This window comes from Oreochromis aureus, linkage group 14 (genome assembly GCF_013358895.1).
Source record: "Oreochromis aureus strain Israel breed Guangdong linkage group 14, ZZ_aureus, whole genome shotgun sequence".
Taxonomy (NCBI): Eukaryota; Metazoa; Chordata; class Actinopteri; order Cichliformes; family Cichlidae; genus Oreochromis; species Oreochromis aureus.
In genome coordinates, this window is record NC_052955.1 from 32,446,631 (window position 1) to 32,518,719 (window position 72,089).

General features: G+C 42.1%; 3 protein-coding genes and 1 pseudogene across 3 annotated transcripts; 3 read left to right on the forward strand and 1 right to left on the reverse strand.

The window, feature by feature from the left end:
• Positions 1 to 12,753: 12,753 nt before the first annotated feature.
• Positions 12,754 to 17,473, forward strand: LOC120443539. Its single transcript, XM_039622400.1, has 4 exons — positions 12,754 to 12,937; positions 13,092 to 13,269; positions 13,783 to 13,932; positions 17,118 to 17,473. The coding sequence occupies exons 1-4, from the start codon at positions 12,755 to 12,757 to the stop codon at positions 17,471 to 17,473; spliced, it is 867 nt and encodes a 288-aa protein (XP_039478334.1). The 5' UTR covers position 12,754.
• Positions 17,474 to 22,441: 4,968 nt separating this feature from the next.
• Positions 22,442 to 36,356, forward strand: LOC116321667 (annotated as a pseudogene).
• A 10,440-nt stretch (positions 36,357 to 46,796) lies between these two features.
• LOC116321666 (TRPM8 channel-associated factor homolog) lies at positions 46,797 to 55,665 on the forward strand. Its single transcript, XM_039622319.1, has 12 exons — positions 46,797 to 46,924; positions 47,197 to 47,872; positions 49,142 to 49,358; positions 49,725 to 50,016; positions 50,344 to 50,645; positions 50,750 to 50,924; positions 51,189 to 51,283; positions 52,028 to 52,241; positions 53,104 to 53,340; positions 53,969 to 54,186; positions 54,324 to 54,437; positions 54,861 to 55,665. The coding sequence occupies exons 2-12, from the start codon at positions 47,223 to 47,225 to the stop codon at positions 55,101 to 55,103; spliced, it is 2,757 nt and encodes a 918-aa protein (XP_039478253.1). The 5' UTR covers positions 46,797 to 46,924; positions 47,197 to 47,222; the 3' UTR covers positions 55,104 to 55,665.
• A 3,271-nt stretch (positions 55,666 to 58,936) lies between these two features.
• On the reverse strand, positions 58,937 to 60,977 carry si:dkey-243k1.3 (endonuclease domain-containing 1 protein-like). Its single transcript, XM_031741543.2, has 6 exons — positions 60,848 to 60,977; positions 60,576 to 60,687; positions 60,366 to 60,466; positions 60,052 to 60,166; positions 59,744 to 59,900; positions 58,937 to 59,448 (listed from the first exon to the last, which is right to left on the reverse strand). The coding sequence occupies exons 2-6, from the start codon at positions 60,651 to 60,653 to the stop codon at positions 59,057 to 59,059; spliced, it is 843 nt and encodes a 280-aa protein (XP_031597403.2). The 5' UTR covers positions 60,654 to 60,687; positions 60,848 to 60,977; the 3' UTR covers positions 58,937 to 59,056.
• Positions 60,978 to 72,089: the final 11,112 nt, after the last annotated feature.

The window sequence follows — 72,089 nt, forward strand, 5'->3', positions numbered from 1 at the left end:
TGTTCTTTAAGAGGGCTGTTGACTGACTTTTGACCACATTTGAATAGTTTCAGTCAGGTTTCAGAGCTCATCACAGCACAGAAACAGCTTTAGTGAAAGATACAGATGAACTTCTTGTTGCCTCTGACAGCAGACTCATCTCTGTGCTTGTCCTGCTAGACCTCAGTGCAGTGTTTGATACTGTTAACCATAATAATATTTTATTACAGCGAATAGAGCATGCTGTAGGTATTAAAGGTACTGCACTGCAGTGATTTGGATCAGAAGAAACACCAGCTAATTTGAACATTAACCTAATTCAGGGGATAGTGTCCTCTGTGAGGAGAGATCTTTATTACATTCACACAGACTCACACACAGCAATAACTCAATCTGTTTTTAATGTTGTAATGTTAGGATGCCTGGGTCGTTGACCCAGAGGTTTTGAGTTTATTATATTATTTATCATTTCTAGTCTTTGGTATCTTTGTTAGAGTTCTGTCTTATGGTTTATGTCTCTGTGTAATCCTTAGTTGCTATATCCCCGTGTCCAGTCAGTGTCTGTGTCTGCCCTGGTCCCACGTCTCTGTTCCCTCTGTTGCAGTGCCTGCGTGTGAGTCTGTGGTCGTGTCCAAATTCATGGGCTGCATCCTCCTGAGGCCACATTTGTAGACCGATTACGTCACAGCGACGCGCCGAAGGCTGTCCAAATTCGTAGACTCGAATGCAGCCGACAAATCGTCCTCCTTTTCCCAATTTGAAGGATGGGTCGGTGTGTGTTCGTGGCCCACCATATCCCAGAATTCATAGCTGCCCAGCCAAACTCAGTTTCCAGCAATGGCGGCTGCTACTAAGTTTTAAAATTACTTTTATTAATCTTTCTGGGTCACAAAATAAACTTTTAACATATTTTCAGGCGAGAATGTAGCTGTGTAAACTTCAAATATCTGCTTGGTTTATCAAGGTATTGCATATTTGCAAAAGTGCTTCGACGTTTTCGGAGACGTCTGTTACCCACCAGCTTGATAGCTAACCGAGAGCTCGAGGGTCACTGAAGCCGCCGAGAACGGTACAACTCCCGGCACATCATTTTCAGATCACCGCGGACTTTCGCTACTCAGGTTACAGTTTTTCTCAGTTGCTTTGGTGCATTTCTCACAACAGAATTGATCTCTGCACCACTACTAAGGCTCTTCTCAAAACAATTAGTGCAAACTGCAAAACATGGTGGATGACTTGCAAAAGTGAGTCACTTCATCAAAAAGAAAAGTCAGTTGTTCAAAAGCAAGTCAGTTGCTCAAAATAAGTAGTCAATGCTTCAAAAGCAAGTCCCTTAATCAAAACAGATAATATATTCATCAAAAGCAAGTACTTATATCAATCAAAGTGTCTGGGCTGTCACAATTACAAGTCAGTACACCAGCACCTTTGGTCACAAAATCAAATGGTTTGAACATGTTCTCATTGTGACGGATTTCTTTGTAGGTGCTTCCCAATGACATGTCAAGTCTGAAAACCATAAATTGTAAAGGAAACTCAAGACACTTCATATGCACTCTTGATAATATTCAATTGAAACTGTGCACAGCATTGTGCAACTGGGGAAATACAGTAAATCAAACATTTTACAGCAAACATAAACTCACTTAGACAGTAAACCTTACTGCAGTAGTTATGAAACAAAAACCCCCCCTGAAAAACAGACACTGCTGTATATCAATCATTGATTTCTAGACGCTCCCGTCTGTCTGCCCACATATTTGCATCAACATCACAGCGAATGTCAGCTCTATCGTTGCATCCGGGAAAGTATCTTCTGGAGTGTCGAATCCACCCTCTGCAGGACTCTGCTGTGATGTCATCACAAGCTTTTGTAGATTCAGTATGCACCTCATGCCAATCCTGTCTGTTGGTTTACATTATATATATACTTGTAGAGTAGGGGATACTGTAACGATTCACCTATGACTGGGTAGAAAGAGGCTTTTCATTGGTTGCAAGTAAGAGTAACACACACCAATTTCCATTAGTGTGACATAAGGTTCACCTGAGAAAAGTAATTTATGGAGATTTTCATGGGAACTCCTTACAGTTTTTCTCAGTTGCTTTGGTGCATTTCTCACAACAGAATTAAACTTTGCACAATAGTTAGTTCAACCTCCACAACATGTAGTCGTTTTGGCACAACCTTGTGGCGGTTTCATGTTCATTTCGTACAAAGGCAAATGCCTTTGGACATGAAGCAGTTGAGTAAGTACAATTATCTATAGAATGGTCACTTTTGACTTGCTATTCATCACTATCTCCTTGCTTCTATCATGAATGTCACAATTATTTATACTTGTACCGGCTGAATAGTCATTGTCCATACAACTAATAGTCTTCATTTCATTGCTTGTGTCAGTGCACTCACAATTGTTGAACATCTTGTCAAACAATTTGTACACCCATTTTGAAAACCCTATTTTTACAGTTTTTCTCAGTCGCTTTGGTGCGTTTCTCAGAACACCATCAACATTTGCACAGCAGTTAGTGCATTTCCCAAAACAATTAGTGCAAACTGCAAAACCTAGTGGATAACCTGCAAAAGCACGTCACATGCACAGAATTGATTATCCATACCGCAAAAGCAAGTATCCATGTCAATGAAACTGCCAGTGCCATCAAAATGAAAAGTCTTGACACCATCTGTATGAACAAGATAGTCAAATGGCATAGTCATGTTTCCACTATGACAGTTTATAATTTCAGTGTTTCCCATTGCAAAAACAATTGGTGACACCTGAAAATGCTGACGACAGCACTATGGCCTACCTGTACAGCCATCTGAAATGTGCAGTGAAGTCACTGTAGATGTTATGGGAGTCTTGGGAGTAACTGAGACACTGAATACGTACGTTTCACATTTCCATTGTGTAGAAGTGTTTGTAATCCTACAGAATTGTGCAAAAGAAAAATATGCTACAGTCACTTGTTCACTGTAGAATACATGTAAACATAAAATCACCCATTTGGTAGAGCTGTGCACTAATGTGAACAATAAACAGCACATGTAACAGTACAGTAAATCATTCTGGCACATCCAGACGTTCCTGTCTGTCTGGCCACATATTTTCATCTACATCACAACAGATGTTATCCCTCGCAATGCAGCGAGGAAAGTATCTCCTGGAGTGGCGAATCCACCCTCTGCAGGACTCTGCTGTGATGTCATCACAAGCTTTTGTAGATTCAGTATGCACCTCATGCCAATCCTGTCTGTTGGTTTACATTATATATATACTTGTAGAGTAGGGGATACTGTAACGCGATTCACCTATGACTGGGTAGAAGAGGCTTTTCATTGGTTGCAAGTAAGAGTAACACACACCAATTTTCATTAGTATGAGATAAGGTTCACCTGAGAAAAGTAATTTATGGAGATTTTCATGGAAACTCCTTAAAAATAGGGTTTTCAAAATGGGTGTACAAATTGTTTGACAAGATGTTCAACAATTGTGAGTGCACTGACACAAGCAATGAAATGAAGACTATTAGTTGTATGGACAATGACTATTCAGCCGGTACAAGTATAAATAATTGTGACATTCATGATAGAAGCAAGGAGATAGTGATGAATAGCAAGTCAAAAGTGACCATTCTATAGATAATTGTACTTACTCAACTGCTTCATGTCCAAAGGCATTTGCCTTTGTACGAAATGAACATGAAACCGCCACAAGGTTGTGCCAAAACGACTACATGTTGTGGAGGTTGAACTAACTATTGTGCAAAGTTTAATTCTGTTGTGAGAAATGCACCAAAGCAACTGAGAAAAACTGTAAACTCCACCGAGACAGCGGTGATGTTAATCAGAAGGCTAGACCGTCCAATTTCACAGCCGTTTACTTCCGGCCTACCCGACCTTCTGAGGACCCGGCCCACGTAGACCGCGAAGGCTGGGTCCTCAGGAGGATGCAGCCCATGAATTTGGACACGACCTGTGTCTTTAGTTCAGTCTGTGTTATGTTTCCTGTTTTATTTTGAAGGTCCATGTCTGATGTTAATGTATCTGGTTTTGCTTCCCCTTGTCTTGTTAGGCCTGATTTGCCCCAGCTGTGTTTCCCTCCTGTTACCCATTCCCTGATTGCTCCCTCTGTGTATTTAAGCCCTGTGTTTCTCTGTGTCTGTGTTGCGATCTACCGTTTATTACGCTGTGTGTTTTGTCTGCTTGCCTGAGTTTATGTTTGAAGTCTCAGTTCTGGTACCTTTTTTTTAGTTCAGCATTAAAGCTGTTTTTGAGTTTACTTTGTGCCTCTGAGTGTCTGCACTTTTGGGTAGTGATGGGCAGATGAAGCTTCATGAAGCACTTAAGCTTTTCATCCAATTGGTTCACCCCAGCGCAAAGCTTCTTGAAGCTTCATTTGCTAGTAGGACAGCTACTGGATGTAAAAATATTAGTTGGCATGAATTTGAAGAGTGTGGCATTTTGCACACAGCCTGTAAATGTCAACAACAAAAGGAGTGTGTAAAACATGTATATTGTAGTTATGGCAGTATACTGTGTATATTTATGCTGGCAGTATGGAAAATGATTATTTGGAAATGCTTAAAATTAGAGATGGACCGATACTGACATAAATTACTGGATCGGATATCGGCGAGAAATAAAAAATGTAATCCGATCCATTAAATATCAAAAAAGCACCTCACAAAACTTGCGACACAGCGTAACTCGGCTCATAACCGCAGCACTTTGGAGCAGTGTGATCACGTGACAGAGCAGCTGTGTGTATTTGTAGCCTCGCTACCAAACCAGCATTTCATCTCCGAGGAAGTTATCCCAGAGAGAAGTAAAGCAAGTGTGTAAGTTCATCTCTGAATGTTTGTAAAGCATTCCCACGTTAAGCTTAACAACCCATATATGGAGCGACTGCCTCTCTCTCTCCCTCACCTTCCTGCCACTACTTCAATCGTGAAACTGCTTAATGATCAGCTGATCGGCTTTTCTGTCACGAGTCCGTCTCTCTTCTTTGTTTTTGGCCCACTTTGCACCAGAAAGAGGAAACCAGCGGCTGAACAACAGCAGCACGTTTAAGCTTGATAAGCTGTTGTTAGAATTTATTTAATATTACTTTCTACACCAGGATCTTTTTCTATGCAGCTGACGGCTGGTAGCTGTGCAGGGGCGGATCTAGCAAAATTTAGCCAGGGGGGCCGATAGGGCATTAACAGGGAAAAGGGGGGCACAAAGACATACTTTCCTTTCTTATTCTCATTTAAAATATCTAGCTTTTAATAAATAATTATCTGAACCTTACACCCAAAGTTTTAATCTTATGTAAAATATATAGAAGTCCATTACTGTATATAGTAGCTGTTAAGTCTAACATACCCTAGTAAGCTATAGTACTTTTTCCTTTGGGAAGATACCATCTGTGAATTCTGTAATTCTGTTGAAGAAAGATGTTGAATCTATTTAATTATTCTTGAAAAATAATTTATTTCTGTGTGTATCTACTCTGGTCAAAAGAATCCATGCTTCGTACTGATGTCCACAATTCTTTTATTCCTCTCACAATCATGGAGCACCGTGAAAACTAGAAACAAGTAAAATAATATCAATAGCAGATATGATATTCATCTCAGCCACTTATTTCTTTTCACAAAGTGCACAAGTGTTAAACAAATAACAGCATAATGTTTTTTTACCGTGTACGCCTTGTAAAACCAGCAGTAGAAAAGTTGTACATTCCGAAAAGTCCGCCGTGTTACCGTTCTGTCTTGTCTCTCCCGCGCACAACTTCCGGTTCCCGCGACTCACAGGAAGTGACTACTTCACAATAATTTTTTAACAAAAACATTTCTTATAAGAAAGATGTATCACAGGATTCATAGATTATCTTTTTCCTACTACAAATGTACAGAAACATGAGTACCAAATAAAGAAAACAAATAGAAAACAATATAACAATCTCAGACGCGCTTCTGGTGTTGTCATGGCAACCCACAAAAACATTTCAGCGTCAGCTACACTGTGCATTTTTTTTCACCCTGCATCAAATTAAAGTTGATTACATCGATTAAGCATCATCAGGTGGAGGGTGGGGGTGGTTCCCTATTTTTATTATTTGTTTTTTACTGGGAGTTTTAGAACCCTATTAGTTAGGTTGCTTAATATTTCTGCTAAGTACTCTTTAAAATACCAGAATAGGGAGGATGGTGTAGGTTTAAGTTTATTAGATTGATCAGTATTGCTGAACTATGAAATATTTTGGGTGCAGTATATTTTTTTACATACAGGTATAGCAGAATAGCTTTAGTGTTGTTGTTTGAATAATCTTGAGTATGACCTTATACAAAATGCAGCAAGATATTAAAAAAACAGTTTTATTGATTAAAAAACACACTATATCGGATTCATATCGGTATCGGCAGATATCCAAATTTATGATATCGGTATCGGTATCGGACATAAAAACGTGGTATCGTGCCATCTCTACTTAAAATAGAAATGATCATTTACTGTGAGGTGAGGTGTGGTTGGGGTATGGACAGTGGTTATGCTTTTGTAACGCTGAGGTATGGACAGCTACACACTGAGGTTTTGAGCCTCAGTCCTGCCTGTTCACATTTTATTCTGTAAAAACTAAATTTTCACTGCTTTTATGACCTTTTTAGTGGGGAGAACATAGCTAGGATTTAATGATTTAACAAATCTTTTAAATCCTTTGTCCTCCACAATGGTAAATGGCTGGGAGTCCTCAATCACCATGCTAACCAGGTCTTCATCTATTTGAGATTGTTCTCCTGAGGAAAGACAATAAAAACAAAGCACAAATATAAATATCACACATGTAATTTATTACAGTTGTATAATATTGTTATATCATTTAGTAACATTACTGCATGCTATATTATCATGGCATTTGATGGCTCACCTGGTCTTGCTCCACAATCGGTGTTCCCCTTATTCTCATGCAAAGCTCTGTAGTGCCTAAGCATGGATGAGGTGTTGTTGTTATATCCCAGCTCCCTGGCACATAGCAAACACTTCACCTTGTACAAAAGTAAAGACAGCTTAACATAAATTGTATTGCACCATCAGTATTATGAAAATACATCTTCTGTAGAAATTTACATACCTTGTTGGGAGGAATAAGATCAAAATGTTCCCACACAGGGGAGGACATCCTCCTCTTTTTAGCTGGCTCCATTCTCTCCTGACTTTCTCTCCTCACTCTCCTAAACCTCCAAACTCTCTCCAAACTGTCTCCAAACTCTCACTAACCGCAACTCTCCATCAAACACCCACATTTTGAATGAAGTCTGAGGGGTTTATATTGCTATCATAGCTTGCGGCAAAGTTCGAACCACTTCCTGAACCAGTCACGTGGTACAGCCGGGCAGCGAGGCTTCGGACGTCATCATTTTCAGCTCCTCCCATAAATGAAGCAAGCCTCGATACGCGCATCGCGGAAACGCCCCCTCCATTACTCGACACAAGCTTCGAAGCCTCGATACAGAACGTCCCATCACTACTTTTGGGTCCACGATTCCTGTCTGCACACAGCCTACATCTAACAGAAGATCGCGACCAGAACATGGACCCCGCAGACATTTTCACCTCGGAATACAACGCTGAGATGGAGCGGATGGTGAGCCTGCTCGACCGCATCGCCCAATCACCAGATTTAAGGACCATGGCAGTTGGGCTGAGTGCGGTAGATGCCATCATTCGATATAACCCTCAGCTTAGCCAGTTTGCTAAGGACACTAAGTTGGATGGCACCATTACTGCCTGGAGAGAGCAAGTCAGGGCTAGTGAGCTTGTTCTCTCACTCACTAAATCTTCCCCACCGCTGCCCCAGGTCAACACACACTCTCCACCTGCCTCAACACTGCCACGGACTTCCTCTCCCTCCCCACACCAGCCGGGACCTCGTTCGCCTGCCTTTTTCCTGGCGGCTATGTGGTCGGAGGATGAGGAGGAGGTCTCCGTTTCTCCACCGGTTCCTGTTTCCTCATCCCGAAGGAAACAGCATTCATGCCGCCGCCACTCCAGAACTGTTGAGCAAACTCCTCTCAGGGGAAACGGTGACTGTTTATTGCATGCTCCATTTGAGCATTCTGACTCTGGACATTCTGACATCACACCCACTGTGAGTAACATTGTGTTTCACTCTGAGGATTCTGTTTCACCTGAGCCAGCTAATACAGAGACTGTTAGCCAAGTCGCTTCTTTGGATTGTTTAGTTTTCCAGTCATCTGTTCTGCAACCTGGTCCTGCTGGAGGGTCCGAGGTGCCCGTCTGGCCTTCATCTGTTGTTTCCGCTAGGGGTTCTGGAGAACCGCACCAGCCTTTGTTTGCCTCCGCTGGAGGGTCCGAGGGGCCCGTCCAGCAACAGCAACCTGCCTCCGCTGGAGGGTCCGAGTGGCCCGTCCAGCCTTCTGCCTCTGCTAGAGGGTCCGAGGGGCCCGTCCAGCCTTCTGTTCCCGCTGGGGGTTCCGGAGAACCGCACCAGCCTTTGTTCGTCTCCGCTGGAGGATCCGAGGGGCCCGTCCAGCCTTCTGTTCCCGCTGGGGGTTCTGGAGAACCGCACCAGCCTTTGTTCGTCTCTGCTGGAGGGTCCGAGGGGCCCGTCCTGCCTTCTGTTCCCGCTGGGGGGTTCTGGAGAACCGCACCAGCCACCTGCCTCCGCTGGAGGGTCCGAGGGGCCCGTCCAGCCACAGCCATCTGCGGCTCCCACGCCGTCGCCTGCAGCGCCACCATCTGCGGCTCCCACGTTGTCGCCTGCAGCGCCACCATCTGTTTCGTCGCCTGCAGTGCCATCCTCGTCTGGTCCAGCCTCCGAGTCTTCAGCTTCGCCTGTCCGGCCTGCTCGGCCTGTCCGGCCTGCTCGTCCTGCTCAGCCTGTCCGGCCTGCTCGTCCTGTTCGTCCTGCTCGGCCTGCTCGTCCTGCTCGGCCTGCTCGTCCTGTCCGGCCTGCCCGGCCTGCTCGGCCTGTCCGGCCACCTTCCGGGCCTCTGATTGGACGTCATCGCCGTCGTGGACGGCCCCCTGAACTACGTCGCCGCCGGTGCCTCCCGCCCGGCCGGCCTCCTGACCTGCTCCGTCGCCGCCGGTGCCTCCCGCCCGCCCGGCCCCCTGAACTTTTTTCTGGGCTCTTGGGCCATCAGCCTCCGGGCCGCCCCCCTGAACTGCCCGGGTTTGGACTATTGTGCCGTCAGCCTCCGGGCCAGCCCCCTGAACTTTGTGGGACCTTTTTTCCTGGCCGCCTGCACCTGTTGTGAGCCTTTTTGTTCTGTTGCTTTCCAGGCTCCAGTGTTTGCACTTTTTTTTGTTTCTGGCTCCTTGTGTTTAGTTTGTTTTGGTCCCTCCATCTTGAACCCCCGCCGCCCACCCTGGTTGGGTTGATTTTGTTTTGGTGTTTCGGGTTGGGCTGTCTGGGTGCCAGCCCTTTAGGGGGGGGTACTGTTAGGATGCCTGGGTCGTTGACCCAGAGGTTTTGAGTTTATTATATTATTTATCATTTCTAGTCTTTGGTATCTTTGTTAGAGTTCTGTCTTATGGTTTATGTCTCTGTGTAATCCTTAGTTGCTATATCCCCGTGTCCAGTCAGTGTCTGTGTCTGCCCTGGTCCCACGTCTCTGTTCCCTCTGTTGCAGTGCCTGCGTGTGAGTCTGTGTCTTTAGTTCAGTCTGTGTTATGTTTCCTGTTTTATTTTGAAGGTCCATGTCTGATGTTAATGTATCTGGTTTTGCTTCCCCTTGTCTCGTTAGGCCTGATTTGCCCCAGCTGTGTTTCCCTCCTGTTACCCATTCCCTGATTGCTCCCTCTGTGTATTTAAGCCCTGTGTTTCTCTGTGTCCGTGTCGCGATCTACTGTTTATTATGCTGTGTGTTTTGTCTGCTTGCCTGAGTTTATGTTTGAAGTCTCAGTTCTGGTACCTTTTTTAGTTCAGCATTAAAGCTGTTTTTGAGTTTACTTTGTGCCTCCGAGTGTCTGCACTTTTGGGTCCACGATTCCTGTCTGCACACAGCCTACATCTAACATGTAACTGTGGTGCTTACAAGGAAATAGTTTAGGAACTCCCCAGATAGCAAGACGACATTGAATCTATGTTGATTTTTCATCCGAACCGTCGTATATGGTCGGGGTTGAAATGCCAATGTTGTAACAACATTGAAATACTGTGGTAAACCGACGGTCTTACTATAGGGACGTTGTAACAATGTTGATTTACCGTTGTTTTTTTGTCATTGATATTTGATCTATTTGTAGTCGACCAGGTGACAACAACAACGTCGAGAAAACGTCTATTTATAGTTGACGATCATTCGGCTCCGGTCACCATCAAAAACCATCGATTTCTAGTTGAGCAATAAATTGCATTGCAACTGATCGGGTATAAAGTACCAGAGAAAGTAGATTTATTGTTCATTTGTTATCAATGACTTGGTCTAGTTCACCAGCTTTAAAAAATCGTGTCTATGTGCAATTTATGTATAGTTGACCGGGAAATTAAAGCAGCGATCACTTGGACTATTCCGCAGCACCCCTCTCACATTGGTACATCCCCCCAGGTATTCATTGTCTTCTACAGTAGAGCGGGACATTTGATTTACTCTCAGCAGAATTGACCGGAGAAGGCATCAGTTCATGCACTGCACTGGCCTGCACCACGATTAGTATAAGGTAAGAATGAATGATTTTTTTCCTACTCGTTATTTCCATGTTTGCATTTGAATAACAGTAAAAAACTCGTTAATGTTGTACATTAACAAGTTTTTTACTGTTATTTACGTTGCTCCTACAAAATGTGGGAGCCCGAAATTGTGTCTACTTCTTACAATCCGGCAACAAATAAATTGCACTGCGAACAAAGTATATCAACAAAGAAAACATTTTCGTTTCATAATTTCTTCGTTATATTCCCTTACAAAGTTAGCTTTAACGCTTCGAGGTTTCCTTTGTTCTTGCCGTCGCCTCGGCGCTTGACCCAGACTTTCGCTCTGTAGTTGCTTAGTACTACAAAAAATTCTAAATCTGTGATATATGATTGATAAACGTAATGGTAACTGTATAAATGTGTTCAAGGACTTTGTTACTTTTAATGATTGGAGAGCACCCGCTTCAATTCGCACTCAATTCAAACTTTACGTTGCACGCTCACCTAACTTTACGTTGCACGCTCACCTAACTTTACGTTGCACGCTCACCTACCAATTGCGTTTGCACCTTTCGTCCACACGTAAACAGCGTTTTTGGTCACTGAAAATGGAGATTTCTAAAAACGCCTGCCAGGGTGGATATTTTCGAAAACTCCGTTTTTGCATTTATGTGTGGACGAGAAAAACGGAGAAAATGCAGCGTCAAAGGTCTGCGCCAATTTTGACGTCACACTGTGCGCCACGTTTTTGTCTCAGTGCCATGAATTCCTACAATGGCAGACTTAGACAAAATACTGTTAATTTTAGTATATTCAGTGTTTAAATGCTTACATATACACACACAGTAACTGTCCTTCACACATAGGACTAAGTGAACACTGTGATACGTCTGACCTTCAGTCGAAGCTGAAACTCAGACCAGTCATAAAAGAAAGCACAAGTAAAACTTTTTTTATTCACAAACATATCTTTGATTGTTAAGAATTTATAATCTTGTCTTTTGTACATATCTGTGATGCTTGAATACTGCAATATAACCACATAATATAGTCCAAAAAGTGTAAGTTTGTAAACTTTTTAAAAATGCAAAGCCGTGTACACTTGTGCACTTCAAAAATTCCTTGTATACTGTACCTTCTTGCACATCTCCATTTCCTGTGTGTGTTGTTATAAATCAAACTGTAACTTTAGGAAAAAATATGCCAAAAGAACATTTGTAATTACTTATGAACTTTTTCTACTTATTTCTTTAGACCAAATCCCCTGTACACATATAGTGACTCAGAGGATGAGCAGCCCACAAAAAAACGGTTTCCCCAGGCACCTCGAGTGAAAATACCAGGTAATAAAATAATGTCTAGTGTCTGTGTACATATCTGTGTGTGACACATGGAAACTTTTGGACAAGTTGTCTGTATTCTTAAATACTTTAAAAATTTATCTTTTCTAAACAGCCCTCACCACTCCCCAGTCTTCCCCCCAGCCCACTGACAGCAGGCATCATAATGCCCCGCCCAGCTTCCGGCACCTTTCGCCACTCCGGCAGAACACTCCAAACGACACAGCTTTGCAATCTCCCCAGCATGCAGAGTCTGATGTCGAGGCCTTCCCTATAGATGGTATGCTTTTAAAACTGTTTTAAAGCTGAATCACAATGTCATTGTGCACTTATCTTCAAAACACCAGTTTATACTCCTGAATGTCATCTTGTTGTGATTTGTTTTTCTGTAGATTCCAGAGACTCTGTGAGGCCACTATTACAAGGCAAGTTCGAACATCTTGGAATTTCAGATTTTACATGGTATAAATGGTAAATGGCCTATATTTGTATAGCGCTTTAACTAGTCCTTAAGGACCCCAAAGCGCTTTACACATTCAGTCATCCACCCATTCACACACACATTCACGCACTGGTGATGGCAGCTACATATACAAATATCATATATATGTGACAGGCAAAAACTAGCAAACACTTTTAGCAGTTAAAACAACTAATACTTGAATGCAGAATGTTACACCATCACTTATGGATATATTAGTTTTTCGCCTCTCACTGCTTAAGCCATTAATCTTTCTGGAATTGTTCTTTGAAACAGATGCGACTTCACAAAAGATATTAACTATGCTGTCAGACCTGACGAGATCTCTTAACGAACTCCGTGAGGAGGTCAGAGCCATCCGTAACACCGGCTCCAATGAATCGGTAGATGCTGGGGTACTCCCTTTGGATTTGCCCTTGCACAACATTGAGGAGCTAAACAATGCAGAGGCAGCTCTTCAATCGCAAGAGGCAAATAAGGCAATGGTAAGTATATAAAGCTTATGTACACTTTGTAACTATAAAGTGTAATAGCTGTCAGATGTGATTTAAATGCATAACAACGGCATACACATAAGCACTTGCATACACATTTAAGACATGAGACACGCTAATTCCATCTCTTAAAATGTGTCTATAGGTGAGACACTTTGCCTTGATTGGAGGGACGACACTGGAGGTGCAAGTCCGCCGTGTAATGGCTTATGCCATCACAAACGAGCTGGCCTCAGTACTAAACTGGGCAGGGAAAAAAACAAAGGACCAGACGAAGCAAAAAAGGGCATTTAAAGATACTGCGCTGTGCAGATGCATATTTGGTAAGTTTTACCGTTTATTGTAGTTTTATGAGCCTAAAGTGAACAATAAAGAGATCGATTGATCTGCTGGGTGTGTTTCACATGTCCTATGTCCGGTTTTTGCTATATTACTTTGTCTTTTTTAATAACAAGACTTTCATGTCTGGTTAATCTGGAGATGGAGTCTTTGGTCTTTGGCTTGTTTAGTCCCCGGGTTGTAGTTTGTACAGCCCGAGGACCCCATGTTTATTTTGTTTTAAAGGATGCACGGCACACCATGCTAAGACTTATCAGTTTTTCCACTCATAGCTCTTTGGGAATCAAATGCGGCAGTTTGCAGATTTACGCCTGGTGACTTTCGTTTATCAGCCTAGGAGTTTACATACTTTCTCCCTGCTGAAGACAGATAACAAGAGCTTATTCATGTGCTCTAATTCACTTTTTTTTTTTTTTTTTTTTGTGTGTGTGTGTGTGTGTGTGTGTGTGTGTGTGTGTGTGTGTGTGTGTGTGTGTGTGTGTGTATTTTTGTCCTAGATGGCCTGACGCAGCAGTTAGGGGCAAACTCTGTCAGAGTTTGTCTTTGCACAGGCAGTGCAGAAATGGCTCCGATACGCCCCAGACCGTTTGGGTGGCGCAGGATGCACATCATCCATCCCCATCCCGGAGTAAAAACTACAAAGCCATGTTAAAATATAAATGTAAATAGAAAACTGTGTTTTAATAAAGTATTTAGAAAACGAAACATGTCTATTGACCTTTTTTTGTTTAGTTTTTTTTTTTCTCTGTGACATCACATGCAATGCTTTCTTATTTTAGGATATTAATATTGACATGTTACATTGTGAGACATTTGATTTTTATAAAGGGTGTCCAGTTTGAGGAATAAGTGCAATTATGTGTTTAGGTGGTTTAAGTATTGATGGAAACATGCAGTAGTTTAGTATTGGTTAAAATAACTATAAAGAAAGGTAGATTTCCAGTCATGATTTAACTGTTGTTTTAATAAAAAAACAACTGTGCGAAAGAGGTGGAAAATCAACACCATAGCTCAACAGTGTTTCAATATCAGAATCTGACATTGTTTCAATGTCAACAGTATTAGAAAATGTAACGTCGAATCAATGTCAGGTTTCAACATTGATTCAACATCAAAACCTGACGTTGTTTCAACGTTAAAAATGGGTGCAAGAGTGACGTTAGGTCAACGTCACACCTCAACGTTGATTCAATGACGTCGCCTGATATTGACTCAACATTGTTTCAATGTTTCCTTGCTATCTGGGTCATTCTTGTCCAAAGAGGTAACACATAGGTAGCAGTGACAATCTGAACACCTGAGCCTGAAGAGGTAGTACTTGTTGTTTCTGTGAAAAAGCTCCAAGCCAGTAGGACTCTGTCTCAACTTTGGTTGTTTGTTACATTTTGGAGACATCTGTGCTGTTGTTTTAAAATCATAAAGTATAGTCTTCCATGGAAAACTGAACAGTAACATTTGTATGTTTGAAAATCTGTGGTTTGACTATATGAAAACTTAAGCAAACATTAATTTTGAATGATAATGATGTTTATATGATGAGTATATCAGCCAAGACGTAATAGCAGAAAAGACAACTTGTAAAATTAGATTTTTAAAAAATGTATGTTTATTTCATTAAACTTATTAGTTTAGGTGGCAAATGTATCTAAATGCAGTTTGTACAATAACATATTTATATCCTGGTCCCAGCTGGTCTGTTCATAAACAGAATTTGCATAGTAAAAATAATGTGCCCCTTTTAAACACATGAGTTTTACAAATAAATCTTAATTTAAATCTTCACCAAGTGTCACATCTGATCGTAGGGACTCAAGAGCAGAGCGGGTTGACGTCTCCAAAAACAGTTTATTTACAACACCAGTGCACAATATATACAGTGAAGGGAAAATCCAAACTCCAAAGGACCACGGGGAAGCTCTCTCACACTCGATCTCGTCTTCTCGCCCAAACTCACACACGCTCGCACTGCAGGGAGGTCACAGGTCCGGGGAGGAAACTGTAGCACAAGAAAAAGAAGTCACTCACGAATCACGAATCACAAAAACACTAAAGTACAGATTCACAGGAACTGGGAGAATCACTAACGTCTATAGTACAATCATCTAGCCTCAAATAGTGGACAGGTAATGACTGCTGATTGTGGACAGGTGTGTGGGCCAAGGGCAGGAGCCCACAGTGAGCTCCGCTCGGGCAGAGAGGGAGAGAGAGAGAGAAACAAAAAAAGAAAACAAACACATGTAGCCTTGCGGGGCCGGCTGGGCAGGCATGGAGACTATGATTTATTGTGCAAAAAATGCATTTAAATATTTCCAGTATGTCATTGTTTTATTCGTCATACGCTGTCGTCAACACCAACATCCATGTGAACATTCAAAGCTAGAACTGGAGACCGTGGGTTGAGTTATTTGTCTGATAACCACCTTCGTGTGACCTCTTAGCCTGACAAATATTTGCTGAATTGATGATTTTCATTTCAGGTTTCTCAGTCTTATCTTTACTTATACTTCTTTTTATTTTGCACAGAAAGATTTGACCTTTAGTTGTTAAACATTGGACTGAGCACATACACATTCATTTATGGTCACATTTTCCCCCCGCGGTCATAAAAGGAGCGGTCTCTTATCAGTGGTTCCTCCTTATCACATCTCTTTATCTAGGTAGCACCATTCTCTGCTTTCATTTTCATTCTTTCTCCTCTCCTGTCACGTAGAGTGTTTCTCTTAAAAACTGTTGTGCTACAGTCTAATACCACAGAAAGAAAACTTTCAGGAAAAAATGCTTTGTGTTTTTAAGTTGTTTGGTTGTAATGAGATCAGTGGAGAACAACTTTTTATTTTTTCACCAGCTACAGTTTGACAGTTTGCTGAGTCTTGACTTGTAACACACTAGTAACAGTTCAAATGTTAGGTTTACTGTGTGTTTTTATACCATCAACTCAACTTCAGATACATATGTAAAAAAAACTATTAAACCTGATGTGTTAACAACTTCCTCTTTCCGCATCGTAACTAGGGATGGGTATTGTTTAGGTTTTATCAGATACTGGTGCCAAATCGATGCCGGTGCTTAAACGGTGCTCGAACCGGTGCTTAAAGAATGGAGAACACAAACTTTGTCCAAAAACCTCTTATGTTTTTATTTTTAGCAGTCTCTTTTTTTCTGCAAAATGATAAGAACCGTCCAGCCCCACGCACGGGGCGATCTGCGCTAACTCGCTAATGGAGATTTACCACACCCGCAGTAGATGTGCTCGGTGTGAGGTCTTGCAGCAAGCTATCAAATACGGTGCATTTCTCGGCTTTTAAAAAACGCTATGCGTCGCCAGGTGTTTTGTCAGATTTGGGGTGTTACCTCCTTTGCACAGTATCACCTTAACCTCTTAAGCCCCAAAGAGATTTCTGAGCTTCCTGCTCGAAAATGCAATGCCCAAATTTAATTGATTATTTCTCTGCAATTACAAACTGTCACGGCTGCTGAGGCGAGCCGTGTGGTGTTGGAGGAAGGAGGACCCAAGATGCAAGCAGTGGATGAAAATGCTGGTGAAGTTTATTTACAGGGTGGAGTAGTGGCCAACAAGCAGTGGAGTATGACAAATAACTGATGACACCTAAACTGGGAGAACTAACATAACAGACCTGGGAACATACGAAAAAGGGATGAGAGGCAGAGACGCGAGACGGCGAACAGGAACCATGGAACACGGAGCAACGCAGACTGGCCTTGAGAGTAACACAGACGAACCGGCAACAGGCAGGAGAACATACAGGGCTTAAATACACACACAGCGCAGGAGGCCAAAACAGTTCAGTTCCGGAGGCCGACCATGCGAAAGGCAGCGGCAGTGGGGCAGGTCCGGAGACCGGCCACGCAGTAGGCAATGGCGTGGAAACAGTTCTGGGGGTCGACCGTGTGGACGGCAACGGTGTAGAAACAATTCTGGAGGCCGACCGTGCTGGCGGCAACGGCGGCGAGGCAAACGAAGGCAGTCTGGAGGCCGGCCACGCGGGAGGCAGTGGCGGCGATGCCCAATCATCGGCCCGGAAGGGGGCCGTCCACGACGGCAAGGACGTCCAGTCATTGGCCTGGAAAGCGGCCGGACCGGACGAGCAGGACGGACAGGACGAGCAGGACGAGCAGGAGACGTTGAAGCTGAAGCGGAGGCTGGACCAGGCGAGGACGAAGCCGTAGCTGAAGCTGGTGCTGGTGCTGGCGACGCTGGAGCTGGCGACGAGGAGGCTGCTGCTGCAGGCGACGCTGGAGCTGATGCTGAATCTGGGCCAGGCGAAGCTGGAGGCTCGGAGGCTGGACCAGACGAGAATGGCGCTGCAGGCGACGGCGTGGAAGCCGGAGATGTTGCCGCTGCAGGCGACGGCGTGGAAGCCGGAGATGTTGCCGCTGCAGGCGACGGCGTGGAAGCCGGAGATGGTGCCGCTGCAGGCGACGGCGGAAGCCGGAGATGGTGCCGCTGCAGGCGACGGCGTGAAGCCGGAGATGGTGCCGCTGCAGGCGACGGCGTGGAAGCGGAGATGGTGCCGCTGCAGGCGGCGGCGCGTGGAAGCCGGAGATGGTGGCGCTGCAGGCGACGGCGTGGAAGCCGGAGATGGTGGCGCTGCAGGCGACGGCGTGGAAGCCGGAGATGGTGGCGCTGCAGGCGACGGCGTGGAAGCCGGAGATGGTGGCGCTGCAGGCGGTGATGTGGATGCTGCAGGCGGTGATGTGGATGCTGCAGTTGAAGTGAAGGCTGATGAGAAGACTGCTGCAGGCGAGGCTGAAGCGGAGGCGGAGGCTGAAGCCGAGGCTGAAGCTGGACCAGGCGAAGACAAAGCTAATGCAGAGGCTGGGTCAAACGAAGCTGATGACGCTGAAGAGGAGGCCACTGCAGGCGACGCCGAAGCCGATGAGGCTGGACCAGGCGAAGCTGAAGCGGGAGCTGGACCGGGCGTCGCTGCAGACGAAGACAGCGGGGCTGGACCAGGCGACGGCGAGGGTGGAGCTGAAGCAGAGGCCGGGCCAGGCGGAGCTGAAGCAGAGGCCGGGCCAGGCGGAGCTGAAGCAGAGGCCGGGCCAGGCGGAGCTGAAGCAGAGGCCGGGCCAGGCGGAGCTGAAGCAGAGGCCGGGCCAGGCGGAGCTGAAGCAGAGGCCGGGCCAGGCGGAGCAGAGGCAGAGGCCGGGCCAGGCAACACTGCAGCTGGCGGAGATGAAGGGGCTGCTGCAGCTGGCGAGGATGAAGGGGCTGCCGCAGCTGGCGAGGATGAAGGGGCTGCCGCAGCTGGCGAGGATGAAGGGGCTGCCGCAGCTGGCGAGGATGAAGGGGCTGCCGCAGCTGGCGAGGATGAAGGGGCTGCCGCCGCTGGCGAGGATGAAGGGGCTGCCGCCGCTGGCGAGGATGAAGGGGCTGCAGACAGCTGGACGGGCTCCTCGGGCCCTCCAGCTGAGACAGTCACAGAACCAGCGGGCACAGGGGCCCCTGGCAGGAACAAAACAGAACCAGCAGGCACACGGGCCTCTGGCAGGGACAGAACGGAACCAGCAGGCACACGGGCCTCTGGCAGGGACAGAACAGAACCAGCAGGCACACGGGCCTCTGGCAGGCACAGAACAGAACCAGCAGGTGCGGGGACCTCTGGCAGGCACAGAACAGAACCAGCAGGCACACGGGCCTCTGGCAGGGACAGAACAGAACCAGCAGGCTCACGGGCCTCTGGCAGGGACAGAACAGAACCCAGGCTCAGGCTCAGAACAGCAGGCTCTCTGGCGGAACAGAACAGAACCAGCAGGCTCACGGGCCTCTGGCAAACACACAGCAGACTGCAGCTGCACGGAGCATTGATTCTGCTCAGGCAGTGACTGCCGCTTGCAGTCCTCAGCTGGCTTCTTAACCTCAAGGGGTCCAGAGTCTGCTGGGGGCTGAAACCCAGCCTCTGGGGAGGCCCTGGAGTGTATCTCAGTCTCAGAACTGGCCAGTTCTTGAGGAATGTCTACAGGATTGTTTGGTTTTTCTCTCTGCCTGGAACGAATGGGTGAACAACGGTTTCTCTCGGGTTGAATCAACCTAGCTTGCTGTACGGGAGGAGTCAGTGAAGATGATGGCTGAACAGGTGGCTGAGCTGAGGGCGACTGAAGCAAAGGTTGAGACAATAATGGTGGAGAAGTTGGGGACTGAACGGATGATAAGGCTAATGATTCTTCTGCCAACCGGGCTACTGACTGGGCTAGGGATTGTAACATGGTTTGTAATATGTCTGGCTGTGGCTGTAATTGAGCCATGGATTGTGAGGCCGAATGTGGTGGAGGTGGCGACTGGACTTTTGGCCGGGCGACTAACTGAGCTTGAGGTTGCGGCTTGAAAGAATAAACAGTCTTGGTATGATCAGAGCTGGTGTTAATTGTCTCTGGGGTGTATGCCACAGTTTTAGCAGACTCTGGGTTAACTGACATGGGTTTAACAGGCTCCGAAGAAACAGAAGAACAACAGCCCTTTGCTTTCACTGAAGTCTTAAAAATGCCCACCTGAGAGAGATCAGTTACCACGAAGGTAGGTAAGCTTCGCGAATTAGCTCCCACTGACACACCCCGAACAACCCCAGAAGAAAAAGTCTCAAAGTTCAAATCAGAGCTGTTATCCTTGTTACTCACCACAGTCGGCCGCTCCGATATCCCGGGTCCGACTGTGGCGGCGCCGACGGGCGTGAGCGGCGTTTCCCATTTGAAGGCTGGACCGACGGGCCGGGCTGAACGCCTCCGCCGGGACAGGCGGTGAAGCATGAGTTGCAAGGTGGGTGGTAGCAACCGGGGGGAGAAGACGAAGCTCGTTCAGGACAAAATTCTGTGCGAGCGGGTGAAGTGAGCTGAGCAACCAGGGGAGACCAGAAACTAAGCGCTGTAGCCGAACAGCTATGGCTTAGCGGAACTCTCTCCCCTCATGCTCCAGCCATAAGTTAATTAGTTTGTCTACCGAGTAAATAATGTCCTCCCGGAGCTCCTCGGGCGGGTTGACTGCTGCTGGGTCCATTGTGGCCGGTTCGTACTGTCACGGCTGCTGAGGCGAGCCGTGTGGTGTTGGAGGAAGGAGGACCCAAGATGCAAGCAGTGGATGAAAATGCTGGTGAAGTTTATTTACAGGGTGGAGTAGTGGCCAACAAGCAGTGGAGTATGACAAATAACTGATGACACCTAAACTGGGAGAACTAACATAACAGACCTGGGAACATACGAAAAAGGGATGAGAGGCAGAGAGACGCAGACGACGAACAGGAACCATGGAACACGGAGCAACGCAGACTGACGCAGAGTAACACAGACGAACCGGCAACAGGCAGGAGAACACACAGGGCTTAAATACACACACCAGTAATCAGGGAATGGGCAACAGGAGGGAGACACAGCTGGGAGAAATGAGGCTAACGAGACAGGGGAGAGGTAAAACTGAACACACTGACATGAGACATGAACTTTCAGAATAAAACAGGAAACACAGACACAGAACCAGACAGGACACTGAACTAGACAGGCAGACTCACGAGCGGACACAGTGACACCATAGACAGACGGAGGGAACACAGAAGTGGGAGCAGACAGGCACAGAACAAAACCTTAACAAATGGCAAACCTCAACCAAAGATAACAGGATAAACAAGCACAGGAAATAATATAAAGAAACACAAAACACTGAGTAGACAGACTCAGGACCATGACACAAACTCTGTGCTTACAATCTTGGTATCAAAATAAAGCTAACACTTTTGAAATTTCATTGCGGTGTAAATATTGAAGCAGATATTACTGTGTCAAAGTTACTGAGACTGGAACACAGAAAAAGTAAGTAGATTTTATCCTCGCCTATTTTAAAAAAAATTTTTTTTTAGCATATAACCCTTTTAAAACTATGCCTGAGTTCACATTTCATTACAGAAATTCAGTAACCAACATATAAACATCATCTGTGCAAAGATTTATGTTTCTAAAGTGAAACAGTGAAAAATTACAGCACTGTCAATACATGAATATTCAGACGTTGTACAAAAGTGTCCAATTTTGGCACACAATTGGACACCATGCCAGTTGAAATTTTTAGGTATTTAAGAGCAGAAATTAATTAATTTTATTAACATGCTTAAAAATGCTTTTTTTTAAAATACATTTTTGAAGAATTAACATGGCAATAGCCCTTTTCTGCCGTGCGCATGGAGCGCTTAATTGGCCTCTGGCCCTTTAAACTCTGAGGGGCTGTAACTTTGGTTTCTTTTGGTCAATTTGCATGATTGACACCTCTTTTTAATTGTTTGAGCCAATAGAATCACAGTAACAATGCCACGTTCACGTTACTTCAACCAATCAGACGTTCCAAGACCAAAACCCACGTGGCCCAAATTTACTGCATGTGACGTCTGTCCAGTCACGTGTCTGTAGGTGGGTCTAAAATGGAGGTTGTTGACGGAAAACGGCTCTGATGCGGCTAGGTAGGCGTGGTAACTGCTGATAATCACGTGACTACCGGCGAAAATAACGGAGGAAATCTGGACGGTAAGCCAATTTCTGTCTTAGCGCATTTGCACCGCTGTGTGTTTTTGTGGTCTTCTTTTGCGGCTCATTCAGTGAATTTTGGTCAGAGTGTGGTGAAACTTGGTGTTTGGTTATTGGTGACAGCTCTGGAAGATAACCAGCCTATCTTTAGCCGGTTACATGAAGTCTGAAGAATTTCTGGTTTGCCTTGTTTGTTTAGCGGACTTGTGCGCATTTACATAACTGCTCGTTTAATCATTGCTTGTTTTCGTTGAGTTTGGTGGTTGTAGAAATGATGAATATGATATTTTAGCTGAGATTCAGAGGTTTCTGTGGATACCACACATGTCTGGACTTATATTTCTCACCCCGTGTTATAACCCATACCGGGGGCGTGGGGCTTAAAGCACATGTTGCTGAGTTTGCATATTTTGCTGTGAAGTACAGCCAGACTTTCGCCTTGGGCATTTTTAATCTGTAGCTCTGCTCTAAAAGAACGTACATACCTGGGCCCGCCTACTATCCTTGTAAAGCTAGAATCCAAAGTGTATGACATCTCAGGAAAAATAAAGCACCGAAATGTGCACTGCTTTTCGGTCTGGTTACTAACCTTCACCTTCTTCATCAGTCTACAGAATATAAGTCCTCTACACTATGTCATCTAACCAATCATTCAAAAGCCAACATGAAGAGGCCTATGCCTCCTTCACGAAAGGCCTGAAGGAGCTGGACTTACAGGGACCCTATGTTCCCAGTGACCTGGTGCTGATCGGAGACCATAGAAATGAAGACCCGAGGTCAGGTCCTGATGGCTGCCTCTCTGTACGGCAGTGGAAGGATTGCGGTCCTGGGTCATGAGGGCTACTTGACAGCCTTTCCTGCTCTGGTAGAAAAAGCTCTGACCTGGCTGAGAGGTGATGGATCTGATAACCTCTCTGTAGGGGTGCAGAGAAAAGTCATTGCAGTTCCTAATAGCCTCCAAAAATCTGTCTTCCAAACAAAGGTTGTGTGGGAGCCTTCAGTGACAAACTGGGAGTTGGTGTTTATGTGACTGATGCCTACAGCGTGGGCTCAGATCCAACAGAGCTGGTAGCGTTTCTGAAGGCTGGAGGAGGGGTGCTGATAGCTGGGCAGGCGTGGGGCTGGGCTGCAGATCACCCCAAAGAGAACACACTGCATCAGTTTGATGGGAATAAAGTGTCGGGAGTGGCAGGGATCTACTTCACTGAGCGTTATGGTGAGGTGGAGAACCTGCCTGTCTACCCTCAGATCCCGTCCTCTTGGATGTCGTTAGCATGAGTGTTTAATATAGTTCTGTTTTACTGCACGTTTACAAAATTTCCATTTTCCATATAATAACTTTCACTTTCCAAATCTACTTTATTTCTAAAGCACTTTACAGTTTTTCTCCATTGGTTTGGCTCATTTCTTGAAACAAAATTTACATTCTCAAAATAACATGGACAAACCTCCAAACCTCTTGGCAAATGTTCACAACAGAATGGCATTTCTCATTCATTTTATCAAATGGCAAATGCCTTAGTACATGTCTCAATTGTCTCAGTGCATCTTTGCAAATGATTAAGTACAAGTAGCCTACAGTTATACATTTAGCCCACATTTAGCACATTTTCCAAATGAATAGATCTTGTAGATCTAAACTGATTAGTTGATTCCCAGTCTAATGATCATTCTCTCCAAAACATGTCAGCATGATTTCATTGTATAAGTACTCGCATGCACAACTGTCTGTTCAATTGTCAAAATTGGTCAAGAACATAATACCATGAATACCATATATGAATTTCTTTGAATATTTGATAAATTGATGACAGTCATTGATAGTCAGGTGAAACTAGACTAACGAAGGGGGAGTGTCACACACAGGTGTGTTCCATATAGCTGCCAAACACAGATATATAGAGCTTGACCAGAGCCAGTCCGATCTCTGAACATGGATAGACAAGGCCAAGCAAACGGACAAGGGGAAGTTCTCCCTCAAGGAAGAGGAGGAGGCAGAAGAAGAAGAAGAAGAAGAGGAGGACTGAGAATACGTGGTGGAGGAATAGGGGGAAGAGGCCGAGGTGCGCGAAGACACTGTGCTGTCCCGAATGAAATTCGGGCCACAATTATAAACCATGTCATAAACAGGTCGTCGAGTGCAGCCTAATGTGGCTCGCTCTACAGTCTCCTCCATCATCCAAACCTTTCGCAGGGAAAACAGGTATGTACTCTATGTAATCTATGATGGAATTATATGTTGTGTAGGACAGGGCACTGTGCGTGAGGCAAAAAATGTATAACTTACTGTAGAGATTTTGTGTGCATCTGCCTACAGTAGTAGGTCTATACTAGCAGGTGGAGAGGACTAGTGGAATGTATAAATATATTGAACAACTTACTGTAAACTATGGAATTACATAATTCATACAGTTTAGAGTAGTATTCCAGTCACTGTGCAATGTTGCATTAGGATTGTGGTGAAGTTACTGTGAGTAAAACAATAATACAATTACACTGGTAACCTACTGTATTCTGTTCTATGTGTAGGATTGGACGACAAGCTCGCGTGGGTGGCAGAGGAAAACTGCTCAATGAACAACAGGAAAGAGAGATTTGTAACATGGTGATGGCAAATAATGCCATCACATTGAGACAGATCCGTGATGCCATCCTTCAGGACAATCATATATTCCAGAATATAAACACAATAAGCATCTCCACAATAGACCAGGTTTTGAAGAAGCATCAGATGACAATGAAACAAATCTACAGGGTACCATTTGAGAAGAACTCTGACAGAGTGAAGGAGCTGCGCTACCAGTATGTAAATGTAAGTCAGTTACTGGTTGTCTCTCATTATAACCTTACCTGTAATCACAGTAAGCAGTAGTTCACTTATTTGGTTTCAATACCTCCTTTACCTGATTTCAGAATCAGTATTTGCTGCATCTGACTTCAACAATTTCAACAGAAAACTGCAGCTTACTGTATGATACAATTCTCATTATAATCCTTATTTTGTTGTCTCCCAATCAAATCTATCTAATACTGTAGGTTTTACTGTAACATCTCAGTGAGTCATCAGTATTTCCCACTCCCCTTTCTATCATATACCCCTGCAGTACTTCCTCATAGGCCTATCACTAGTTTAGAACCACTGGAGTAGTGGCCTGTAGTATATTGAACCTGTGGAGGAGAACATGTAATTGTCTAACTGTAGTATATGACTCTTCTGTATGACTGATTTTATGTTCTTTACTCTATTTTAGAGAATAATGCCATTGGAAGGACATGAGACCCCTTACATCCTGGTGTTCGTGGATGAAGCTGGCTTCAACCTGGCCAAGGGCCGAAGACGTGGCCGTGATATTATTGGCCACCGGGCCACAGTGGTTGTCCCAGGTCAGCGAGGGGGCAATATAACTATGTGTGCTGCCATTTCTGAAAATGGTGTGGCCACTCACATCCCCAGTCTTGGCCCATACAACACACACAAGCTCCTCATCTTCTTGGATCGCCTTTATGCCGATCTTATCCCTGAAAATGAGAGAGGTCTCATAGGGCCTCACCTACCCATTTATGTAATTGTGTGGGACAATGTCAGTTTCCACCATAGCCCACTCGTTAGGGGCTGGTTTGCAACGCATCCAAGGATGGTCATGGGGTTCCTACCACCTTACTCTCCTTTCCTCAATCCGATAGAGTTTTTCTCTGGTTGGAGGTGGAGAGTGTATGAGCATCATGCTCAGGATCAGCCGTCCCTGCTCCATGCTATGGACGCAGCGTGTGACGACATTACAGGAGATCAATGCAGGGGATGTTTGCGGCATGCACGCCGTTTCTTCCCTCGTTGCATCGCAAGAGAAAGTATCCGCTGTGATGTGGACGAGAATCTGTGGCCAGACGGACAACAGCGTGTAAATAATCAGGAGGGTGAAGACTGTGGACAAGAGCGGGAGAATGAGTACAGCGACCACTGAATAAGTCCTTGTTTTTTGATTTTGTGTTCATACAATTTACTACTGTAATGTACATTTTCTTTTTACATATGTATGAAACTTTCTTTGCGTGTGAATATACACTGGTTATAATTTCCTTTGTGGTGTGAGTGCAATCTGTGATGTCAAACCTTGGAGGCTACTCTTTTCTGTTGTATATTGTTGGTCCTCTGCCATAGTGACAAAACATCTAAACATTTTGTATGGCAGTACTCACACAATGCCAAAGGGACGATGCATTCTGGGGGCATTGACTATTCAGATTAGCAAGAAATGTAGTTTTGACACATGAGTGAACTGTTTTAGGAGAGATATGAGCTTTTGCAGGTGGACCATGTTGTTGTGATCAACCATCCAGGTTTATTTTGACAAAAGCACCAAGAATTATGAGAATGTCCGATCTGTGTCGAGAAATGAGCCAAAGCTATTGAGAAGGATCTTTGCCATTTTGGAGACACTGACTGTTTAGATGGGAAAGGGATTTAGATTGAAGCCTGAGTGAACAGTTTTGGAAGAGATATGAGCTTTTGCAGGTGAGCTATAGTGTTGTGCTGAACTGTAAGAGTGTTTTGCCAAATGATCTTAGAGTTTTGAGAATGTAATCTCTGTTTCAAGAAATGAGCCAAACCAATGGAGAAAAACTTTAAAACAACATAACAGCTGACCAAAGTGTTGTACAAAATAGTAAACAAATCAAAACAACTTTTAATGTGAAAATATTTTTTCTCTCGTTTGAAACAGTATTACTAAAGTCAAACCTGTTATTAAAGCTATTTCTTATTTGTTAGCTGTTTTAAACTTAAGATAACATTTTTCTTTTCACTTAAAAATGTACACTTTAGCATTTTTGTTCTTTTTCCCCTCACTTTTATTTTATTGCTATAATATCAGTGTAGTATCCATTTTCTAAGCTGCTTGTCAGACCAGGGTTGATGGGAGGAGCGGATCCTAGGCCACAAGTCAAGTTCAATCACAGCACTTGCACAAAATTATTACTATATAATGATGTGATCCATCTGATCTATTACACTTGTGACTTTTACATTACATTTATCTGTTTAACAAATGTAATGTAAATTGGACTATTTGTCAGATTTTTTTTAAATGTTAATTTACAAATAATAAATCATTTTACAAGAACATATTTGTGAAATTGTAGTGAAATAGTCATTTTACAACATGACTATATATTTACTGGGTATTGATAGTAAAAACACATTAAGATAATACAATTTACACTCAAAATTCATAATGACAAACACGGATTTTATTTAAAACACATTTTTAGTAAAAAGTAATTCATCCAGTTATTCTTCATTTACTTCTGTACACTGTATCTCTAATTTTTGATATGTCTTTCATATTCCTATTCCACCTTTCAATTACAGGGCAGGAAAGGACTTCAAGGATGACTTGGAGTTCTTACTCCAGGGGGTTTCGGAATTCAGCCTCCCCTCTGAGTATCTGTGTTCTGAGGTTCTAGTCCACGGACCACTAGCCTTTCCCATCGGGACTACAGAAGATGGACGACCATTCCTGGCAGGAGCCTACTATGGGCGAGGACGGGTCATTGTGGTTACACATGAAGCATATCTAACGGTTGAGGTAGAGTACTAAAATTTAATTTTTTAAAAGTTAAAATCCCGGATTTCTGTGTGGAGTTTGCATTTTCTCCCAGGGTTTGTGTGGGTTCTTTCTGGGTACTCTGGCTTCCTCCCACAGTCCACAGTTAGTGGGGTCAGGTTCATTGTGAATGTGGGTGTGAATCTGAGTGCGAATGGTTGTCTCTCTCTTTGTGTTAGCCCTCTGACAGACTGGCGATCTGTCGTTTGCTTCTTGCCCTATGGTAGCTGGGATAGGGTGAAGTACGTGCTGTTCTGACAAATATTTTATATATCACAAGTAGACATGACTGTCTGTCTTCCTGCTTTCCTTCTTTTATTTTAGAGCATGACTCCATTTTGGAGGAATGCCATTCACTGGTTGGATGAAGGGCGCAGAGGGGTTGTTGGTGTCATGGTGGATCCTGCACTCAAAGTTCTCAGCACGTCAGGACTGAAGTGCAAGAAGACAAACTTCAGGAAAGACCTCAGTGTGTTTGTGTGTACAGCATATATCACTGAGCATTTGGAGGAAATCCAAAACTTTGTGGCAGAGGGAGGAGGCCTGCTGATTGGAGGACATGCCTGGTACTGGGAGCAGACACATGCTGGGCAAAATCCATTTACAGATTTCTCAGGTATGAAAATGCACCACAAGGGTTTCACAATATGCAGAGCAGATATACTGGTAGTGTTCTTATTTTCCACCTAAAAAAACCATAAAACCATAAGTGCACTGCATCAATATAGAGATCTTCTTGTCTAATCAACCACCCTAAATCCTAAAACCTGTTGTATTTATTGTGCTAACAGATTCACAATGGTGTAGTGTCTTGTCCAAAGACACTTCGATTGAAGGATTTAGGGATCAAATATCCAACCTTCTGATGAGTGTAAAACCAAAGGCATGATATTTCCAGCAATACAACTCAGTATGTTAAATCAGACTTGCTTTAATTTCTTTCAGGGAACAAAATTCTGAACCAAATGGGACTGACCCTTTTGAGAGCAACAATCAGTGCAGGAACATACAAAGCTCTTGTACCCAGCTGGCCGATTAAAGATACTTACCACTTCCGCCACCTTCTACACCGCTTCGCTGCCAATGTGACTACAGGTGAAGAACTTAGCAAGCATGACGAGAAATATCTAAAACAGCTACACAGTGACTGCAGGAATTACTTGCACACAACGGCCCACAGCTGCTTCTATTGCATACAAGTGTTTGCTGCTCTCACTGACATGTTAAAGAGGTCAGACCTGCCAAAGGTGAGTAGAGAAAATAATATAAATGCTTTCTAACACATAGCAACACAGAGGCTGGTTCCACTGATACCACAACTATCAGTCACTGAGATGTTAGATTGTCTTTTTCTTTCTGCCCTGTAAAGACTCCAAGAGACAAACTACTCCTCAAGGATAATCCACTGATGCCAGACGTCTATAACCACAGGCTCTGTTAGGTTAAGGCTGTGTGCAGGCAGGAAAAGGACCCAAAGTGCAGACTCCGGAGACAAACGTGAACTTAAACAGCTTTAATGCTGAACTCAAAAAAGGGTAACGAAACTTCCAAAGTACAAACATTAACACAGGCCAGAAAACAAAACACACAGCATGAGAGTAGATAAGAGTAGATCGCAACAGAGAGCACAGGAAAACACAGGGCTTAAATACACAGAGGGAGCAATCAGGGAATGGGCAACAGGAGGGAAACACAGCTGGGGCAAATCAGGACTAACGAGACAAGGAGAGCAAAACCAGATACACTAACATGAGACATGGACTTTCAAAGTAAAACAGGAAACATAACACAGACTCACAGGCAGGCATTATAACAAAGGGAACAAAGACATGGGACCAGGGCAGACACAGACACTGACTGGACGTGGGGATACAGCAAACAGGGGAGACAGCAACTCAGAATCACAGACAGAAAACCAGAACACTAAAACTCTAACAGAACCCACCCAGAGAACCCAAACTAAGAATAATCCAAAAACCCAAAAAGCAAAACTAGAATATAACGAAATAACAAACTCAAAGAACCAAAACACAAACCACTGGGTCGATGACCCAGGGATCCTAACAGTACCCCCCCCTCAAGGGCTGGCTTCCAGACAGCCCAAACCAGAACACCAAAAACGAAAAACAACCCAACCAGGGCGGGCGGTGGGGGAAACAGGATGGAGGGACCGAAACAAAAACACAAGGAGCCAGAAACCAAAACACAGGGAACAAAGTCCAAAACAGAACAAAACAACAGCACTGAGGCCCAGGAACAGTCCAAAAGAAAAACAAAAGGGCCCACCAAAAGGCGCGGAGGCCCAGGCAACAGTCTCGAAAAGATTCAGGGGGCCGGCCCAGAGGTCGACAGCACAACAGTCCAAATCCAGGTGGCTCAGGGGGCCGGCCCGGAGGGCGACGGCCCAAGAGTCCAGAAAAAAGTTCAGGAGGCCGGCCGGGCGGGAGGCACCGGCGGTGACGGAGCAGGTCAGGAGGCCGGCCGGGCGGGAGGCACCGGCGGCGACGGAGCAGGTCAGGAGGACGTCCAGTCATTGGCCTGGAAAGCGGCCGGACAGGACGTGCAGGCCGAACAGGCCGGACAGGATGTGCAGGCCGAACAGGCCGGACAGGCCGTGCAGGACGAGCAGGCCGGACAGGACGAGCAGGCGAAGCCAGAGCTGGACCAGGCGACGGCGAAGCAGAAGCCAGAGCTGGACCAGGCGACGGCGAAGCAGAAGCCAGAGCTGGACCAGGCGACGGCGAAGCAGAAGCCAGAGCTGGACCAGGCGAAGCTGTAGCCGAAGCCGGACCAGGTGAGGACGAAGCTGCAGGCGACGGCGTGGGAGCCGCAGGTGGTGGCACTGCAGGCGACGGCGTGGGAGCCGCAGGTGGTGGCACTGCAGGTGACGGCGTGGGAGCCGCAGGTGGTGGCACTGCAGGCGACGGCGTGGGAGCCGCAGGTGGTGGCGACGAAGGCTGGATGGGCCCCTCGGACCCTCCAGCGGAGACGAACAAAGACTGGTGTGGTTCTACAGAACCCCCAGCGGGAACAGAAGGCTGGACGGGCCCCTCGGACCCTCCAACGGAGACAAACAAAGGCTGGTGCGGTTCTCCAGAACCCCCAGCAGGAACAGAAGGCTGGACGGGCCCCTCGGACCCTCCAACGGAGACAAACAAAGGCTGGTGCGGTTCTCCAGAACCCCCAGCGGGAACAGAAGGCTGAACGGGCCCCTTGGACCCTCCAACGGAGACAAACAAAGGCTGGTGCGGTTCTCCAGAACCCCCAGCGGGAACAAAAGGCTGGACGGGCCGCTCGGACCCTCCAGCGGAGACGAACAAAGGCTGAACAGATGAGCGAACAGGTGAAAACATTATTGGCCGAAAAACACTAACCTTTGCTTGATCCATAAGCTCTGCAACGCCAAGTCCCAGTTCTTTAGCCAACTTAGTTATGGCAGGTGGTACTCTGTTGCCAGTTCTATTTGCCAGCTGAGGCACGGAAAAAGTCATAGGTTGAGAATTTGCCAGAGAAAAAAAAGTAGTCCTAGACTTAACAGCAGCCACAGGGGCTGGCCGGAACACTAAACAGTCACTTTCTCCCAAAACTGGGGTGTGCTCAGTCATTCTGGAGTGGCAGTGGCGTGAACGCTGTTTACTCCGGGAAGAGGGAGCAGGCAAACCGGGCCGCGAAGCCTCCAGGTGACCGGGCTGCAAATCCTCCGGCTCACCACACAGGAGCAGTTCTCCCGAACCTCCAGCAGAAACACTGTCCAGCTGTGGCGAACGCAGCTGCTTAACAGCGAGCTCCGTCTGCTGCTGCTGTGTTGGTGTGGAGAGAGAGATAGCCAGCTCACTGGCCCTGACGTGCTCCCTCCACACGGCTATGGTGTGGCCCAGATGAGTGTCCATGGAGAACTGATGAAGCTGGGGGTTGGTTGTAATCATTGCCTCGACCGCACTCAGTCCCACAGCCATAGCCTGTAAGCTATCGGCCTGAGCAATCCGGTCCAGCAAATCAACCAACCTCGTCATCTCAGCCTCAAAGTCTGAGGTGGAACAGTCTGCGGGGTCCATAGTATGGTCGCGATCTTCTGTTAGGTTAAGGCTGTGTCCAGGCAGGAAAAGGACCCAAAGTGCAGACTCCGGAGACAAACGTGAACTTAAACAGCTTTAATGCTGAACTCAAAAAAGGGTAACGAAACTTCCAAAGTACAAACATTAACACAGGCCAGAAAACAAAACACACAGCATGAGAGTAGATAAGAGTAGATCGCAACAGAGAGCACAGGAAAACACAGGGCTTAAATACACAGAGGGAGCAATCAGGGAATGGGCAACAGGAGGGAAACACAGCTGGGGCAAATCAGGACTAACGAGACAAGGAGAGCAAAACCAGATACACTAACATGAGACATGGACTTTCAAAGTAAAACAGGAAACATAACACAGACTCACAGGCAGGCATTATAACAAAGGGAACAAAGACATGGGACCAGGGCAGACACAGACACTGACTGGACGTGGGGATACAGCAAACAGGGGAGACAGCAACTCAGAATCACAGACAGAAAACCAGAACACTAAAACTCTAACAGAACCCACCCAGAGAACCCAAACTAAGAATAATCCAAAAACCCAAAAAGCAAAACTAGAATATAATGAAATAACAAACTCAAAGAACCAAAACACAAACCACTGGGTCGATGACCCAGGGATCCTAACAGGCTCAAGACCGATGTTAACACAGAAGGTCAGATTTCATGTTTGTGGACAAATATGTCAACTGTGAATATATCTATATATTCATATGTATATTCACAGTATATATATGACTGCAACCTGATCACAGTTTTTTCACAATACTCATTGATTCATTAACATATTCAATTTGGACTCAATATGATATAGAAATACGTGCAGATTTCATACATGTATGAAATAACTGTAACCTCTGATGTTGTATCCTGGGGTGTCACAATTAACATTGATTTTTTAAAATAAAACATTTGTATTGTATTTAAAATGTACAAATAATATCATAAACAATCCAGTGAAAGTGCAGGTAAGGTTACAGACTTACTTTGATATTTACAAATAGGACATATCAGTGAATTTTTTTCATAAACAGAAGACACAAAACAGAATTTTGTGTCAGGGGTTGCTGTGTGAATGTGGAGAAGAGGGAACCCAAACGCAGGACTCGTGGTGAGGATTAAGGGTGTTTATTGGAATGGCAGGATGAAAGGATGAACAGAAAAGAGAAGAAGGCTGACTGACTGACTGACTGACTGACTGACTGAACTGAACTGAACTGAACTGAAAGTCAAACGTGGAATAGACAGCAGTGACAACATCAATGACAAGACAAAGGACCGGAGGGAACATCCCTTTACATCTGCAAAATAGCTATTGAGACCAAAATGTGGTTATTTGGTATGGTTTTATCATGAGCTGTGTGAAGCGGGCAGGATTGGAGGACTCAAAATGCAGAACAAAAAGAGTAGAGTCCAAAATAAAAAAAACTAGGAATAGGAGTCCAAAACACAAAGAGGAAACAGTTCTGGGGCCCGACCTTGGAGCCAGCATCTGCGACATAGCAGGTCTGGCGGACACCTGCGTCACCAGTGGCGGCAATGACCTCTAGCTGAGATAAAGCAGGACCAGACACCGGGACAACATCTAGCTGAGACAAAGGAGGACCAGGCGCCGGACAGGTTTGTTTAAGCCCCCAGAGGAGACAGGAGGGGCCTGGGATGGCTTGACTGAACCCCAGCAGATGCAGGACTCACAGCAGGCTCCACTTGTGAACGATGCTAGTGCTGAAGCTTGGTTACTCTCCTTCAGATAGCAGGCCAAACACCAGCTGTTCCCACCTGAGGAACAGGTACGGGTGTAGGGACGGACTCAGTCTTGGCTACCCTCCCCCTAGGAACTGGTGTGGGTGCAGGCATTGGCTGGATTCCAACTGCTCCCACCAGAGGAAGTAGTACAGGTGCAGGAGTCAACAGGGTTACAGCTGCCCTCACCCAGGGAACCGGTATAGGTCCAGGAACAGGTACAGGTGTAGGAGTCGGGTGGATCGGAACCAGTGACGGGTGGACTCTAGCTGTCCCCACCCAGGGAACTGCTTACAGGTGCAGGGAGCAGCTGAGCCCTGGCCCCCCGGGAACCAGGACAGGGACTGGCTTGGCCTCAACTACTCTCACCTGGGGAACAGGTACAGGCACAGGGGAAGGCTGGGCCTGAGCCGCCCTGGAAGCAGGAACAGGCAGAGGAAAATAAAGCTCTCAGCCCTCAAAGAGGCAGTCACAGGAGTGGGTGGAATAGAACAAAGAGTCCTTTAAGGTGCAGCCTGCAGAGCATCACAGTTCGGAGGTGAAACAACACGAAAAGCTGTCAGTGATAGAGTAACTGTGTTAGGAGAACTGTTATTGAACTGTGCTTCAACAACAGCTATTAAACCAGGAACACAAACAGTCAAAAAAAAAAAAAAAAAAAAACAGGCCGGGGAGCAATATGGCTGACAGTCTCTAAATAAACAGGCTGGAAAGCTAAGCAGTCATGGAGAGGGGCCACAGCCTCATAACCAGCAGGTTGGACAGTGTTTGGAAACACTGGCAGTCTCTGAAGACTGGTGTTGTGATTTGCTGCTATATATTTTTTTTAAAATGAACTGAATTGAATCTGTTTTGTCAAAACCCTGATATTCAATATATTTTCCATTTTATCTACAGATTCAGATAGGCTGTCAAACTGATGACCTACATGACAAGGATGAGCTGAAGAGAGCACCACATGTTTATGAGCAGTTTCTTGTTACTTCAGACATGATGCATGTGTCCAACCTGTGGGGCGGACTCATCTATCTGGTGGCTCCGCCCAACACACAAGTGAAAGGGTTGGAGATCACAGTGCAGAAAGCTGTAACTGCTCCACATTACAAGTCTGGTGAGTCTGTGGTTTATAACAGTGCTGTGTACTTTGTGTCAGTGGAGGTAATTGGAAGATATCTGGTGAGTCTTAGTCTCACTTGGATCACCTTCATTCTGATTGAACATACAGTGTTTTCATTGGACAACACAGGTGAATTAACTTGAGCTCAATATATTTTAAGAAAAGTAAAACCCTCTCCTAAAAGACTTCACAAAATTTGCTTAATTATTCAGAGGCCTTGTGTGCACTATCAGCTTTTTACACCAAAGGCTGTTTAAGGATCCTCAGCTGTAATGAAATGCATATGTGGCATGGGATAAAGCAACATTTCTTTATTTAAAGAATTTACTCATATCAGGTGCATCTGGAGTGTTTTTTCCACCTGTGTTACAAACCCTTAAGAAATTATGGAAATACCAGATTCTTTACTTTGTAATCCAATCTAACTTTATTTATAAACCACTTTAAAATAGCCAGCACAGGACCAAATTATTTAAGTTAATTAAGTGAAGAACAATAGCTAAAACAAAACAACAAAAAAATAATATATACATATACAAGTCATGTATATATATATACATATATATATGTATATATATATATATGTATATATATATATACATGAGCAGGGCCAAAGGGGAAAGAGTCGAGTAGAGGAGTACATCATGGGAGGAAGGAAACTCAGTGACTGGAGTGTGTGGGTTTCCCTGGAAACATATCTGCAGGTAAGACAATTATAGAGAAATTTTGCTTGGTCCACAGCGAAGAAAACACATGATATGAATAAGACTGAAAGACTTTAACTCCATTTGATCCAGTCACACTTAAAATCTACCAAGTCACCAATCACTCAGGGGTAGAGTTAGGTTCAAGTTGTATTTTAGCCACATGCTAAACTAGGATAGTGTCAGAAACTACAAGATGATACCTTTCAAATCAAATCAAATCTCTTACATGCACTTTGCCTTCTATTAAAAGAGTTTGATTTGGGTGTGCCATATAGGTGAAAATTCCATGTAGACTTGTGGGCTTATAGTGATGCTAACATTAAATCGTAACAGGTTGTGATGCTTTGGTAAAGAGATTATTGCTCCTAACATAAAAGACAGCAAATAGTTTGAGTTGTTGTCATATCTACTTTCTCTGTAGCTCCAGGAAAGGTTTGGCTGGGATGCCTTTAAGGTGTTTGCTGCGTACCACCACATGAGCAACTTTCCTGAGGACAATGACACAAAGATGAACCTGTATGCTGAGACTTTCTCCCAGACTGTGGGGATGAACCTGACTGGCTTCTTCAAGGCCTGGGGCTGGCCCATCGAAACAGCCACTGAGAGGAAACTGTCCCAGCTGCCTCCCTGGAATGATCACCCCATGACCCAGTACAAATGAACTGAACGGTATTGCAGACTAAAGAAATCATTTTACTTCTCCGCAGTGAAACTTCAGTTCATTAAATTAATCTTTTTTAAAGCAATCTTTTCATGGCAGTGGGATACAAGTTGCATTGTATCCCATTTGAAAAGTAAATGTAGCAGCTTCTTTCACAGTACGTGCTGGAATTATTTACTCCAAATTAGTGACCAATCAAATGAACTAGAAGATTTCTTAAATTTTAATTTAAAGTTAGCTGGGACACTAAAATGTCCTCTGTGCTTCTGTTTATCTGTGGGGGGAGACTAAATAGTATTCATATTCATTCATATTATTTACATTGTTTACAAATTATCAAACCAATGATCTGTTTCCAAAATGTCAAAGTCGTGTAATTATTTAGCATGCATTTGGCAGTTAAATTCAATGTGTTGTGGTTATCCTGATGCTTTTTATGATTTTTTTGTGTAATCATTAATCATGTCAATCAATCATCAAGTAGACTGTAAAATTGTGTGCATCAACCTGAAATAACCATTTAATACTTTCACTGAACTTTATGGGATTTTCTTTGTTTCATGTCTGTGTTACATGACTGTACCTGCAGCATTGGATAGAATACTCAATTTTTGCATCTTGGCTGGGAATTGGTGCATACAATAAATGACCCAAGTATAGTAATGCAAGTAATCTTGTTTGCTGCTGTAATTAGGTTTTGTTATGCTCATGTTATTTTGGCTGCAAAGGAGAGCAAAGATATAACAGTCAAAGAGCTGAAGTGAAGCTGAGTGTTAAAAACAATGAAAAGTGTCACTGCAGCCACTGTCTGTTATTTTCAAGCTTTATTTTGTGACTTTGGATGTTTTTCCCAAACTGGTAAATCACATCAGTCTTTCTAGAATGGTGGACTCTTTTTTTTCTTTGCATTTTCAAATGCAGTGCTTGCCTCATCAAATCTAGAAATCAACATAAATTACAATGTACCATAAAGCTTTCTGTCCTTTTAACAGTAGTGTCATAAAGCTACTTGCATCCATCCTTTACATTATTTTACATTGGTGGCTGCAGTCGCTGAAAGCGCATAGTCATAGTCATAAGTAACTGTAGCTGTCTCTATTTTACAGGCATGTTTCATTAACAGTGACTGGATCCTCTGGTCTTTCGCAGTAAACTAGTAGAAGAGCAGTGTGTAAGGAAAACTGCCACTGGAAAGGAAAGCTCAGCTTTCACTGGTCTAAGATCAATTACAATCTGCACTATGTGTAGATAGACAGTTAGCCAGACAGTGACCTTGGTACCAACTCACAACTCATGTGTTAGGAAGTCTAATATGTCTGCTTTAATCATTATCAGTACTCCAAAAACACTTTAGGAGAAGGTTTTGTGATTTTAAATAATTTTTAGAAATGTTATTCATACACTTAAAACATTGTGGACTAATTCATATATAGTGCTTTTATACTCTACCGGAGCAATCACTTTATACAACATACCTCATTCACACAAAAACATTTCCCTGTGATTAAGTGATTTGCTTTTAACACTCACACACACTCCGATGAATGCATCTGACTTTTGTTCATATATAGTCTTAAACTTCACTCATCTCAACCCACAGCATTTTAACAGTCTTCAAGCACTGGTTTCACACATGTTTCCTGTTGTTCACTCTATTCTTCCTTATCTGATCATCAACATCCTGCACTGTCGCAGCTGCACGTAGCTCTGACGTAAAATCACCTTTCACAAGAAAAATCATCATAAACACTTATTCTACTAAAGGATCAAAGAAAAAACAACCATTTTAATCAACTAAGTGTAAGCATACAATCAATTACTCCTGAATAAATCTCATCATAGCTAAAAAACTGCCTAGAAACAACTTCTGTGTGTTAACACTCACTTCATTTTAAAACTTACATTCCCTGTGTTATTTCGGTTCTTGGTATAACATTTTCCATTTTGCTCCTCTTAATGTAATGGTACATTCTAATTATACTTTATTAGACTTAAGCAAAATATATAAGCTTTCCTCCCTTTGGTCCTGCTTTAAAGCAAGAAACCTTGGTCACTTCGACAAACATTCATTATTCTGTAACTGCATTTTATATGCCGAGACTCATGTAGAGCTGCATGTGTTATCTCAATATTTTACATGTCACACAGTTTAGTTACAAGCAAAACTCCTATTCAGTTAAATGCTAAATGCATTTGAGGCCTTTGGCCTGGAATCAATACTGTCATGTGTGTTTATGAACTCCATATGTCTGTAAGCGTGTGCAGTCCTTCAATAACTCATATCATCCTCACAGTAGATTGGCTAATCATAACGCTAACCAAAAGTTTGTAACCCACACTGTAAAATGTAATTCTAGATGTTTGTTATTTCAACATATTATTCTATATCAGTTTGACGATAGATGACTGAAGTTGTTGTTATAACATAGAATTACAAGTTAAAACGTCCCAATTACACCAAAAAAGCTAACTTGAAAACTCATGTCCAGCTAAATCAGCAACTTATGTGAACTTGACAATGTGGGTAAGTTGAGCACAGCAGGATTCAAAACTGCCTCATGTGACTGCTACCGAGGTGCATCATGGGGAATTGGCGGTTAACCACATGCTCACTTTACTTGGACGTTTTCTAATCGTCTTCTTTGGAATATGCTTTCAAGGTGAGTAACATTGGTTATAACTATAAGGAAAGAGAGCTACAAAAGTTGGAACATGTTTTGAATTTATGGCATGATGTGTGTTTTTCTCTTTACCGAAATGTTTGCTTTAGCTAATGTAACTTTAGCTGACAAGGTCCAGCTTGTGTGTCATGACCAAACTTGACCTAATAAACTGACATATGGCCTTTTTATGGGTTTAATGTGGCACTGACCAAATCACAAGTATTGTGCCGCTAGCTTTAAGGTTGTGCACTCAACCACTGTTGCGATATTAGCAAGCTAACTCAGCTAATTAATAAAGCTTATTTCATATTGTCTCTGTACTTGTAAATTTCTTTCAAGTTCACAGGCTGTTGTATTTTGGTGGAAGTTCATTTGGCAATATTTCCAATAACTGACTGGGTTCAAAAAGAACTTTTGGCAGGACTCCGATGCTTGTTGTCATCTGTTTACCCCTATGTAATCACTTAGGTTGTTATTAACTGCTGCATGCTAAGCTGCAAGAGTGCACTGAGGACTGAGACAAAATATGGTCTACAAACCAGCATTATATTAGTTTTTATCAGATAGTCCTCCAGTGTGTTTATTTTTGCTTTAATTCTATTGTGCAGTTATTTGTTACCCTGAAATGCTTTATGCTTAACAACAGCTCACTATTTTGACTTATTTTTGAACTCTTGTGATCAGTATGACTAGATTGTGTGAGTTTCCATACTAAAAGAGCTGTAGTGATAAAATAATTGGCATCAGAGACACTGATTTTTGGCATGGTATACTGCAGAAGTTTTTTTTTTTTTTTTTTGCATAATTTACCTTTTAATTAAACTGCATTCTCTGTATTGTAACAAAACTAACATTGTTTATATGTCAGAAAATTAGCAAACATGAATAAATGGCGAAAACAATATAATTATAACATATATTTTTATTTTACTTATTTTAGGTCTGTGAAGCCAAACTTGATGCTGGGGATTTATTTTTGTCAGTGGAGTCAAATGGTAAGTTACAATTTGTGCATTTTGTCATACTGGAAACACCACAGATTATATTGTAACTTAATAGCTCTGTAGAACAAATGATATAAAGATTGTAGTGTCAGGGTACTTCTTAAGAAGTAATATGGCACTATTGATGATCACATGCAGGTGGTATGTGATCATCAATAGTTTAAAAAATGTTTAAAAATGTTTTGTTTTTGTTTTTGATTTCTTTGACCAGAGCCCTACACAAAGGAAGAGGACAGAGGACCTCATTTTCTAAAGGAAGATCCCTCACACACTTTCAAGACTGTGAAGGTTAGCATTGTTTCTTTTAGTAAATTTAATAATGACAGCACCACAGTGGATTTTAAATGAAACATGTGGCATCTATGAAACAATAGATGCCACATGATAACATGTGTACTTTTTCCTCACCAAATGTATTATTACAAGATCTTTGACACTGGATTTGGTCTGGGTTTCAGAGAAACTAACTGGCAAGCTAGCATTGATATTATTAGTGTCTTGTGTTTATTCATGTCTTCACCAGGGTCTTTGACATTTCGCTGCTGTACTGTTCACTTCAGCTTTACGTTTGATTTCTCACATTGTATATTGTAATGGCAGAGATATTAGGATATTTAAGGGGCTGCAGTGGCTGCTACAGCTGTGGGGGGCAATACTTTGGTGAAATTGAAGTATGCTACAAAAGAGCATTGAAAATATTAGATAAAAAACCTTTTTCATATCACCATTGTCAAATTTTAGATAAATACAAGTTTTTAAATTTTACTAATTTCAAATTATTTAAATCTGCCTGTCTAATATACAAAGTTATACATGGTCTGGCGCCTCCACCAATGAGTGATTTTATTAAACAAAAATCTAGCAGTGTTGCGGGTCTCGATTGACTCGAGCCACTGTTAGAGGTGATTGTGAATTGACATTCAGGCGGACCACCTTTTCACAGAATGCTCTGTCATACCAGGGAGTGAGCTTCTGGAATAGTCTTCCACTGTCAGTGAGGGAAAGTACAAGTCTACCCATCTTTAAGAGTCACTTAAAAGGGCGGCTGAGGGACACACAAACATGTGATCATGTTTAATAATCATGCTTTATATTGGACGGGAAAAAGAGTTAGTGTATTACTAAAAGGGAAACAACTGTTAGTGCAATGGGTGAACGCAATATCACGATAGTCAGGGCATATGCAATACTGGGGTTTGTGCAATATAATTGATGTGTTTCCGTTATTGTTATCTATGCTGTCCTCTGTGTCCACTCTTCTTGTCATTTGTTTGTTCTAGTATAATGTGATGACTGTTTTTGTCTCTGTTACATGACCTGTAAATAGTGTCTCTGTATATTTTTACTAACTTGTGTTTAACACCAACCTGCCAGAGGGTCTGCAGATGGAAATTAGCCCAAGGCTATAATCTGGCATATTTACATTTATTAAAATGTTCATTAATATGTATTGCCCCTCTTTCTAAAAAAAAATAAAAATAAAAAAAAATAAAAAATAAATGTCCTGGACCCTGGAAAAGAGACTGTGTAGACTGGGTAAGCAATTAAAGGTTACTGGCCGAGAGTCATTGGGCAGCTGGGTAAAGGTGGATGTTGATATTCAGTGCCAATTATGCAACCTGTTCAGCCATGTCTATATGCTCTCTTTTTCATGCTGTTAATATAGGGGAAAAATAAACTTTAATCAATAAACTGATTAAAGAAGCATTGTCTATGGAGCCATAATCTGATCCTGTAGTGTAGTTGCAGTTTGCACATTTCATGTATTCTCAGCCAGATTTGGTTTAGAGCACAGCCAATATTTAGCATAAGTAGATTTAAATTCACACACTGGTGATGGCAAGCTACATTGTAACCACAGCCGCCCTGGGGCGCACTGACACAGGCGAGGCTGCCGGACACTGGCACCACGGGCCCTCTGACCACCACCAGTAGGCAACAGGTGAAGTGTCTTGCCCAAGGACACAACGACTGAAACTGTCGGAGCCGGGGCTCGAACCGGCAACCTTCCAATTATAAGACGAACTGTCAACTCTTGAGTCACGATTCAGTCATCCACCCATGTGTGTGAATGACTGAAATGTAAAGCACTTTGGAGTCCTTAGGGGACTAGTAAAGCGCTATACAAATACAGGCCATTTACCATTTAAATTGAAAATTTTGTTTGAATTCTGCAATTGAAGACATGCTCAGTTATTTATGAACATGGTCTTTGTTTAAAGCAAGAAATGGATTTGTAACATGGGGTGCATATCTCATTCTGAAAAACTTTAACAACTAATAAGTGTTACCCAAAGCCAATCACCATCATCCAAAGCATCAGTATGGCTCTTCTTTGGAAAGACATGAATTGTTAAGCACAAAGAATGTTGTGTAATTGTAATTGTAATTTTTTTTTTTTTTTTTTTTTTGTCTTTGAACCCTTTTATAGCCGACAGGTATTGAAGACACGTTTTCTAAGAGGATGAAAGTTGGCATTGCGATGGTGAAGACATCATCGATGTGTTGGTTGTCCTTGAGGCGGCAGTAATCCTGTCTAATCTGAGGGATGTCTCAAGTGCCATTTCCATGCTGATGGGCCTTCTTTTGCCCTCAACATAGACTATCCAAAGGAACTTAAGGACATCTTTGAAGTCATTCAGAACATCCTAATGAACATTGGTGGAAGGCAGTGCATCTCACTAGTGCATGGTCTAAGAAACAGACTCTTGCAGAAAGCCATGCAGAACTGTAATTGTATGCTCACAGCATACAATTGCCTTAGTGTTAAGGACAGTTTTATTTTACTGTTTGTTTTTTTTATTCTTGCAAGTTCTCATTCTCACTTTTGTATGTCACTAAATGACTACACTTTACATTCCAGATTAGACAATTACTCATTTGTTCATGGTTTAAGAAACTTATGTGAACAACAATATAATGGTGGACTTTGCAGATGCTTATCTCATGCAAGTCAGTAGTTTTTCCTTTGTTTTGCAATTGAGCAGACTCAAACTGATGTTTCTGAAATATTCATATTATCAAATGTTTCAGAAGCATGCACTCATTTTCAGAGATATTGGTTCTGTGGAATTTGTTGCAATTGTAAACGAAGACAAATACAAGAGTTTGATGTCTTAGTTGTTATAAACTGATCTTTACTGTCACTTATCAAAGGCTTTGTACTATTTTAATATTTCAAGTTTTATGCTAACAGGTGTGACTGAGCACAATGAAGTTTAAAAATTTTGCAAATGTAAAGAATAACTTTTCTAAAATAGCAAGTGTCCCGTTGATACATTACATTAATGCAGACTTTATGTTTTTACTTCACAAGAATCACTACTGCTCCTAGAGCAGGGGTCTGCAACCTTTTACACCCAAAGAGCCATTTGGACCCGGTTTCCACGCAAAAGAAAACTCTGGGAGCCACAAATACTTTTTGACATCTAAAATGAAGATAACACTGTATATATTGTTTTTTACCTTTGTGCTTTGTGTGAACAACTAAGGTGTGCTGCTTATGAAATCCATGAAGTGCTACAGAGAAAATTAAATTATATTTATGTAATCAACACATTTTGAACTCTTAAAGAAATATAACAAAAGGAAAGACACCCAGCTGAACTAAAATGATCCAGCAAACAAAAACTGTTGTGAGCCGCCACCCTTATATCGCCTTTGGGCTGTTGGAGCCTTGACCTGACTCTCAAAAAATAATTTGAAAAAAGCACTATGCTGCTAAAAGATGAAAAATAGATCTTTGCAAAATTCTGCCTAAATATGTATTTTACCTGGTTAGTGCGTGCGGCGGGGCGTGGTTTGCAGCGCCGCTGCAGGGGAGTCGGACGCAACTGAGCGGCACCCGCAATCGCGCCTCGCCCCCTTAAAGTCTGTGCTCTCTCTGCTGTTGTGTTGTCGGGCTGTGAGCTGAAAAGCTACAGCCGGCTGTATGTGTACAGCAACCGTGAGAATCTCAATAAAGAGATTCTCAAAAGCATGCTCATGGAAACATCGTCGGGTCTGCCGTGATTTGTTTACAATGGGACTTCTTCTCCTGAACCTCTGCGCACAGAGTCCGCAAATCGGGGCTATAGAAGTCAGTTTACGCAGGACTGTAAGCTGTCATCTGTCAGGCGTGAACGGTGTTTGTCTTTAACATAGTTCACGGTGGAGAACAGCTGCTGACATAATGTGGATCCGAAGATCCATAATTGGCCTACCTGGGGTTGAAAGTCTCGATAAATGCACGGCGTTCGGCGGGTATACCGGCTTCCGCGAGTGTGTGACGCTTATTTTGAGCGATGAAAAATAATAGAATATAATTTTATTTTATATTTCAATATCACAATAATCTTCCAATTTAGAACTACGAGTTAAAAAGAACTAACATAAATAAAATACACTTCAGCTAAATACTTCTAATTTATTTGCCCAAACCACGCGGAGCCGCAGTATAAGGACTAAAGAGCCGCATGCGGCTCCGGAGCCGCGGGTTGCCGACCCCTGTCCTAGAGTATTGGTCAGAATTTAATCTTCACCCAAACTGGGCTCAAGACCAAGTTCAAATTTATTGTTTCACAGGGAGCAGCCTTTGAGTTTTGATGGATTGTGAGCCTGATGAGCTACGTCACTGATTTTTCTGTTTCTCAGATGACTAAGATGGCACAATAAATGGTGAATGTTGGGTGCTCATGAGTAATTGTCTTGTCATGTTCTTAAAACAAACTTTCTGTATGAAATGATCAGATAGACTTTAATGGAATCTGTGGGGTTTTATTTTTTTTTCTGTAAACAACAGAAAATTAATTTAAAGGAATGTAGATATTTAAACCTGAGATCTAAGATAAACCTAACAGGTAGTTTTGCTGAAATGGATGTTAGAAAGCTAAAAAACAAAACAAAACTTAAGATGTTTAATACACATTTTTCTTTACATCCAGTCAATCAACTCTGATAATTAAAATGAAACTGATTTACAAGTTCACTCAGCTACCTTAAGGAGCTCAGTTAATAATAAACATAAATAAACATAAATAATAAACTTAAATCAACTTAGCTAACAGATTATGTTAGTTAAGCTAAAATAGATTCCTAAGTTAAAAGAACTACTAAAGTATTTGAATTAACTAAAAAACCCAAGTCAACTGAACTAGGACAAGAGTTTAAACAATAGATTATTTTAATTTAGCTGAAAGGATTTTCCCAAGTAAAAATGACAATTAAAGGAGTTGAACTGACTAACAAATCTCAGTCAACTAAACTAAGACGAAAGTTTAGACAACATGTGATTTTTCATTAAGATAACAATTGGTTGTGTTATAAGAACAAACTCTATTTCTTGACTTAACTTAAAATTTTAAGGCAGCCCTGTACCTGATATTTTTAAGTTGAAACAAGTTATATTTTACAGTGCAGAGGAGCTTATAAAGAAAAAGTGACTGGACTTCTTTACGTTTCTTGAAGACATTTTACCTCTCATCCAAGAAAGCTCTTCAGGTTTAAAACCAAACTGTGGAGAGTCGTAGGTATTTAATCGGTAGTGGGAGTTGTTCTTTAAGAGGTCTGCGGTGCCATGCAGGTGCATCCGCATGGCACCGCAGACCACGCCCCACCACATACTGCTAGCACAGAGCAGGACCATACCATTAACCATAATATTTTATTACAGTGAATAGAGCATGCTGTAGGTATTAATGGTAGGTTTTAAAGGTACTGCACTGCAGTGGTTTGAATCATATCTATCTAACATACTCCAATTTGTTCATAAATGGAGAGTCTTCTTCACAACATGGTTATTTATAGTTCCACAGGGTTCTGTGCTGGTGCCAATTCTGTTTACATTATACGTGCTTCCCTTAGCAGGCATAGCATACATTTTCACTGCTATACAGATGATACCCAACTTTATCTATCCATGAAGCCAGATAACACACACCAATTAGTTAAACTGCAGGAATTTCATTATGGCCTGGATGACATTTAATTTTCTGCTTCTAAATTCAGATAAAATTAAATTTAGATGCCCTTAAAATCAGAAATATGGTATCGAATCAGAAATTTGTGAGAAAATTTGTGTGTGAGAAATTTTGGAGTCATCTTGACATCTTAGGACCAGGATATGTCCTTCAATGCACATATTAAACAAACCTGTAGGACTGCTTTAAGCCCTATTGGAGTTTCCCCAAGAGGGTCATAGACTCCCTATTGATCCTCTACCTAATCACACCCCAGTAACATCCCTAAACTGTATGTTTATGTTTCTGTCCTTCTGCATGTGTAGTTTTGTGTTCATTTCATTTATGTTTTCAACAACAGTAAAATATGTCAATTAAGCTTTTGCTAGATGCATTTATGTCTCATAACACAGAGATAATGGGTAGTACAGAATACATCTTAGCTTTTGATTTTCAAATAGTCAAAGACTTGCTGTTGTATAAATTGTACAGGAAAATGCACCTCATGGTATGGAGGAAGAAACATCAGATAATTTGAACATTAACCTAATTCAGGGGATAGTGTCCTCTGTGAGGAGAGATCTTTATTACATTCACACAGACTCACACACAACAATAACTCAATCTGTTTTTAATGTTGTAACTGTGGTGCTTACAAGGAAATACACAGGTTGTAGTGACAATCTGAACACCTGAGCCTGAAGAGGTAGTACTTGTTGTTTCTGTGAAAAAGCTCCAAGCCAGTAGGACTTTGTCTTAACTTGCTTTGGTTGTGTTATATTTTTGAAACATCTGGACTGCTGTTTTAAATGACATAAAATACAGTCTTCCATGGAAAATTGAACAGTAGTGTGTGCGTGTTTGGGAAATTGTGGTTTGACTATATGAAAACTTAAGCTAACGTGGATTTGAAATGATAATGATGTTTATATGATGAATTAAAGATTGTCTTTGCTCTGTGTGAAGAACTGGGAACTGCCTCCATCAAAATTTTGGTGGATGAGTGTAATAAAGTTTCTGGCCACACTCTTTACCTTCTCATCTAAAGTTGGATGCTGGCCTTAAAGAAAGAAGGCAGACATAAGTTGGAATGTTGGAGTATAATTTAGGACATTTAGACATCTACATGGATTTGAAAAATGAGGTACTTTTACTGTTTTCATTGCACATTTGCAGCTTTATATTTTTCCAGAAACTGAACTCTTGGTCAGTTACTAGGCTCATACTGCAAAATTCCCCTTCTTCACCTGCTTCTTGGAAGACTTTCTTCAACAAAATCATAATTTCTGTGACTTCTCCTTTCCTGCTAACCCTGAAGTAGCTGTAACACATTTCATTTCTTCATTATTTCAGTGGAAATACATTTCAAAAATCAATGATTTCTGCAAATTTATAGAGGAAACGTCACATTTTGCCTCTGTGGTCATAAAAGGAGCTGTCTCTCATCAGTGGTTCCTCCCCTTGCTTTTTCCTCCTTATCACATCTCATATAAGCAGCTCCATTCTCTGCACTCATTTTTATTCTTTCTCCTCTCCTGTCACGTGGAGCGTGTTCGTCTTTAAAACTGTTGTGCTACAGTCTAATACCACAGAAAGAAAACTTCCAGGTAAGAGAAAAAAATGCTTTGTGTTTTTAAGTTGTATTTGGTTGTAATGACATCAGTGGAGAACAGCCTTTTATTTTTTCACCAGCTACAGTTTGACAGTTTGCTGAGTATTGACTTGTAACACACTAGTAACAGTTCAAATGTTATGTTTACTGTGTGTTTTTATTCCATCAACTCAACTTGGCATAGTTTTTCTTGGCAAGAAAAACTATTAAACCTGATGTGTTAACAACTTCCTCTTTCTGCATCCTAACGTCCATCTTCTTCATCAGTCTACAGAGTATAAATCCTCTACACTATGTCATCTAACCAATCATTCAAAAACCAACATGAAGAAGCCTACACCTCCCTGATGAGAGGCCTGAAGGAGCTGGACCTACACGGACCCTGTGTTCCCTGTGACCTGGTGCTGATCGGAGACCATGCCTTTCCTTTAGCAATGAACAGCCGAGGTCAGGTGCTGATGGCTGCCTCTCTGTACGGCAGTGGAAGGATTGTGGTCCTGGGTCATGAGGGCTACTTGACAGCCTTTCCTGCTCTGGTAGAAAATGCTGTGACCTGGCTGAGAGGTGATGGATCTGATAACCTCTCTGTAGGGGTGCAGAGAAAAGTCAGTGCAGTTGCTGATAACCTCCAAAAATCCAGCTTCCAAGTAGAAGTTGTGGAAGCTTTCAGTGACAAACTGGGAGTTGGTGTTTATGTGACCGATGCCTACAGCGTGGGCTCAGACCCAACAGAGCTGGTAGCGTTTCTGAAAGCTGGAGGAGGGGTGCTGATAGCTGGGCAGGCGTGGCATTGGGCTGCAACTCACCCCAAAGAGAACACACTGCATCAGTTTGATGGGAATAAAGTGTCAGGAGTGGCAGGGATCTACTTCACTGAGCGTTATGGTGAGGTGGAGAACCTGCCTGTCTACCCTCAGATCCCGTCCTCCTGGATGTCGTTAGCGTGAGTATATGCTATATAGTGGGCCCTCCTTTACTGCGGGAGTTACGTTCTAAAAATGACCCTGCGATAGGTGAAATCCGCGAAGTAGCCAACTTTAGTTTTTACAATTTTTATAGATGTTTTAAGGCTGTAAAACCCCTCACTACACACTTTATACACTTTTCAGACAGGCATGAACATTTTCACACTTTTCTCTCTTATTTTAACACTCTCAATGTTCAAACCTTCGTAGAAAATAAATCTAGTATTATAGAATGAAACCAAAGATCAAACCCTGTTTTCAGGTCCAGAACATGGGAATAGAGCAGCTGCCAGAGAATTCAACATTAATGAATCAATGGTACAGAACTAAGTTGAGAAAAGTTCGACCTATCTGGCTGTTTTGTTTTGCTTAATGCACCTTATAATCCGAAATATACAGTAACTTCTACCTTCCTTTAGCATGTCTATGGTTGGCACCTTCCTCTGCCTTCTGGGTGCTACCGCAGGTGCCTTTGACGGTGCAAAACGTTTCGTTAACATTGTTGTGTTTGTTGGGGAGAAAACGTACAAACATACTTTAGCGTCACATGCTAACAATCGAAGACAAGCTGAACACATTCTGTACTGTAGAGGAGACACTGCATGAGATTGATTGACAGTGGTCTACGGCCAATCAGGACGCAGAACACAATGCACTGTAAAAAAAAAATATATATATATATATTTTAAGAAAGCATGCGAAATTGCACAAAAAAAAATCCGCAACACAGCGAGGCCGCGAAAGGAACCACGTTATATCGAGAGTCCACCGTAGTCCTGTTTTACTGCACCTTTACAAAAGTTCCACTTTCTATATAATAACTTTCACTTTATTTTTAAATCACTTTAAAACAACATAACAGCTGACCAAAGTGCTGTGAAAATAATAAACAAATCAAAATAACTTTTAACCCAAAAATATATTTTCTTTATTATTTGAAACATTATTACTAAAGTGATTTTTTTATGCTAATTTACATATAATAAATCATTTTACAAGAACATATTTGTAAAATTTAAAATAGTAATTTTACAACATGACTACATATTTACAGGGTATTGATAGTAAAACACATTAAGATGATACAATTTACACTCAAATTTCATAATGACAAACAGGCATTTTGTTTGAAACAACACAATTTTAGTAAAAAGAAATTCATCCAGTTATTCTGAATTTACTTCTGTACACTGTATCTCTAATTTTTGATGTCTTTTTCATATTCCTATTCCACCTTTCAATTACAGGACAGGAAAGGACTTCAAGGATGACTTGGAGTTATTACTCCAGGGGGTTTCAGAGTTCAACCTCCCGTCTGATTGTGTATTTTCTGAGGTTCTAGTCCACGGACCGCTAGCCTTTCCCATCGGGACTACAGAAGATGGACGTCCATTCCTGGCAGGAGCCTACTATGGGCGAGGACGGGTCATTGTGGTTACACATGAAGCATATCTAGCAGTCGAGGTAGAGTATTCAAATTTAACTTTTTAAAAGTTAAAATTCCAGATTTCTGTGTGGAGTTTGCATTTTCTCCCAGGGTTTGTGTGGGTTCTTTCTGGGTACTCTGGCTTCCTCCCACAGTCCACAGTTAGTGGGGTCAGGTTCATTGTTAAATTAAAATTGCCCATAGGTGTGAATGTGGGTGTGAATCTGAGTGCGAATGGTTGTCTCTCTGTTTGTGTTAGCCCTCTGACAGACTGGCGATCTGTCCTTTGCTTCTTGCCCTATGGTAGCTGGGATAGGGTGAAATGCGTGCTGTTCTGACAAATGTTTTATATATCACACATACACATAACTGCCCTTCTTCCTGTTTTCCTTCTATTCTTTTAGAGCATGGCTCCATTTTGGCAAAACGCCATTCACTGGTTGGATGAAGGGCGCAGAGGGGTTGTTGGTGTCATGGTGGATCCTGCACTCAAAGTTCTCAGCACGTCAGGGCTGAAGTGTGAGCAGACAAACTTCAGGACAGACCTCAGTGTGTTTGTGTGTACAGCGTATATCACTGAGCATTTGGAGGAAATCAAAAACTTTGTGGCAGAGGGAGGAGGCCTGCTGATTGGAGGACATGCCTGGTACTGGGCGCAGACACATGCTGGGCAAAATGCATTTACAGATTTCTCAGGTATGAAAATGCACAACAAGGGTTTCACAATATGCAGAGCAGAAATACTGGTAGTGTTCTTATTTTCCACCTAAAAAAACATAAAACCATCAATGCACTGCATTGATATAGAGCTCTCTTTGTCTAATCAACCATACTAAATCCTAAAACCTGTTGTATTTATTGTGCTAAGAGATTCACAATGGTGTAGTATCTTATCGAAAGACACTTCGATTGAAGGATTTAGGGATCAAATATCCAACCTCCTGATGAGTGTAAAACAAAGTCACGACATTTCCAACAATACAACTCAGTAAATTAAGTCACACTTGTTTTAATTTCTTTCAGGGAACAAAATCCTGAACCAAATGGGATTGAGCCTGTTAGGAGCAACAATCAGTGCAGGAACATACAAAGCTCTTGTACCCAGCTGGCCGATTAAAGATACTTACCACTTCCGCCACCTTCTACACCGCTTCGCTGCCCATGTGACTACAGGTGTAGAACTTAGCAAGCATGAGGAGGGATGTCTGAAAAAGCTGGGCAGCGACTGTGATGCTTACTTGCACACAAAGGCACATGGCTGCTTCTGTTACACTCAAGTGTTGGCTGCACTCACTGACATGTTAAAGAGGTCAGACCTGGCACAGGTGAGTACAGAAAAAACATTTGAACAACACAGACTAGTGCCACTGATCACTGTATGGCAGCTGTTAACCACTAAGATGTTACACTAATGCCTTCTTCTTTCAAGGTGAGTGACAGCTGCCCTGCAAAGACACCAAAAGACCATCTACTCCTCAGTGTGGAATCACCTGTATACGAGTTTTGCCTAAATCCTGAGGCCCTCCTGCCCTACCTCATCAAGGAAAAGCCACTGATGCCAGACGTCTATAACCACAGGCTCAAGATCGATGTTAACACAGCAGGTCAGATTTCATGTTTGTGGACAAATATGTCAACTGTGAATATATCAATATATGACTGCAACCTGCTCACAGTTGTTTCACAATACTCATTGTTTCATTAACATATTCAATTTGGACTCAATAGTAAATTAAATCAACAAAGTTTGGAGAATTTTGACTGATATTTGACTGCATTGTGTGTGTGTGTGTGTGTGTGTGTGTGTGTGTGTGTGTGTGTGTGTGTGTGTGTGTGTGTGTGTGTGTGTGTGTGTGTCTGTAAGTTAGATGGGGAAGAGTGGATCAGCACTGGTCTCTACCTCTCTCCTGGTATGAGTACCTACATGGTCATGCCAGCTGAGACTGTCAACAAAAACTGGAAGGTGAAGCGCACAAAATCATCCACTAATAGTGTTAAGTTCACTTAGAAACACTATATCACACCTGGTTCATTTATACAAAGAAAAGAAAAATAGCAATAAACATCCCTTTACATCTGCAAAGTAGCTATTGAGACCAAAACGTTATGATTTGATATTGCTTTTTGATGAGCTGTATGAAGCGGGCAGGATTGGAGGAATCAAAATGCAAAACAAAACAAAACAAAAAAAGATTCCAAAATCAAAAAACAAGGAACAGGAGTCCAAAACACAAGCGGCCCGACTGTGGGGCCAATGGTGGCGCAGAACTGTAGAGTTACAGCCCAGTCACTCCCTTGAAACCTGTCTCACGATACTGACAGAAGAAATTCAGTCACATCTCTGAACATCTGTTTCAGCATCAGCCCTTCAGCCAATAGAAAGTCTCACACAGAACTGTGCCCTCTGTTCCCTGCCTGTATTAGTTCAACTCAATCCAATAACATGCCCCCGTCATCTATAGTAACAGTGTTAGACCTGTCCATGCTTTTTAATAGCACACTACAAGAAAGAAAATTTGATCATGACATCTGTAAACTGCTTTGTAAATCATTCCTGAATGCACAGGTGTCTCTGTGTTCAGAAATGGGGCTGTTTGCAAAGGCCACTGGTGTTTTAATTTGATGCTATATTTTAAAAAAAATGAACTGAAATGTATCTGTTTTATCAAAACTCTGATATTCAATATATTTTCCATTTTATCTACAGATTCAGATAGGCTGTCAAACTGATGACCTACATGACAAGGATGAGCTGAAGAGAGCACCACGTGTTCATGAGCAGTTTCCTGTTACTTCAGACATGATGCATGTGTCCAACCTGTGGGGCGGACTCATCTATCTGGTGGCTCCACCCAACACACAAGTGAAAGGGTTGGAGATCACAGTGCAGAAAGCTGTAACTGCTCCATATTACAAGTCTGGTGAGTCTGTGGTTTATAACAGTGCTGTGTACTTTGTGTCAGTGGAGTTAATGGAAGATATCTGGTGAGTCTTAGTCTTACTTGGATCACCTTCATTCTGATTGAACATACAGTGTTTTCATTGGACAACACAGGTGAATTAATTTGAGCTCAATATATTTTCAGTAAAGTAAAACCCTCTCCTAAAAGACTGCACAAAGTTTGCTAAATTATTCAGAGGCCTTGTGTGCACTATCAGCGTTTTACACCAAAGGCTGTTTAAAGATGCGAATGAAATGCATATGTGAATTAGATAAAGCAAAATTTATTTATTTAAAGAATTTATTCATATGAGGTGCATCTGGAGTTTTTTTTTTTATCCGCCTGTGTTACAAGCCTTTAAGAAATTATGTAAATAACAGATTCTTTACTTTGTAATCCAATCCAACTTTATTTATAAATCACTTTAAAACAGCCAGCACAGGACCAAAGGACTGTACAGTAATTAAGTTAAGAACAAAAATATATATATATATATATATATATATATATATATATATAGATAGATAGATAGATAGATAGATAGATAGATAGATAGATAGATAGATAGATAGATAGATATAAGCAGGGTCAGATGCCCTCATCTCACTAAAATCTCACAGGGTGTCAAAGGGTTTTCAGAAGTGATTTAAAAACAGGCAGAGAAGAGGCCTATCTAATCTCTAAAGGCAGATTGTTCCACAGTTTTGTTTAAGAACAAGCTGGATTTTTCTTGGAACTGTCACACAAGTTTGTACTTTGAATAGAACATTTTATATATGTTTTTAATATGCAATGATTCAAAGCATTTTAATAGATCCACTCCTCTCTTTATTCTTTTCAGGTGTAACAACTGCAGCTGAGTGGTCGTTGCTGCGCACGGCTCCTGGGCCCTGGGCAGAGTTGGAGTTTGAAAACATTGTCCTCACCGTACCATCAGATGCTGTTCGGGGTCTGGAGCACCCAGACAAGGTGGCCGCTCTCTGGGATGAAATCATGAGGGCCATTGCAGATCTGGCTGTCAAACCACACAAATTTCCCCGCAAGGAGCGCTTTGTGACAGATGTGCAGATTTCTGCTGGTAAGTGCACTTTACACCAGTTAGCCATCACCAATAAGCAGAGCAAGAAGGCTGTCATGATAGACCAATCTATACCAAATGAATGCAACATCAGGAAGAAGGAACACAAGAAGCTCAAGAAAATACCAAGGGCTGAGAGAGGAGCTGGAGAAGATGTGGTGGGTGAAGGCAACAGTGGTCCCTGTGCTAATCGTAATGTAATGTAGTGTAGTAAGCTCCAGGGCCTCTGGAACAGCTTGAAGCATTAAGACCGCCGACATGCCGAATAGGGAATCTAGTTTTTAATATATATATATTTACAGGCTAGATGAACTGAACATGGAAGACTGAACTAAGCTGGACTGAATTATTGAACCCGCTCACCAGAGCTAAAGAGTTCAGGAGGGCGGCCTTTAACCTCTTCGAAATAGTTCAGGAGGGTGGCCAGTGGCGTTGCCCCTTCTTTTGTTAATAACTAACTTGTAGGAATTTAGAACAACATGTGGTAATATAAGGCTTTTGTTTAAATCATTCTGGTTCATTTCTCTCCTTCACACTTTACAGCTTTCTTCTCATAAAGTATTTGCAATATAATCTTGCAACAATTATTAATATACTGCAACGTTACATTTACTTTTCTTCTTTTAAGGCTGGATGCATTCAGGTTATCCTATCATGGCACACCATGCTTCAGCTGCTGAAGTAGTTGGTGTTAAAAAAGGTGAACAAGTGTGGGGTCCCATCCATGAGCTGGGACACAACCAACAGAGAAGTTGCTGGGAGTTCCGACCACACACCACAGAGTGTACGTGCAACCTGTGGTCAGTGTATGTGCATGAAGAGGTGCTGGGTCTCAACAGAGCACAGGTAGAGTAAATCAAGTGTCTTTAAAACTCATTTTAAAACTTATTTGTTTTACATCAATCGTCATCAGAAAACTCGTGACTGAGTTTTCTGTGATCACATGATTTAGCAACTATCTCATTCCATGTTCTTTGGTGCAGGCTCATGGTGATTTGACTTTAGCAAACCGAAAGACTCGAGTAGAGGAGTACATCAAGGGAGGAAGGAAACTCAGTGACTGGAGTGTGTGGGTTGCCCTGGAAACATATCTGCAGGTGAGAAATTATAGAGAAATTTTGCTTTGTCCACAGTGAAGAAAACACACGATATGAATAAGACTGAAAGACTCTAACTCCATTTGATCCAGTCACACTTAAAATCGACCAAGTCACCAATCACTTAGGGGTAGAGTTAGGTTCAAGTTGTATTTTAGCCACATGCTAAACTAGGATAGTGTCAGAAACTACAAGATGATACCTTTCAAATCAAATCAAATCTCTTACATGCACTTTGCCTTCTATTAAAAGAGTTTGATTTGGGTGTCCCATATAGGTGACAATTCCATGTAGACTTGTACACTTACAGTGAAGCTAACATTAAATGGTAACAGATTGTGATGCTTTGGTCAAGAGATTATTGCTCCTAACATAAAAGACAGCAAATAGTTTGAGTTGTTGTCATATCTACCTTCTCTGTAGCTCCAGGAAAAGTTTGGCTGGGATGCCTTTAAGAAGGTGTTTGCTGCGTACCACCACATGAGAGACTTTCCTGAGGACAATGACACAAAGATGAACCTGTATGCTGAGACTTTCTCCCAGACTGTGGGGATGAACCTGACTGGCTTCTTCAAGGCCTGGGGCTGGCCCATCGAAACAGCCACTGAGAGGAAACTGTCCAAGCTGCCTCCCTGGAATGATCACCCCATGACCCAGTACAAATGATCTAAACACGACTGTGGAATAAAGAAAAGTAACCAGTGAAACTTTAGTTCATTAAACGTTTTATATGAATCTTTTTATAACATTTATTGCATGCTGAGGAACGTTGCAGCTTTTTTCACAGTATTTGCACTGATCATTTGCTCCAAATTAGTATCCCTCCAATTTAACTAGATTTCTTTGAGTCAACTTGGACATTAACATGTCCTCTGTGCTAATTTTTATATCTGTGATTGTAAGACAGGGGGTGAAGAACTGTAAGTTGGGTTGCAGTGTAGAGGAGCTAAATATTATTATTGCTGTTCCTCAAAGTGAAGATCTGTTGCCATAATGTCAAAACGGCTTAGCTCTGTGAATTATAAGAAGGTAATTATTTAGCATACACACAGATGGCAGCTGGATTGTGAGTTGTGGTTATGCTGTTGCTTTTTGGTTTAATCAGTAATCATGTTTTAAATGCAGCAAGCAGAGATGGGCAGTAATGCGTTACTTGTAACGCGTTACTGTAATCCGATTACTTTTTTCAAGTAACAAGTAAAGTAAGGGATTACTATTGCAAAAACGGTAATTAGATTACCGTTACTTTCCCATAAGCACGCTGCGTTACTGCGTTACTAAAACCGTGACTTTTTTGCGAGAATGTCTCATGACAGTGACGTAAGCGAGTGCGACGTTCGTGACAACAGCTGTCTGCAGATCAACAATTGATAATATATCGAGTGCGGGAGAGAGTATGAGCGTGCAGCGGTTAAAGCGTGGAAGTACTGACCTTATTTTGAGTTTGATTCCATAAAAAGTGACAGAAACATTAGCGTCCATTGTGCGTGGGAAGAAAACTTCTTTTTACAGCAAAAAAACCCCCTAAACTTCCAAGCAAGCGCCGAGTGCGCTACGACTGTAATGGGAAATTCACAGAGAAACTCGCAGATTCTTCAACTGACCGCTGCAGCACACCTGCACCAGGGTAAACCTCCGCCTGCCCCACTCCTGCTTTACAGGTGAAAATAGAGCAACGGGACCGCTAGTCTTTGATTTTATTTATTTTCTGCTGTGTTTTACTTGCATCTATTTGAAAGAGTGAGTGTAAACACAAAAAATATTTTATTTTATGAGCTGGAATGTGCAGAAAATAGGTTTAAATGTTAAACAAATTTCTTCCAGTCAGAGAATGTTGCATATAATTTAATGTTTGCTTGATGCATAAAGTTAAAAGATTAAAACTAATAAAACAAGTTTTAAAAAGAGACTTTTTCATTTGATTACATTTTATATGATGGATTATGCAAAAAAAGTAGAATTGGGCTGAAAGATCTATCGCTTTATCACCTATTCAGGTTGTAAATCGTGTTTTTAAAAAGTAACTAAGTAACTAAGTAATTAATTACTTTTGAAAATAAGTAATCAGTAAAGTAACAGGATTACTTTTGGGGGAAAGTAATCAGTAATTAGTTACTGATTACTTTTTTCAAGTAACTTGACCAACACTGGCAGCAAGTAGCATTTCAGTAAGTCTGTAAAATTCTGTAACCCATAATTATCACTCTGTAATAACCATGTAATACTTTCACTGAACTTTGAACTTGTCAACCGCTATGGGACAAAACTGGACTCATTTTTTTTGCCTCTTAATTAAGAACTGATGCACACAATAAACAATAGTTGCATAATTAAGTCTGTTTTTTGTTTTTTTTTACTATATACACCTTCCTGCAAAACAGGCAGTGTGTTTTCCTTGTCACACATAATTATGATGAAGAAGCCATCATTCACAGCCTTGCTCCCAGCACTTACTACTTTATATGCATTTATTTCCTTCCACGCCCACATCAACATACTCTTGCCTTCCTTTGACATCGCTAGCTTGTGGATATGATACAGTCACAACATATGCTCATTGATCAACTATCTAAATTGCCACATTCTTGTCTTAGCAGGATCAATTTCTTTGCAAAACTACTCACTGGTACCCCATGTTCAACCTCTATAGCAGCAATAAATTTTAAATGAAAGAACTCAGATGCAGTTGAAGTGCAGACTTTCAATATGTTAATTAAGTGGGTTGAACAAAAAGATTGCATAACAAACACAATCCCTTCATTTCAGGGGCTCAAAAGTAATTGGACAAGTTAAAGAACTGAAAATAAAATGTTCATTTCTAATACTTGGTTGAAAATGCTTTGCTGGCAATGACAGCCTGAAGTCTTGAACTCATGGACATCACCAGATGCTGGGTTTCCTCCTTTTTAATGCTCTGTAAGGCCTTTACTGCAGTGGCTTTGATTTATTAAACTCCTGACTTCCTTTGAATGCATGTTTTTGTCATTGTCCATCTATATAGTAAAACAGCACCCAATCAATTTGACTGCATTTAGCTGAGCAGACATATGTCTCTGAACACCTCAGACTTCATTCGGCTGCTTCAGTCCTGTGTCACATCAATAAACACTAGTGTCCCAGTCCCACTGGCAGCCAGTCATGACCGAGCCATCACACTGCCTCTGCCATCCTTCTGGTAGATGATAATCTTGATTTCATCTGTCCAAAGAATCTTTTTCCTAAACTGTGCTGGCTTTTCTTTGCAACTTAAGGATGGCTTGTTTTTCTGCATGGAGAGCTCCTTTGACTGCATGTTGTCTGTTCACAGTAAACTCTTCCAAATGCAAGCACCACACTTAAAATCAGCTACAGGCCTTTTGTCTGCTTCACTGATAATGACATAATGAAGGAACTGCCCACACCTGCATTTGAGTCAATTGTTCAACTATTGTTCCCTTCAAAAATAGGGTGGCACATGTTAAGGAGCTAAAACACTTAAGCACTTCATCCAATTTGAATGTGGAACCTGAGAGTCTACATATCATGTCCATGACCATTATATAACTATAATTGGCATATGTTTCAGTAAACAGGTAAAAAAAAACAAAAAAACAACTTCTGTCAGTGTTGAAAAACATATGTACCTAACAGTATGTATATGAAGAGGTGCTGAGCCTCAGCTGGGCTCAGGCAGTTTGAATCACTCATAAGTCTGTGATTGTATCATTATTTCCTCTTCTTTTTTGTCATAATTTTTTCTTTTTTTTAAATGAGTGCAGTCTCCCAAACAGAGGGTCATCCCTGACCTGACTGAAACTGGAAACTCAGTATTGGAACATGTGGGTGGTCCTAAAGCCACATGAAGCTCAGTGAGCTGGGACTCGTGGATCCTCCAGGCATTCTGGTTCAGCTTGGGATTCTGAGGAACCACATTGGTCTGGGTGCCGTTGAAGCTAGGGACTGCAGGTAAGAAGTAAAAGAGGGACAAGATTAGTTTCTCAGTCCAAATAAAAGGTGAGAGCCTCGATGAGTCTAGAAGTGGCTTAGTCAGAAAATTATTAATTACAAGCATGTCTAGAAAAAAACATTGAAACATAAGGCTGGAGATGCTGCTTGTTATTTAAGTCTATCTATCCTCAGCTGCTGCTGTGCGCTGAAGAAGCGTTTTAAATGTCTTTAAGTAAAAAATGTTAAGCTATCCCTGGCCTTTCTCATAATGGTTGTCAATCTAAACTTTACTTTGCGAGTCTAAGCTGTAGGTTTATATGTAACATTTTATTATGTCAGCTTAAAGTGTAGCTAATATAACACCTCCTGAGAGTCAGTTTAATCACCAATTTCCAGGTTATTCACTGTATGACAGCATTTACAGTTTAATTACAGGTTTAAGACTGCTGTTGTTGCTCTGTCTTCACCACGGGCTCTCGCTTGGGCCGAGTGTGTACATTACAGTACTGTAGACTGCACAACCTTCTCGCCTTCCTTTGCGACACAATTACTAATAAATAACCACATTATCCTTGTGCTTCTCATTTTTATTCATTTATTTAATATTTAATAGTAAGGGATTCATTGGTTTAAAAGCTGTAAAACAACAATGTAAAATTAAAAGATACTTATATTTAGTGTCATCATTGCTTTTATGCTCTGCAATTGTTGTAAAACAACTCTCCCACTGGCTGTGCAGTGAACTGCTGCAAGAATGTTTCCAGTTCATCCAGAGAGAGCTGCTCCACCAAGTTGTCCTCTGTGTTTCTTGCTCTGGCAGCGCCGCTCTGAATGGGTCTGTTGTTGTTGTCCACACAGCAGTAGGCATTCCACAGGTAGTCTGGGATGTTGACACGCTTAACATTGTTTTTAACAATCCAGCTGTCTGCAGAAGGAATGGCACCGACCAGCACGTAGGCCTTAGGGCACTTCTCCAGAAAAAGCTCGGTGAGCTGGGACTCGTGGATCCTCCAGGCATTCTGGTTCAGCTTGGGGTTCTGAGGAACCACATTGGTCAGGGTAAAAGTGGCGTTGCGGCTAGGGACTGCAGGAGAGAAGGAAAAGAAGGACAAGCTTAAAGTTTTTCTGTTCAAAGAAAAGGTGAGAACCTCGATGAGTCAAGAAGTGGGTTAGTCATTTTCATTCAGCAATTAAGATGTTCTAGAAAATTATAAATTACGAGCATGTTGAGCAGAAAACATTGAAACGTAAGGCTGGAGAAGCTGCTCGTTAGTTAAGTCTATCTATCCTCAGCTGCTGCAGCCAAAAACAACTCCCCAGTCCTGTACTGCCATCTACTGTCTACCCTCCTGAAAAACACACAATCTGTCCTCAACTACCTGCATGGTGTCCGTTGGGGTTGAGATGACCACGGTCGAAGCCTGAATATGTGAAGTCCTCATTCAGAGCTTGTCTCTCTCCAAGGTAGACACCAGGGTTATCCTGCCCCAGCCAGTATCCATCTTTCATCTCTCCCTGCCAAGACCGATCTACCAGCTAAGATGGATGGAAACAAGACAAAAAAATATTAATTCCTTACAATCTAAAATTGTCTAAAAGAACAATTAATGTAAATTTTATGACTCTGCATTCTTCATACTTTCTGTCTGCCATGAATAGATGCAAAATAAGCTCGTGTGGGACAAACCTGTGGCTCCACAAACCACCTGTTCTCCCTGCCGCCTCCATTACTGGGCTGGAATTGATAGGCAGAGTAGACAGCAATGCGATGGATGGTGTCATACAGTGTGGCAAAGTGGTACCTGATGGTGCAAATATTAGGAATAGATCAGAAGTGTTACTATGGTAAATAAAGAACAAAGAAAATATTTGTTCTAAAAGTAATAGGCAGCAGTTGGATTTTCAAAGATACCATAGAAAAGCAGTAATCTGAGTACACATGACAATGCTGTGTATGCTGTGTGATTCAGTTTTAAAGTATTCTTTCTGCCAGTTTACTACCTGTTGACAAAGCGCTGACAGAGGCGGGCAGCACCAGGCGTAGAAGCTCCCAACTCAGGCACCTTTTCTTTATAAAAGTACTTCATGCATTCTGGCGCATCCTGGGGCAAAATGATAAAATAGATAATAATTAATAGTAACAGAAGTGAAGCTATTTGACAAGACACATATTTAATTCTTCTGATAATCTGGAAAAGAAAACAAACAAACCTCAAAACTTTCCACAACATCTGCATGGACAAAACAGAGGAGCGGGAGAAGAGCACACAAAGTTACGAACGTTTGCATTCTGGATCAGAAGTGTGGTGATGGAATTATCGACCTGAATAAAACACGAAGCAGTAACACTTTAGTCAACAAGGCGCTACGTTACAAAATATATGCTGTCATGTATATATAGCTCAGGCCATCACGTAGATGGTGCAAATAAGCTAATTGCTTCTTTGGACCATCTGTGTTGATGTTTGTGTGTTTCCACTCACCTGCTGGTGCACCTGTCTGCTGTCACAGTTCGCCCTGAAGAAACTGGCTTTTATATGTGACTTCTCACCACCACCTTTCACTCTGTTTGTCCAGTTTTATCTGGGCACATGATATTTGTGTGGAATGAACCAGAATCTACTTACCAAAGAGCGGGTGCGGCTGACTACATGATGTAGAAAATGTTAAAATTAGCACTATGATAGTGAGAGTGTGAGTAAATCTTAGTCACTTGCTTGAGTACAAGGGAGTACAGTGTTCTGTTTAAAAAAAAAAGAAAAAAAAAAGAATATATCAGCAGTAATATAGTATTCCAAAATATGTTTTATGCTCTAAATATATTCTGACAAAATTACATTTTGATTAGAAAACTTTCACCTCAAAGTATTTCAAAACAAACACTTCCTGTTTCTTGTTTTAAACCCTGCTGTGCATTTGATTTCTTGCCTAATACTGTATGAAATCAAGAATCACATCCAGTAAATATTTTTAGCTACTGTCTGATTCCTTGGAAACAAGAACATTTCACTGCATGTCAGGCAGAAAACTGCATGTTTTTAATGATTGGTAGACGAGACACTGTTTCCCCACTAATAGGCTCATACAACATAAAACACTCTTACGTCCAGTGCAGTTATTTACACTCCAGATCACCTCCTGGAATATTATTAACATGTGGTTTTGACAGATTTACTTACACTCTCCAACAATCAGTTCTTGGTTGGGTAACACAGCGCTATCTGTTCATGTGCTGATTTTCCCACGATAACAACATGAGCTACAGTTAAGCCTCACATATGGACTCTTCACAGATGTCCAATATATTTAGTTCAGCTGATTACTCTAACAACTTGTTTGCATTTTGACTTGTTCCATTTACTCAAAAAGGCCAAGAGGTCATCACAGAAAGTTGATACTGTTCATCTGGAAGCAGAGTGGGAGAAACATTTCATCACTAATCAAAGTGACTTCTTCTGTGTCGGCTGACTCTTTAATTACTAATTACTCTTTTCAAGTAACGAGTAAAGTAAGGGATTACAAAAATTGCAAAAAAGTAACTAGATTACTATTACAATTAAAATGACATACGAGCATGCGACATCCGTGGCAGCAACAGATGTGTGTAGATCAACAATGGATAATATGGTGTGCAGGAGAGAGTACGACCATGCAGCGTTTAAAGCTTGGAAGTACTGACATTACTTTGAGCTTGATTCCGTAAAAAGTGACAAAAAAATTAGCATACACTCTGCATGGGAAGAAAATTTCTTTCTATAGCGAAAAATTAAACTTCAAATCTGAGCAAGCACCCAGCACGCTGCCACGGGAATGTGAAATTCACAGAGAAACCCCCGGATCCCCCCACTGACATGACTGCTGTGGCACCAGGCAAACCTCCACTTGCCCCACTCCTGCTAAACGGGTGAAAATAGACTTAAGGACGACAGAACTTATTGCTGCTGAATCTTTGATTTGATTTATTTTTTGCTTTTTTTTTACTTGCATCTATTTGAAAGAGTGAGTGTAAACACAAAAAAATATTTTATTTTATGTGCTGGAATGTGCAGAAAATAGGTTTAAATGTTAAACAAATTTCTTCCAGTCAGAGAATGTTGCATATAATTTAATTTTTGCTTGATGCATAAAGTTAAAAGATTAAAACTAATAAAACAAGTTTTAAAAAGAGACGTTTCCATTTGATTACATTTTGTATGATGGATTATGCAGAAAAAGTAGAATTGGGCTGAAAGAGCTATCGCTTTATCACCTATTCAGGTTGTAAAGTGTTTTTAAAAAGTAACTAAGTAACTAAGTAATTAATTACATTTGAAAATAAGTAATCAGTAAAGTAACGGGATTAGTTACTGATTACTTTTTTCAAGTAACTTGACCAACACTGGTAATTAGTAACTAATTACTATTTTCAAGTAACTTGACCAACACTGGTACTATCACCTAATGGAAAACCCTAAAAAACCATGTCAAGCCGTGCCGAGCTGACGTGAGTAGGTACTAAAGGAAAAAAGCTTACCACTGCCCAGTAGATGTACATACCTGGCCTGACAAGGTAGCTCTTCTGCGTTGTGTTTTTCATTGTTTTTTTGTTCTCCCCAGTAATCACAGGAGTGCTTTTGGCACTTGACACAATATTGTTCTGTTTGTCCCTTATAGGGACCTGATCCTTGGGTGGACCGACGTTTGGTGTAGCATGTTTTGGAGTAACAGAGAAAAAATGTGTCCCTGCTGTTCCTATACTCGTTACACATTAAGGATCACCAGTGTTTTTCATTTAGGCAGCGACTGTCCTTCTTCTCTCACCTGGAGAATTCTTTAGGCATCTTCCCGCCTTTGATAAATGCCCAGCTGGAATAACCACATTTATTCAGGGATTCTTTAATATGATGTTCTTCTCCTTCTCTGCCTGCTGTATGTGTGTTCACTCTGTGTTGCAGTGACCCAATGCCACCTAATTTGTGCTTCAATGGATGATTGGAGTTACATGTTTAAAAGTTAACCTTAAATACATTGGTTTGTAGTACACTTCAACTGTGATTGCAGCCATTTCCCATTTCTGTGAAAAGTACGCATGGCCATTGATCAGTAGCCATGAACTTGCATGAATTTGCATATTAATGATGATGAAAGTGAGCTGGTGACTCAGTGATAGGCAATGGCTTACAAGGCTTTCACTGTCTTACAATGCTGTGATTGCAGCCATTCCCCAACTCTCTGTGAAGAGTACTCATTGATCAAAAATGGTCATGACAATTTGCATATCACAAGATAAATGTGTTTGTCAGTGGTGCAAGTTTCTGTCATTATGCAAATGCACTGTTTATAAGGTTAGTGAAACTTGCAACCAGCTGAGACTGAAGAAGTCCCTTAGAGGAGTGATAAAATGTTTCTCCCACTGAAAATGCAAAGTCCAAAGGAACAGAATCAACTTTCTGCAGTTTCCTTACCCGAATGATTGAGCATGCATCAACACTTTCAATACTAATATAATTTCCCTTGTTATAAATATGTATATTTTATATTCCACTCATTTTTGCACAATTGTTGTAATTCAGTTAAAACAAATGGAGGGTTTTTGAGCATGAACCGCCTTTGTAAAGTCATGCCACATAATCGCAATCGGGTTCAGGTCAGGACTTTGACTAGGCCACTCCAAAGTCTTCATTTTGTTTTCCTTAAGCCATTCAGAGGTGGACTTGCTGCTGTTTTTGGCATCATTGTCATGCTGCACAACCCTAGTGCCCTTCAGATTGAGGTCACGTGTCATGGTCTGGGTGTGTGGCTGTAAAATTCCGCTGAAGGTCTGGGCCTCCCTGGTATCCACCCATGGGCAGGGCCTACAGCCTCCCTCACCTGGAGCTGATTGAGGCAATTAGGTTGGAGATTTAAGCTGCTTGCTGACACCGCTTCCTCGCCAGTTCGTCAACAACCCTATGTTGGTAACCAGGCCTCACGCTTCATGTCAGTGATTCCCAAGTGCTTTACTAACCTTGCGATCTTGTGTTCTAGTTGCTCCCGGGAATTCCATAACACTGAACAACTCATCCTGGAAATCTGGTTAGCCTGCCTGCTTTCAGAATTATCTCCTTGCCTCACCTGCCTGCCCTCCTGTCCTTACACTGCCACGGGAACTTCACCGCTCAGGACAGCTGACACACACCACCAAACCCACTCGGACCGCACCACCTCTCTTTCAACGCTTTCATCTCCCACCTGCACAGTAAGACGAAGATTTTCATAGCTTCCACCCTCTCCAGAACTCCTCATTGGCTACCGTTTTAACACTGCTCTCCTCTCTTCCAGTGCGTACCTAATCACCAGCCAGCTCCCATCGCTTTCTTGGACTTGTCCCCTTGCTTTATCCCTCTCACCTAGCCAGGACCCCCATGCCCCATGTGTCAAGCCTTAAGTCAAGTGCCAGCATCCTGGTGCAGTTAATAAAACTTTGTTAAACCCTTTCCTCAGCCTCCGCTTTGGGTTCTCTGCACGTGGGTTTGATTTTGGTACTCAGCCTCCAGCCGTTTTGTGACATCACGCACAGATGGCCGGATATTCTCCTTCTGGATGTTTTGGTAGACAGCAGAATTCATGGTTCTGTTTACCACAGCAAGTCTTCCAGGTCCTGAGGCATCAAAACAGCCCAAGACCTTCGCACTACCACCACCATGTTTTACTGTTCTATGTTCCACACACACCTTCCAAAAATTTCAGCTTTTGTCTCGTCAGTCCACAGAGTATTTTCCCAAAAGTCTTGGAGATCATCAAAATGTTTTCTTGCAAAACTGAGACCAGCCTTTATGTTCCTTTTGCTCAGCAGTGGTTTTTGTCTTGGAACTCTGCCATGCAGGCCATTTTTGCCCAGTCTCTTTCTTATGCTGGAGTCATTGACACTGACCTTAACTGAGGCAAGTGAGGCCTGCAGTTCTTTGGATGTTGTTCTGGAGTCTTTCGTGACCTCTTGGATGAGTCGTTGCTGCGCTCTTAGGGTAATTTTTGTCAGTTGGTCATTCCCGGGAAGGTTCACTACAGTTCCATGTTTTCACCATTTGTAGATAATGGATCTCAGTGTTGTTTGCTGGAGTTCCACAGCTTTAGAAGTGGCTTTATAACTAGGGGTGCACATAAGTGGTCCGCAGGTGCACATTTGCTGTCAAAATAAAAGACGCGCACCAGATAAGAAGTTGCAACACACGTTTGCGTACCTAAGATTTTCTGGAGGAGGACAGACATTTGTTTAGAACTCTTAAAGATGTCGAAGAAGCAAGCTCCTTTAAGCAATTACTTTGGTGTTCCTCCACCTCCAAAGAAATGTCAGAAGGAGTCTGAACCGCAAAAGAAGCGCGTATTCTCGGAAAAGTGGTTGCAGGAGGTGAGCTGGCTTCAAACAAATGATGAACGCACAGAGATTTGGTGCAGAATATGCCATGAAAATCCCACTCTAGCAGACAAAAACAGTGCCTTTTATATGTACGCAAACGCGCGTTGAAACTTCTTATCTGGTGCGCGTCTTTTATGTTGACAGCGAATGCGCACCTGCGGACCACTTATGTGCACCCCTGTTTATAACATTCTCCAGACTGACAGATCTCAATTACTTTCTCATTGTTCCTGAATTTCCTTGGATCGTGGCACGATGTCTTTTGAGGCTTTCGAGGATCTTTTGGTTTAGTCCACTTTGTCAGGCAGGTCCTATTTAAATAATTTCTTGATTGAGAATAGGTGTGGAGTAATCGGTCCTTCGTGTGGCTAGAGAAATTGAACTCAGCTTTCCAAAGATGTGATACGCCACAGTTTATTTATGCTAAAACAGGAAGGGACAATAACTTTTTTACACAGAACCATGTAGGTTTGGATTTCTTTCCTGTTAATAATAAACACGTTCATTTAGAAACTGCATTTTGTGTTAACGTGTGTCATCTTTGTGTAATATTTAAATTTGTTTGATGATCTGAAACATTTAAGTGTGACAAGCATACAAAAAAATCAGGAAGGGGTAAACACTTTTTTTTACACAACTGTATTACATGTTTAGTTAACATGTAATACAGAATCACTGAAGTCAAATGGAGATTATTTCCACCTGATTATCATCATTATTTCCTTTGCTCTTTTCTGGGACAGGCTGCCATACCATGTGCATACATGGAGAGCCACAGACAGAGAGCAGCAGAAACACCACCACCTTCCTCCGAAGGGTGGTTGGCTTCTCCCTTAGAAATAGGGTAATGAGTTCAGCCATCCAGGAGGGGCTCAGAGTAGAGCCACTGCTCCTCCACATCGAAAGGAGCCAGTTGAGGTGGTTCGGGCATCTGACAAGGATTCTTCCAGGGCACCTCCTGGGTGAGGTGTTCCAGGCATGTCCCACCAGGAAGAGGCCTCAGGGTAGGCCCAGGACACGCTGGAGGAGGCGGCCATGGAGAGGGAGGTCTGGGCTTCACTGGTTAGGCTGCTGCCCCCACGACCCGGACCCAGATAAATGGAAAAAGATGGATGGAGGGAGGGAGGGATAATTACATCAGACACAGAATGAAAGGCAGCTGAGGTGGAGGTGGGTTGCAAAGCAGTTTGCAAATTTGTAGCAATTGTGGACTAGTTAAACTGCTTGAATAGGGTCCAATATATCAGATCAGGGGCTTGCAATGAAATCAGCTGATCCATTGAAATAGAACTGAGCTGATGAATTTACATTTTTTTGTGGGAAGGGGAAGTGTTGTTACATGTGGGCTATCTATATTCGCATCAATGTAGTTGAGTGGTGAAAATGAGCTGTCATCTTCATATGGTATTGCAATCTGAAGGTGTCAATTGCAGTAAAAACAATAGTATTTTAAACATTTGGCAGAATAGAAGCATAAAGTAGCATTAAAGAGAAATACTACAGTAATGTTCAGTTCAAAGTGATGTTTGTCCACTTATATAAATGTATAAGAACAGTATGCAGTATAATAAAATGCTCAGTTATACTGCAGTCGACAGAAAAGCAACAAATAAATGTCTGGGAAGAAGTTAGGGGGTGGAAATACATAAATATTTAATACCAGCACCAGAGTTTTTGAAGAATGATTCTAGTCTTTTCACAAACTTGTTTCTGCTCAGTAATATAGAGAACTGCCACAGCCTCGCTCCTAGGCTTAGTTAGGTTCTCCTTGTAGGGTATTTGCATAAATGTCCTCCAGCCTTCAGAGGTACTGTATTATATTAATTTCACAATATTTCATGGGTGCCGGACTGTGGCTGCCTGAGGGAGAAAAGGTGAAATATTGACAATGGCTTTATGGAGTAAAGCCACAGGGGCTGATTGGTGCCAAAGAAAACACACAACACATGGATAACATAAAGAGTTGGCTTCATGCATTCTCCTTTCTCTGCTACAAACACAATAAACAATCTCACTGAACATGACTGCAAGACAGTACATGACAGTATGCAGTGTTATAACTGCGTTTGCTCAGTGTAATTGGTTTATTAGTAAGGGAAACAAATGAATGTAGTAATTAATGATCCATCCTGTTTGGCTTTCCATCTAATTTCAGATGTAAATAGTGTAAACATCAGAGATGAGAAAACACAGTTAAACTCAGTTATTAAAGACAAAAAAGGGACAGAAAACAAAGAATTTGACTCATAAAGCTTAATTAGCTGATTATTAAAGCGTGAAAATTCAGACGGCAGCGAATTAAATTAATAAACCACACACAAAACATTAAGACATGGCACACGTGTGCCCTTTGGAGTCATTATTAGAATTATTATTATTAATATTAATAATTCCTTTATTCTTTATTCTCTTTGTTTAAGAGTGGATGATAAATTAGTGATGCTTTCTGTTTTTGTTGCCTGGCTGAACAGTGGCTGTTTCACAGGTAGTGAAGCTTTACGGTTTCTTTCGATTTACTGCCGCACGGCTGCTGTTGCTTAGCTCTGCCTCTAGGTTGCAGTGTTGAATTATGATTTCAAGTTGAAGTATTTTTCCCCCCTTTTTTGCACACTGTTCAGATTATTCGAATGTTTACCCACCTTGAAAATACCCATTCTGCAAACTGCTGATCCACTTATTGATTAGCTGTTTTATCAGCAGCCCCAAACAAGTAAATTACAGATTTGTCTCAATAGACGGCTTCAAAGCCATAAACATCTTCAAAGTGAGGCCTGTGGACGATAATCATTAAAGATGACACTCTGAGAGACAAGAGGACCTATTAAACTGCAGCCATGACGGATTTTAGTTGTGTCTTTTATGTTTTTGATTTTGCCCAGAAGTTAATTTTAGTGGACTGGATCTTTAATTGACATGAATGGTGCTTTGTCGCTTGGAAAGATCACAGGGAGTTGGGTTCCCCAGATGCAGATTTAGCCTAATCCTTGGCTCTAAAGGATCTTCAGACGCTCTCTATAAATAAGAGGAAACTGAGTGTGGTTTGACAGGAATAATGTATGTGTGAGAGAGTATAAATCAGACAGAAATAATAACTGTTTCAAAGGTGGTGAAATGAGCACACATTTTCACTGTTAGCGCCTCATGAGTTAAGTAAATTATATGGTTTTATTCATGTTGATCTTCACATCACTGATTAACCAGTTACACTGTTAATAAGTTCAGCTGTTCGCATTAAAACTGAGCTCCTCGTGACTTTTGAGACTCCAATGAGAAATGCTTAAAAACACAGTCTTGTTTAAAGAAATTAGCTTAGAAGAAAAAAAAAATAAAAGGCAGCAAAAAACAAAAATGACAGATTTTCTTAACAAGCTCTTTATCCAGGGCAATAATTTCTGTGCAGCATTATCCTCACAAATCCTCCAAAACATCTCTTTATTTTTTGCAGTTAGAAGTTTTGAGTAGTTTATTCATTATAGGCCTAACAAGGGTTTAACCTCTCTGTAGTCTAGTCCAGTGATTCTCAAATAGGGGGTCATCACACTCAGAAGAGGATGGAAGACGAGTACTTAAGGCGCGCTCAGTAGATGTTCAGAATAATTCCATCCCATAAAATTACTGATTAGCGGAAGCTGGATTTTTGTTTTTTTCATAATATAGGAATTTGAGCCAGTGCCATCTGTATGAAATTCATACACTGAGCATAACTAGAAAAAACTACATTTGCTAAAGAAAAGATGCTTATTTTGTATTATTTGTTAAGTTATGAGTCTGAAAAGTTGTGAATTGTGACATTTTCACGTCTTTATGTGACAGACTTCTTGTCAGACTAAATGGATTTACATTGTAGATGATTACAAAGAGCCTAAAGTATATATTTCTGTATTTGTCACCTTCAGATCTTGAACATCAGTGCTATGTTGACAATTTTTACTTTAAACTTGCAGCACTGAAGTCCATGCAGTCCCAAACAGGAGATGTAATAACAGTAAGACACAAAAAGGCATCAAGACTTAATTCTGTAACAAAAAATAAAATGCCTATAATCGCATTGTGATTTTTCCACCTCAAGCTTTTTGCACAAGCAACAAAAAATTTGTTATCGCTTGTCAGAACACGTGCAACTTTCCAATTCCATCCGACTTGTTGGAGTTGCATCATGTTGGCCCCTGATATCATACTTTAAGTTGGTGCAGGTGGATGTGGAAGCACAGAGGTAGCTCCTGCACGAACTGACTGCAGTGCTGCTGAGGAGGCAAAAAGGTGAGACTGCATCTTTCCACACACTTACGTCTCTGACTGCTGCAAGGACAGATGGCCAGACACACGTCTCAGCCCAGACAGAAGAAGGAAAGAGATGAATTCAATCTCACACACACACACACACACACACACCCAACCCAATTTTCCCAACCCCCCACCACCCCCTCCACTCCTCCACCACCCTCCCTTTATCATTTTTCTCTCATTCTTTTTCATCTTTTTAAGTCGCTTCATTTCAGATGCATTCATACATTACCAATATCTTTATGTATGAGTCTGTCTGCCTCCCTCCCTCCTCACCTCCCCCATTTTCTCTCTCTCTTCCTCCCATTCTCACCTCCTCCTCCTTCTCTTCTACCTCCCTCCACTTCCTCCAGCTCCCTATCTTCCTCCCTCCTTCTCTCCTTCCATCCCATTACTGTAATCCATCACTCTTCCATCAGCCACCATGCAAACAGGCCTCCTGGTTACCATAGCAACCACCTCCAGCCCGGCAGTGCGCAGCCCCTCTCCGATTGGCTGGCAAGGCCCAGGCAGTCTCAGTCTGTCTGGGAGATGTGGTAATTGGCTGGGAAGGCATACACACATGCACACATGTACACACACACAGACACACACACACACATAGTTACACTCAGTACAGTACTCATACAGTATGCACATACTCGCACAGGCACACAAATACACACACATATAAAACACACTTGTACTTTCTTTGGGCCTAAATAATTATACATACTGATAATCTATTGGATATTGGAAAGCACATGCACAAGCACACACACTCACTCACTCACAAACGTCCTCAGAGATATGAAAGGGAGACTGGGGTCAGAGTAATGAACCTTATAAGAAGATGAGGGCTCTAGGCTGTGTGTGTGTGTGCGCACACACACAAAAACACACTGTTGGTGTGCACACGTCTGAATTTTTTTGTGTGTGTGACACACAAGTGTTTTTGTGTGGGTTTCTGTATGCACAGGATGGTGCTGTGCAGGATTTTGGATAATGTTGGAGCTGTTCCAAAAAGGATGGATGGATGGAGGAATTTTTTTTTTCAGAGCATATTGTTAAAAATACCTATATCCCCCCCCTCCAGCCCCCTCTCACCAAAAACCCCCAAGGAATCGAGTATGCACCAGTTTTTTGGTTTTCTGTCTTGTGGTAGGAAGCAAAAAATGGAACTGTTGATCGGCTTGACTTCACCCCGCTGCTGTTGCTCAGCCAGGTCTGGCCAACACTGCAGCTATGATGAATGTCTCATCTCCAGGAATACATCACAAATAGCAAAACTGTACCTGCCCTGAATAGCAAAGTGTATTTGCTTCTGCAGTGTTGCTGGAAAACAATTGTGGACAATGGGGCTCCTTTGTCCCCCATTCCCAGGTTTTCCAGGATCCGCTATTCATTCCAAACAATGGCATCCCTTAATTTCTTTTTATCACTTCAAAGGCATTTTTACCCCTTTTTGAAACACATGAAAAGGTACCTTAAAAATTTTTAAAAAGAGACATGTGTTTTCTAGCTGAAACTATGCAATTACATTCTCTTCTGAAGACTGAAAAAGGAAAGGAAGAAATAGAAGCGGGAGAAAAAAATGGTCGACTTTGGCCTCAGCTTTAAGCCCATAAGTATGTGCATGTGAGAGAAGAAGTCTGTGGACTAGTCCTCCCCACCTAAGGAAAAAAAAATAGACAGACTTGTAAGCTGCCCTAGTTGGCAGCAATACAGACGAGCAGACAGACAGACTGACTACTGTCCAAGAACACACAAATATTCAGTGATTTACACCACAGGAACTGGAGCAAATAATGCAAACACACACACGGCACACACAAAAGGTACAGCTCATTTTTCAATCTCATCTTTTTAATGGAAAAAAATGAGTCGAGGGAAGAGAGAAAAAACTGGGTAAATTGAGAAAGCCGAATGAATTCACAGAGAATGACTGACAGCAGTGATGACAGCAATGCGGTCACGGTCCACATTTCAAAGCATTCCCAGGTACCAGACGGAAGAGGAGGAGGAGAAAGAGAGGGAGGAAAAGAGGAGGGCGGTTAAAAAAAATGTCCAAGAAGATTGCATCTTCC

Excerpts from the sequence above, each read along its gene's own strand:
- LOC120443539 (XM_039622400.1), top strand. The coding sequence starts at position 12,755 with ATGCTGTCAGACCTGACGAGATCTCTTAACGAACTCCGTGAGGAGGTC. Across the intron at positions 12,938-13,091 it reads AAGAGGCAAATAAGGCAATG|GTGAGACACTTTGCCTTGAT; the intron begins GTAAGTATATAA and ends ATGTGTCTATAG. Across the intron at positions 13,270-13,782 it reads GCTGTGCAGATGCATATTTG|ATGGCCTGACGCAGCAGTTA; the intron begins GTAAGTTTTACC and ends TTTTTGTCCTAG.
- LOC116321666 (XM_039622319.1), top strand. The coding sequence starts at position 47,223 with ATGTCATCTAACCAATCATTCAAAAACCAACATGAAGAAGCCTACACC. Across the intron at positions 50,017-50,343 it reads TGCATTTACAGATTTCTCAG|GGAACAAAATCCTGAACCAA; the intron begins GTATGAAAATGC and ends AATTTCTTTCAG. Across the intron at positions 54,187-54,323 it reads TGGGTCTCAACAGAGCACAG|GCTCATGGTGATTTGACTTT; the intron begins GTAGAGTAAATC and ends TCTTTGGTGCAG.
- si:dkey-243k1.3 (XM_031741543.2), bottom strand. The coding sequence starts at position 60,653 with ATGCAAACGTTCGTAACTTTGTGTGCTCTTCTCCCGCTCCTCTGTTTT. Across the intron at positions 60,467-60,575 it reads ATGTTGTGGAAAGTTTTGAG|GATGCGCCAGAATGCATGAA; the intron begins GTTTGTTTGTTT and ends ATTTTGCCCCAG. Across the intron at positions 60,167-60,365 it reads TGTCAGCGCTTTGTCAACAG|GTACCACTTTGCCACACTGT; the intron begins GTAGTAAACTGG and ends TTGCACCATCAG.